This window comes from Salmo trutta, chromosome 34 (genome assembly GCF_901001165.1).
Source record: "Salmo trutta chromosome 34, fSalTru1.1, whole genome shotgun sequence".
Taxonomy (NCBI): Eukaryota; Metazoa; Chordata; class Actinopteri; order Salmoniformes; family Salmonidae; genus Salmo; species Salmo trutta.
The window spans coordinates 39,201,124-39,273,212 of record NC_042990.1 but is presented as its reverse complement, the minus strand read 5'-3'; the positions used below and the strand labels follow the sequence as shown (position 1 = coordinate 39,273,212).

The 72,089-nt window shown below is 43.9% G+C and overlaps 1 protein-coding gene across 2 annotated transcripts; it reads left to right on the top strand.

Annotated features, from left to right (window-relative positions):
- The first annotated feature begins 29,527 nt into the window (after positions 1-29,527).
- Positions 29,528-59,955, top strand: khdrbs1b (KH domain containing, RNA binding, signal transduction associated 1b). 2 transcript variants are annotated; one of them, XR_003871736.1, is made up of 11 exons: positions 29,528-29,868; positions 37,732-37,856; positions 38,959-39,075; positions 40,044-40,190; positions 51,495-51,646; positions 51,923-52,142; positions 52,931-52,998; positions 54,287-54,345; positions 54,810-55,031; positions 57,529-57,600; positions 59,270-59,955. XR_003871736.1 is itself a non-coding variant. In XM_029732832.1 (9 exons), exons 1-9 carry the CDS (start codon positions 29,772-29,774, stop codon positions 54,914-54,916), a joined length of 1,092 nt encoding a protein of 363 aa, XP_029588692.1. In that variant the 5' UTR covers positions 29,528-29,771; the 3' UTR covers positions 54,917-56,464. The 2 variants fall into 2 exon arrangements, 1 of the variants encoding a protein (XP_029588692.1); XM_029732832.1 differs by lacking the exons at positions 57,529-57,600; positions 59,270-59,955 and having other exon boundaries at positions 54,810-56,464.
- The last annotated feature ends 12,134 nt before the right edge of the window (positions 59,956-72,089 follow it).

Here is a 72,089-nt window from a genome sequence, read left to right as displayed (position 1 = left end):
CTTACTCGAATACCTGTATCCCATTATAACCACCCCCAACCTCTCACACAGACATTCCAACAGAGACATTCATGGAATTAACCTGGTGCACACAGAAAACACATGAATCACACTTTCTTTCATTACACAGAAAGGACACCCCAGTCTGACTCCCAGTTCAACCCGTACCAACCAGCTGTTAGTGGCCAGGGCTCCATGAAGAACCCTCCACTGGAGGTCCCCTGACCTCTTTGGTACTGGGGGTTTGTAGAGCCCCCTCCATCTAAAACCCACCATACTCTCCGCCCCACATACCCCCTGCCACTGATGTACCTTCACTCCTGTTAGGCTCCTAATGTTCCTAACCTTAATGCAGAGGTTGTAGAGGGCTTTACCTCCCACCCCCTCAAACTCCCCCAGGCTCGGAGTGTTGAAATCGAACAAGTCCTCCAGACCCCCTTGCCAGTCCCCAGTCTCTGCCTTCACCTGCAGTGGTGGAAACATTGTTGGCCCCTCCCCCTTAGGCCGCTCAAACACCCCCTTACCGGCTCAGACAGTGCCTCCTCGACCTCCTCCAGGAATCTCTCCAGCAGCCTAAGAGACGTTATTCCTGTTTATTGTGCCAAGACTTCCGGGGTTTTCCACCCCTCCTCTCCCAGCAGTCTCAAGTCACCCAGCCTTTGTAAACCCCCTGCCATCAGTTGCCTCTGCAGGGTGGCCGACTGAACTGATCTCAAAGGGATGGCTGGGTTGTGGAAGATAGGCTCCTCCCACACCCACAGGCCAGGCTCCACACCCCCTTCTCGTGTGGGCCTTAGCAGCTACCAGGCCCTCAGCATTGCAGAGTAAAAATCTGAGAGACCTGCTGTACTCAGCCTCTCCAGCTTCATGAGGAACAGCTGCCGGTCCAACCCTAATCCGCCAGCTCTCCTCAGCAGTGTGCATGCTGGTTCCCTCCAGCCAACATCAGTATGGTACAGCAGTCTCTGCACCGCCTTTAGCTGGAAGGCAGCCATCCTGCTCTCCAGTTCCACCAGGCCCTGTCCTCCTTCGTGGATGGTCATGTACAACACTGCCACCCTCAGCCAGTGATGGCCCAACCAGAAAAAGTCCACCAGCTTGCGTTGCAGGTCTGCGAGCAGACCGGCGGGGGGGGGCTGAGGACAGCCAGTTTATGCCACAGGGAAGATGCCACCAGGTTGTTAATTATCAACACCCTCCCTCTATATGACACTTGGGACAGGAGCCACCTCCACCAGGCCAGTCTTGACACCACTGCCTGTGACAGCCCCTCCCAGTTCTTCCTGACCCACCTCTCCGAGCCCATGTACACCCCCAACACTTTAAGCCCTTTACAACCCCACTGCAAACCCCCTGGAAGCAGAGGAGGAGCGTTATCCCCCCATGCCCGCATAACAGAGCTTTGTTCTTTCCCCAGTTTACCTTAGCTGACGAAGCTCCCTCATACACCTTCAGACTGGTCTCTAGTGCCTGCATATCCTGACCATCCCTAACCATCACAGAAACGTTATCTGAATATGCTGACACTGCTATGTCAATCACCACACCCATGCCTGTCCAGCACACTCCCTGCAGTCTCCTGCGTAGCAGTCCCAAAAAGGCTCAATGGCTAGTGTATATAACTGCCCAGATAGAGATCCTTGTCTAAAGCCCCGTCTCACCCAGACTGGCCTACTGAGCCCCCCTCCCACCTTAACCATACATGACGCCCCAGCATACAACAGCTTCACACAGGTCAAAAAACTCTTCCCAAACCCAAACCCAGACATCACATTAAACAGATACTCATGGTCCACTCTATCAAAAAGCCTTCTCTTGATCTAAAGAGACCAGTCCAAAGTTCACAATAGAACCTCTCGACAAGTCCAACATGTTCCTAATTAAGAACAAGTTGTCCATGATTGACCGTCCCGGTACACAATATGTTTGGTCCTTATGTACTATCGAGTCCAAATGGGACTTCAGTCTGTTAGAGAAGACCTTGGCAAATATATTGTAGTCTGCACAGAGCAATGCCACAGGCCTCCAGTTCTTAAGTTCACACAAGTCCCCATTTTTGGGCAGGAGATTCAGAGCTGAGTTCACAAACCTGTTCTACTAACACACTGAAGCCTCAGGACTAGAACATCCAATCAATCAGAATAAAACAAATTACAACACAGTCAAAACAAAACTACATTGCTTATTGGGAAACACAAGCACAAAGCAAAATGCAGTGCTATCTGGCCCTAAATCGACAGTACACCGTAGCTAACTATTTGACCATGGTTACTGATCAAAACCTTAGAAAAACCTTGACAAAGTACAGGCTCAGTGAGCACAGCATTGCCATTGAGAAGGGTAGACACAGGAAAACCTGGCTCCCTGTAGAGGAAAGGCTGTGCAACGACTGCACGACAGCAGAACCTGAGACAGAGCTGCATTTCCTGACAAAATGTAAAAAATATAAAACAATTAGTGTCATTTCCCAAAATTTGAAACCCTTATTCAAGGTTTCAAAAACCTATCTGATGAGAGTAGGCTACCCGTCCTGTTGGGGGAGGACGCAGAGAGCTGTGGGTTGGCAGTGCACTACATTGCTGCCTGCCATAAGTTGAGGGACAGTGTCTGACAGACCAATCAACCTGCACATGTCCTCTATGCTTATTGTTACTGTTCAATGTATGGTTGTTTTGACCCTTGGTCATTGTTGTTACTGTTGTCCTGTTGACAATTTTGATTCTTATTGTTTTAATATTGTAAATATCCAAAGTAAGCTTTGGCAATATGTACATTATTACGTCATGCCAATAAAGAGAATTGGAGAGAGAGAGAGAACGAGAACTGCTGATAACTCAGTGATGGTGAATATTGTTCTTGGGGAATGAACAGGAAAATTGCTTCAATGCCTAATTATACAATTCCATGAATAATTTCTCGTGATATTCAGAGTATGGCTGTGATAAATTACATTTTGGGGCATTAACCAGACTCTCCATTTTCTTTTCTCTCGTTCTTTGTCTCTCTCTCTCTCTCTCTTTCTCTATCTGTATCTCTCTCCTCTCTCTCTCCTCACTCTCTCTATCTTTCTCTCTCTCTCCTCACTCTCTCTCTTCATCTCTCTCTCTTTCTCTCTTTATCTCTCTCTATATATATATCCCTCTCTCTCTCTATCTAGCTATCTCTCTCTCTCTATCTCTCTCTCTTTATCTATCTACCCCTCTCTCTATCTACCCCCCTCTCTCTCTCTCTCTCTTTATCTATCTCTCTATCTACCTCTGTCTCTCTCTCTCTTTCTCTCTCTCTCTCTTCTCTCTTTTTACATTTTTTATGTCGGCGTGTCATTAACGATGAGGCACAGCATAGATCTTTATCACACACACACACACACACACACACACACACACACACACACACACAGACACCATGATCAAAGAGAAACCTGAAAATCAGCTCATCCAGAGGATATTCATTTTCCCTCTTCCTCTATGTTATAAAGGAAGCTACACTACTGGTCAAAGGTTTTAGAACACCTTCTCATTCAAGGGTTTTTCTTTATTTGTATTATTATGGAATCATGTAGTAACCAAAAAAGTGTTAAACAAATCAAAATTCATTTTAGATTTTAGATTCATTAAAGTAGCCACCCTTGACGACAGCATTGCACACTCTTGGCATTCTCTCAACCAGCTTCATGAGGAATGCTTTTCAAATAGCAACCCTTTGCCTCGATGACACTACTTTTGACCAGATCCCATTAAAATGGAAACATGGCTCTCTCAGGATATACTGTCCTTGTCCATACAGCCAGCTGGGTTCTCAGCACATCGCGCAGACAGGAATAAAGAACTCTCCGGGAAGAAGAAATGTGGAGGTGTTTCATGATTAACTACTCATGGTGTGATTGTGATAACATACAGGAACTCAAGTCCTTTTGTTCACCCAATCTAGAATACCTCACAATCAAATGTCGAGCATACAGTGTGGGAAAAAAGTATTTGATCCCCAGCTGATTTTGTACGTTTGCCCACTGACAAAGAAATGATCAGTCTATAATTTTAATGGTAGGTTTATTTGAACAGTGAGAGACAGAATAACAACAAAAAAATCCAGAAAAACGCATGTCAAAAACATTATAAATTGATTTGCATTTTAATGAAGGAAATAAGTATTTGACCCCCTCTCAATCAGAAAGATTTCTGGCTCCCAGGTGTCTTTTATACAGGTAACGAGCTGAGATTAGGAGCACACTCTTAAAGGGAGTGCTCCTACTCTCAGCTTGTTACCTGTATAAAAGACACCTGTCCACAGAAGCAATCAATCAGATTCCAAACTCTCCACCATGGCCAAGACCAAAGAGCTCTCAAAGGATGTCAGGGACAAGATTGTAGACCTACACAAGGCTGGAATGGGCTACAAGCCCATCGCCAAGCAGCTTGGTGAGAAGGTGACAACAGTTGAAGCGATTACTCGCAAATAGAAGAAACACAAAAGAACTGTCAATCTCCCTCGGCCTGGGGCTCCATGCAAGATCTCACCTTGTGGAGTTGCAATGATCATGAGAACCGTGAGGAATCAGCCCAGAACTACACGGGAGGATCTTGTCAATGATCTCAAGGCAGCTGGGAACATAGTCACCAAGAAAACAATTGGTAACACACTACGCCATGAAGGACTGAAATCCTGCAGCGCCCGCAAGGTCCCCATGCTCAAGAAAGCACATATACAGGCCCGTCTGAAGTTTGCCAATGAACATCTGAATGATTCAGAGGACAACTGGGTGAAAGTGTTGTGGTCCGATGAGACCAAAATGGAGCTCTTTGGCATCAATTCAACTCGCCGTGTTTGGAGGAGGAGGAGGAATGCTGCCTATGACCCCAAGAACACCTTCCCCACCATCAAACATGGAGGTGGAAACATTATGCTTTGGGGGTGTTCTTCTGCTAAAGGGACAGGACAACTTCACCGCATCAAAGGGATGATGGACGGGGCCATGTACCGTCAAATCTTGGGTGAGAACCTCCTTCCCTCAGCCAGGGCATTGAAAATGGGTCATGGATGGGTATTCCAGCATGACAATGACCCAAAACACACGGCCAAGGCAACAAAGGAGTGGCTCAAGAAGAAGCACATTAAGGTCCTGGAGTGGCCTAGCCAGTCTCCAGACCTTAACTTCTTTGGGATAGGGGGCAGTATTTTCACATCTGGATAAAAAACGTACCCGATTTAATCTCGTTACTACTCCTGCCCAGTAACTAGAATATGCATATAATTATTGGCTTTGGATAGAATACACCCTAAAGTGTCTAAAACTGTTTGAATGGTGTCTGTGAGTATAACAGAACTCCTATGGCAGGCAAAAACCTGAGAAGATTTCATGCAGGAAGTGGCCTGTCTGACAAGATGTTGTTGTTCTTGCTTCTGTTTATTGAAGAGTCAGGATCTTAGCTGTAACGTGACACTTCCTACGGCTCCAATAGGCTCTCAGAACCCGGGAAAAACCTGAACGATGTCGAGGCAGCCTCAGGCTGAAACACATTATCGCCTTTGCCAAGTGGCCGATCAGAGGACAATGGAATTAGGCGCGTGCCCGATTCGACCCCGTGCTGTATTTTCTTTCGGCTGTTTACCTAATTGCAGAATCCCGGTCGGAATATTATCGCTTTTTTACGAGAAAAATGGCATAAAAATTGATTTTAAACAGCGGTTGACATGCTTCGAAGTACGGTAATGAAATATTTAGAAATCTTTTGTCACGAAATGCGCCGTGCGCCTGACCGTTATTTGCCATTGGGATAGTGTCTAGAACGCACGAACAAAACGTCGCTGTTGGAACATAACTATGGATTATTTTGGACCAAACCTACATTTGTTATTGAAGTAGAAGTCCTGGGAGTGCATTCTGACGAAGAACAGGAAAAGTAATCAAACGTTTCTAATAGTAAATCTGATTTTGGTGAAGGCTAAACTTGGTGGGTGTCTAAATAGCTAGCCCTGTGATGCCGGGCTATCTACTTAGAATATTGCAAAATGTGCTTTCACCGAAAAGCTATTTTAAAATCGGACATATCGAGTGCATAGAGGAGTAATGTATCTATAACTCTTAAAAAAATTGTTATGCTTTTTGTGAACGTTTATCGTGAGTAATTTAGTAAATTGTTAGTAAATTCGGCGGAAGTTTGCGGGGGGTATGCTAGTTCTGAACGTCACATGCTAATGTAAAAATCTGGTTTTTGATATAAATATGAACTTGATTGAACAAAACATGCATGTATTGTATAACATAATGTCCTAGGTGTGTCATCTGATGAAGATCATCAAAGGTTAGTGCTGCATTTAGCTGTCTTCTGGGTTTTTGTGACATTATATGCTAGCTTGAAAAATGGGTGTCTGATTATTTCTGGCTGGGTACTCTGCTGACATAATCTAATGTTTTGCTTTCGTTGTAAAGCCTTTTTGAAATCGGACAGTGTGGTTAGATTAACGAGAGTCTTGTCTTTAAATAGCTGTAAAATAGTCATATGTTTGAGAAATTGAAGTAATAGCATTTCAAAGGTATTTGAAAATCGCGCCACAGGATTCAACTGGCTGTTATGTAGGTGGGACGAATTCGCCCCGCCGGTCCTAGAGAGGTTAATCCCATAGAAAATCTGTGGAGGGAGCTGAAGGTTTGAATTGCCAAACGTCAGCCTCCAAACCTTAATGACTTGGAGAAGATCTGTAAAGAGGAGTGGGACAAAATCCCATCTGAGATGTGTGCAAACCTGGTGGCCAACTACAAGAAATGTCTGACCTCTGTGATTACCAACAAGGGTTTTGCCACCAAGTACTAAGTCATGTTTTGCAGAGGGGTCAAATACTTATTTCCCTCATTAAAATGCAAATCATTTTATAACCGTGTGGCTCAGTTGGTAGAGCATGGTGTTTGCAATGCCAGGGTTGTGGGTTCGATTCCCGCGGGGGACCAGTACGGAGAAAGAAATGTATGCATTCACTACTATAAGTCGCTCTGGATAAGAGCGTCTGCTAAATGACTAAAATGTAAAATAACATTTTTGACATGCGTTTTTCTGGATTTTTTTGTTGTTATTCTGTCTCTCACTGTTCAAATAAACCTACCATTAAAATTATAGACTGATCATTTCTTTGTCAGTGGGCAAACGTACAAAATCAGCAGGGGATCAAATACTTTTTTCCCTCACTGTATTACCTCCCAAGATAATTACCTTCGGTTTCTGTCACAGCCGTGTATATTCCCCCTCGAGCCGATACCACCATGGCCCTCAAAGTACTACCCTGGACTTTATGCAAACTGGAAACCATTGTTGTGTCTTTGGGGTACCATTAAACTGAAGACATGTTTATCAATTAACTCCCTGTAATTATTGTCACGCGATTAAACTGATTAATCATTTAATTGTAATTAACTAGGAGATCGGGGCACCAAGGAAAATATTCAGATTACAAAGTTATAATTTTCCTAATATAACTTTCCTATATTATAATATTATAGTATAGGCCGATTATCTTCTGGTTTAAATTGTGTATTTTACCTCGCGTGTCAGTCTCGATAGTCTAAAAGTTAACCACGTGGTGTAGCTCACTTTCAGTAGAGGAATTGGATGGTAAAACCTATTGGCCAACTCACTAATGGAGTGGAGGCCTGGTCTGAAGAAAGTAAATCAGGGTATAGTTTTATAGTGAACATGTCACATGACGCCTGGTCCTGTCTGTGTTCCTGGGGGGCGTGCCGATGACTGAGTTAAGCTTGGTACAGAAATACAATTCTATCACATTAACCTGTTAGGGTATAGGGGGCAGTATTTTCACGGCTGGATAAAAAAATGTACCCGATTTAATCTGGTTACTAATCCTACCCAGTAACTACAATATGCATATACTTATTATATATGGATAGAAAACACCCTAAAGTTTCTAAAACTGTTTGAATGGTGTCTGTGAGTATAACAGAACTCATTTGGCAGGCAAAACCCTGAGACAGATTCTGACAGGAAGTGGATACCTGATGTGTTGAATTGACTTTAAGCCTATACCATTGAAAAACAAAGGGGCTGAGGAATGTTTTGGCACTTCCTATTGCTTCCACAAGATGTCCCCAGCCTTTACAAAAGTGTTTTGAGTCTTCTACAGTGAGATTTGACCGAAGAAGAGCCTTGGAACGGTGATGGCCCATTAGACACCTGGTGCGCGAGTTCATGTTGGGTACTCTCATTCCGAAACGTTTTAAAAGAGAACCCAATAGTCCGCCTTGAATTGTATTCATGTTCTGGTTAAAAAAGGCCCTAATGATTTATGCGATACAACGTTTGACATGTTTGAACGAACGTAAATATATTTTTTCCGTTCGTGAAGTGAAGTGAAGTCCGGCTGGCTTAGATCATGTGCTAACAACACGGAGCTTTTTGGACATAAATGATGAGCTTTTTTGAACAAAACTACATTCGTTATGGACCTGGGATTCTTTGGAAGTGACATCTGATGAAGAGAATCAAAGGTAATGGATTATTTACATAGTATTTTCGATTTTAGATCTCTCCAACATGGCGGTTAGTCTGTATCGCAATGCGTATTTTTCTGGGCGCAGTGCTCAGATTATTGCAAAGTGTGATTTCCCAGTAAGGTTAATTTTAAATCTGGCAAGTCGATTGCATTCAAGAGATGTAAATCTATAATTCTTTGAATAACAATATAATATTTTACCAATGTTTTCTAATATTAATTCATTATTTTGTTGTCATGACTTGACTGCCGGTATTGGAGGGAAACGATTTCCTGAACATCAACGCCATAGTAAAACGCTGTTTTTAGATATAAATATGAACTTGATAGAACTAAAAATGCATGCATTGTCTAACATAATGTCCTAGGAGTGTCATCTGATGGAGATTGTAAAAGGTTAGTGCATAATTTTAGCTGATTTTATGGTTTTGGTGACGCCTGTCTTTGAATCGACAGTACATTACACACAGCTATTGTCAATGTACTCTCCTAACATAACCTAACTTTATGCTTTCCCCGTAAAACCTTTTTGAAATCGGACAACGTGGTTAGATTAAGGAGATGTTTATCTTTCAAAGGGTGTAAGTTAGTTGTATGTTTGAGAAATTTGAATTTTGACATTTATTTGGTTTCAAATTTGCCGCTCTTGAAATGCACCTGCTGTTGATAGGGTGCGCCACGGGTGGCACGCTAACGTCCCACATAGCCCCAAGAAGTTAACATCAGTACATAGCATCTCAATGTATTACAAATAGCTTTATCCTTATTAATACATTTTATACAACCATGTGGATGCAAGTCTCATCGCTGAGGCTATTATATAAACAGTTTTATGGTAATATGGCTATATTGTCTCTTCTGAGTATCACAAAATTGTACCAAGCGGACCAGTTCGTAGCTGGATTCTTCACCAGTCTTCCATACCTACTCCAGAACACAAATGTCGCTCGGTTCTCCAATTCTATGAGTTGGAAGAATTTCCTTTGTCTCTCTATGAAACATGTGGTAGGAGATTCTCCTCTTAGAGTTTTTACAACCCTTTCACACAGGGCTTGGGTGGGGGTGCAAGGGGGAGGGGGTCAACTGTCCTCCCTGTACTCAAAGAGGCCAACGTCATGACACCATATATCCTGAGGCCACATTTACTGTAACTGGGGATTTTAAACAAAGCAAATTTGAGGAAAACGCTACTGAAGTTCTACCAACACATTGACTGTAGTACTCGCTCTGGAAAAACACTATCAGATCACGACTCCATTTTGCTCCTCCCTTCCTATAGGCAGATACTCAAACAAGAAGTACCCGTACTAAGGACTATTCAATGCTGGTCTGACCAATCGGAATCCATGTTTCAAAATTATTTTGATCACGTGGACTGGGATATGTTTCGGGTAGCCTGAGAATAATATCAACAAATACACGGATACGGTGACTGAGTTCATCTGGAAGTGTATAGGAGATGGTTTACCCACTGTGACTATTAAAACCTACTCTAACCAGAAACCATCGATAGATGGCAGCATTTGTGCAAAACTGAAAGCGCGAACCACCGCATTTAACCATGGCAAGGTGACTGGGAATATGTTTGAAAACAAACAGTGTAGTTACTCCCAATCAAACCGGCAAAACGTCAGTACAGACAAAGAGTCGCAATTCGACGGCACAGACACGAGACGTATGTGACAGGGCCTACAGATTATAAAAGGAAAACCAACCACGTCGCGGACACAGACGTCTTGCTTCCGGACAAGCTAAACACCTTCTTTGCCCACTTTGAGGATAACACCGTGCCACCGACGCGGCTACTAAGGAATGTGGGCTCTCCTTCTCCGTGGCAAACGTGAATAAGACATTTAAACGTGTTAACCTTAGCAGGGCTGCCGGCCCAGATGGCATCCCTAGCCACGTCCTTAGAGCATGCGCAGACCAGCTGGCTGGTGTGTTTACGGACATATTCAATCTCTCCCTATCCCAGTCTGCTGTCCCCACATGCTACAAGATGGCCACCATTGTTCCTGTACCCAAGAATGCAAAGGTAACTGAACTAAATTACTATCGCCCCGTAGCACTCACTTCTGTCATCACGAGGTGGTTCGAGAGGCTAGTTATGGATCATATCACCACTACCTTACCTGACACCCTAGAACCACTTCAATTTTCTTACCGCCCCAATAGACTCACAGGCGTTGCAATCGCCATCGCATTTCACACTGCCCTATCCCATCTGGACAAGAGGAATGCCTATGTAAGAATGTTGTTCATTGACTAGCTCAGCATTCAACACCATAGTACCCTCCAAGTTCATCATTAAGTTTGGGGCCCTGGGTCTGAACCCCGCCGTGTGCAACTGGGTCCTGGACTTCCTGATGGTCCATTCCCAGGTGGTGAAGGGAGGAAACAACACCTCCACTTCGCTGATCCGCAACACAATGGCCCCACCAGGGTGCGTGCTCAGCCCCCTCCAGTACTCTCTGTTCACCCATGACTGCGTGGCCATGCACACCTCCAACTCAATCATCAAGTTAGCAGACGACACAACAGGAATAAGCCTGGTTACCAACAATGATGAGACAGCCTACAGGGAACAGGTGAGGGGCCTGGGAGAGTGGTTACAGGAAAATAACCTCTCACTCAACGTCAACAAAACAAAGGAGCTGATCGAGGACTTCAGGAAACAGCAGAGGGAGCACAACCCTATACATATTGAAGGGACAACAGTGGAGAAGGTGGAAAGCTTCAAGTTCCTCACTGTACACATCACTGACTATCTGAAATGGTCCACCCACACAGACAGTGTGGGGAAGAAGGTGCAACAGTGCCTTTTCAACCTCAGGAGGCAGAAGAAATTTGGCTTGGCCCCTAAGACCCTCACAAACCTTTACAGATGCACAACTGAGAGCATCCTGTCAGGCTGTATCACCGCCTGGTACGGCAACTGCACCACCCACAACCGCAGGGCTTTCCAGAGGGTGGTGCGGTCTGCCCAACCGGGGACAAACTACCTGCCCTCCAGAACACTTAAAGAACCCGATGTCACAGGAAGGTCAAAAAGATCATCAAGGATATCAACCACCCGAGCCACAACCTGTTCACCCCGCTATCATCCAGAAGGCGAGGTCAGTACAGGTGCATCAAAGCTGGGACATCAGACTGTTAAGTAGCCAACACGTCCACCTGGTTACTCAACCCTGCACCTTAGAGGTTGCTGCCCTATATACATAAACTTGGAATCACTGGCCACTTCAACAATAGATCACTAGTCACTTTAATAATGTTTATATACTGCTTTACCTCAATATAGCTCAATCTAATATTTATATATTTCTTAATTCCATTCTTTTACTTTTAGGTTTGTGTGTATTTGTTACGTGTACGCTGGGAGTTGGGAAGGGAGTGAATAATGGAACAAAGCAAGAAACACGAAAAGCGTACAGACATGAAACAAGAATAGATTCAATAACTCCTAGGGAAACAATCAAAGGGAGTGACATATATAGGGAAGGTAATCAGGCAGGTGATTGAGTCCAGGTGAGACTGATGAGGTGCTGATGCACGTAACGATGGTGACAGGTGTGTAATATTGAGCAGCCTGGCGACCTCGAGCACCGGAGAGGGAGTATATGTGACAGTATCCCCTTCCTGACACGTGACTCCAGCCGCAGGACACTGACCATAGGGACGATCCCGGGGACCAGGAGCAGGCCGATCGCTTCTGCTGAGGCGCGGGATCCTGATGAACCAGCCGAGCCGCGGGAGCCTGTCGAGCTGGCCGAGGCGTGGGAGCCTAATGAGCTGGCCCGGGGGTGCGGGAGCCTGACGAGCCGGCCGAGGCCTGGGAGCCTGCCTAGTCAACCGAGCCTTGTGAATCTGATGATCCAGCTGAGGCATGAGAGCCTGACGAGCTAGCTTAAGCATCCTCGATAGACTCCGCAACGGACGCTTGATGGGGTAACCAGGTCTTGTAAACCTGACGAGTCAGCTGAGGCATCTATGGTTGCTCCGGTAGCGGTACCCAGACCCGACGTCACCTACACTCACACATTTTGTTTTTTACTCCCTGATGCTCCCCTTTGGTGAGGCGTTATTCTGTAACGTGTACGCTGGGAGTCGGGAAGCTAGTACAGGGAGTGAATCATTTAATAAATAAATGAACACGGAACAAAAACACGAAAGCGTACAGACATGAAACACAAACAGATTCAATAACTCCTGAGGAAAGAACCAAAGGGAGCGACATATATGGGGAAGGTAATCATGCAGGTGTTTGAGTCCAGGTGAGTCTGATGAGACGCTGATGCACGTAACGATGTTGACAGATGTGAGTAATAATGAGCAGCCTGACGACCTCAAGCGCCGGAGAGGGAGTATACATGACAGTATTGTTGTGAATTGTTAGTTACTACTGCACTGTTGGAGCTAGGAACACATGTCACGGTTGTCGTAGGGTAAAGTGGACCAAGACGCAGCGGGGAAATGTGTACTCATCTTCTTTTTATTTAATGGACAAGAGGGTGAACCAAAACAACACATACACAAAAAAAACACAACGACTAATAACAGGCCGGTAAGGCACAGAGCTATACACAGCAACAATCTCCCACAAAATACCAACACAAACACATACCTATTTATAGGACCCTCAATCAGAGGCAACAAGAAAACACCTGCCTCCAATTGAGAGTCCAACCCCCAATTACCTAAACATAGAAATACAAATGACTAGACTAAACATAGAAATACATAAACATAGAACATTGCCCAAAACCCGGAATAATAAATCGAACACCCCACTAAACACACAACCACCCCGAACCACATAAAACAAACACCCCCTGCCACGTCCTGACCAAACTACAATAACAAATAACCCCTATACTGGTCAGGACGTGACAACACAAGCATTTTGCTACACCCGCTCCTGACCAATTCTGCTACTTTGCTATTTCTTTGAGCTGATCTTTACTTTTTTGAACATAATTTTTCCCACATTGTTTCCTATGACCGAAAAAAGCTTCTGGACATCAGAACAGCTATCACTAACCTCAATTTGGATGAGTACTTCTATTTCAATAAGTCAGAGGCAAAGGACATATTGATTATCCCGGACCAGGCTCAAATCCCTGACAATCAGAGAAAGAGGATGCGGCGCTATAGAGGCTGGCGAGTGGGATACCTTACCAGACTACGTCGGTTAGTGGATAAAGCGCCTGTCACGACTTCCGCCGAAATCGGCTCCTCTCCTTGTTCAGGTGGCGTTCGGTGGTCGACGTCACTGCCTTTCTAGCCATCGCCGCTCCATTTATAATGTATCCATTTGTTTTGTCTTGTTCCCTGCACATCTGGTTTTCATTCCCCAATCAAACTACATGTATTTATTCCTCTGTTCCCCATCATGTCTTTGTGAAAGATTGTTTGTGTAACGTGTTATTTGTTGACGCGCCAGACTGGTTTGTTTTTTATTGTTAAACATAATGCTTGGGACTGTTTTGCGCGTTTTGCACTTTTGCCTCAATAAATTGTTCACAAATCTCTGCTCTCCTGCACCTGACTTCGCTACCAGTACGCACACACTTGACAGCGCCGTTACCCTCCATTCTATTGGCGAATGTGCAATCACTGGAGAATAAACTGGATGAGCTCCGTTCTAGACTATCCTATTCACGTTATCTGAAGAACCAATCTCTGATATTAAGGAAGTCTCAAGATACTGCTCGCCTGAGTTAGAATGCCTCATGATAAGCTATAGTCCATACTATTTACCAGGAGAGTTTTAATCTATACTTTTTGTAGCAGTCTATGTATCACCACAAACCAATGGTGGCACTAAGATTTCACTCAGCGAGCTGTATAGGGCCAAAAGCAAACAAGAAAATGCTCATCCAGAGGCGGGGCGCTGCTAGTGGCTGGTGATTTTAATGCAGAAAAAACTGAAATACATTTTACCTCATTTCTACCAGCATGTCACCTGTGCAGCTACAGGCAAAACTACTCTAGATCATCATTACTCCACACACAGAGACAGATACAAAGCTCCTTCACCCTCAATTTGGGCAAATCTGACCATAACTCTATCCTCCTGATTCCAGTGTACAAGCAAAAACTCAAACAGAAAGTGATCTGATGAAGCGGATGCCAAGCTACAGGACTGTTAAGCTAGCACAGACTGAAATATGTTCCAGCATTCATCAGATGGCATTGAGGAATCAGTCACCGGCTTCATTAAGAAGTCCATTGAAGATGTCATCCCCACAGTGACCGTACGTACATATCCAAACCAGAAGCCATGGATTATAGGCAACATCCGCACTGTTCTAAAGGCTAAAGCTACAAGTAAGCAACACTGAACAACACATGAAAGCAAAAGCTGTTCCGGAGGACTGTGTGATCCCGCTCTCCGTAGCCAATGTTAGTAAGACCATTCAGTCACTGACGTGGTCTTCCTGTCTGGGTTGGCGCCCCCCCTTGGGTTGTGCCGTGGTGGAGATCTTTGTGGGCTATACTCGGCCTTGTCCCGGGATGGTATGTTGGTGGTTGGAGATATCCCTCCAGTGGTGTGGGGGCTGTGCTTTGGCAAAGTGGGTGGGGTTATATCCTACCTGTTTGGCCCTATCCGGGGGTTTCATCGGTTGGGGCCACAGTGTCTCCTGACCCCTCCTGTCTCAGCCTCCAGTATTTATGCTGCAGTAGTTTATGTGTCGGGGGGCTAGGGTCAGTCTGTCACATCTGGAGTATTTCTCCTGTCTTATCCGGTGTCCTGTGTGAATTTAAATATGCACTCTCTAATTCTCTCTTTCTCTCTTTCTTTCTTTCTCTCTCTCGGAGGACCTGAGCCCTAGGACCATGCCTCAGGACTACCTGGCTTGATGACTCCTTGCTGTCCCCAGTTCACCTGGCTGTGCTGACACTTACTCTTGTGTTACTGACTTGTTGCACCCTCGACAACTACTATGATTATTATTATTTGACCATGCTGGTCATTTATGAACATTTGAACATCTTGGCCATGTGCTGTTATAATCTCCACCCGGCACAGCCAGAAGAGGACTGGCCACCCTTCATAGCCTGGTTCCTCTCTAGGTTTCTTCCTAGGTTTTGGCCTTTCTTGGGAGTTTTTCCTAGCCACCGTGCTTCTACACCTGCATTGCTTGCTGTTTGGGGTTTTAGGCTGGGTTTCTGTACAGCACTTTGAGATATCAGCTGATGTAAGAAGGGCTATATAAATACATTTGATTTGATTTGATTAAACAGGTCAACATTCACAAGGCTTTAGGGACAGACGGATTACTAGGACGTGTACTCAGAGCATGCGCTGACCAGCTGGCAAGTGTCTTCACTGACATTTTCATCCTCTCCCTGACCCAGTCTGTAATACCTACATGTTTCAATCAGATCACCATATTCCCTGTGCTCAAGAACAGCAAAGTAACCTGTCTAAATGACTATCGAAGGTAATTAAATAACGTTATGAGAACATGATTCAATAAGACTTTTAATAACACTATTATCTTTTCTTGGGTTAACTGTTTTGAACTCCTAACACAGATAGGACACATGGAAATTAATTTGCTTAGGCACTAATCATGAAAACACTTTTTTTTTGTACACCGTAAGCTAAACTTTCCCTTCCGTTCACAGGACGTTTTAAAAAGCTTTCGATTTGGATGAGGACGTCAGGCTTGGTTCCCAGAATCAATGGGAAACCCCCCAAAAAACGTACATTCCCCTCATCTTACAAGGAACCAAATGTGCTAGCTGGGACACACATACACACGCCAATACACACATCCTAGATCTGGGTGAGCCCCGGTGAAAAGACGAGAGAGCATGCGATAAGCCCTCGGGGTGGCTGTCCTAGTTTCTCATACTGCAGCAGATTCATCATACACACACACACACACACACACTCAGACACACAGACACACAGACACACACACACACACACACACACACACACACACTCAGACACACACACACACACACACACACACACACACACACACACACACACACACACACACACACACACACACACACACACACACACACACACACACACACACACACACACACAGACATTCATCATACCAGAGAAGGAGGAATATGTTGATTCATGGAATGAAATGATCCTATCGCGTTGAAGATGACAGATCACGGATTATCGGCAGACGCTGAAGAACAACATGAATTTACTTGTGTCGCTGCCAACACTGGCTCCATATACCAGCTACAGTACGTGTGTTTCATTCAAAACTCGTGGCCTGGTGATTTCATATTCTACTTTCCTCACTTACTCACTTATTCCCTTATTCACTCTATCACTTATTCACTTATTCACCCTATCACTTATTCACTTATTCACTTATTCACTTATTCACCATATCACTTATTCACTTATTCACTTATTCACCCTATCACTTATTCACTTATTCACTTATTCACTCTATCACTTATTCACCCTATCACTTATTCACTTATTCACTTATTCACTTATTCACCCTATCACTTATTCACTTATTCACTTATTCACTCTATCACTTATTCACCCTATCACTTATTCACCCTATCACTTATTCACTTATTCACCCTATCACTTATTCACTTATTCACTCTATCACTTATTCACTTATTCACTTATTCACTACTTCACTTAAACACTCTATTTTTAACAAGTACTTAGTTTATATGGGGCGGTGCCAACTCATCTTAGATACAACAAGGCCCTGTTTGCATGTTCACAGTTGGGCGTGTCCTTAGGTAAAACTCCAGTCCCCAAGCAATGGAACATTAGGACCCCTGCGGGTTTTTCATACGTTAATTCATGATGAAAGACGAGTGATTCTTCTTTCTTCAAACGTATTTTGAAGAAATACTAACCAAACTTTGTGCTTGCATCAACATCGTTTTTTTACTCGAAAAAAAACCCCAACTCAAACAACCTTTATGTAAAACCAGGAAAATCTAAAATGATTCTCCCTCTGTGTTCAGTAGCAGCTGCCTCTGACTCCTCAACATCGTTACACAAACCAAAGAACACTCATATTCAGAGAGGGAGGGAGGGAGGGAGGGGGGGAGGGAGAGAGAGACGGAGAGGGAGGGAGGGAGGGGGAGACGGAGAGGGAGGGAGGGAGGGAGAGACGGAGAGGGAGGGAGGGAGGGAGGGAGGGAGAGAGAGGGAGGGAGAGAGAGAATACCTGACTACTGTGACTGACTGAAACTTAAGGAAAGCTTTGACTATGTACAGACTCAGTGAGCACAGCCTTGCTATTGAAGAAGGCCGCCGTAGGCAGACCTGGCTCTCAAGAGAAGACAAGCTATGTGCACACTGCCCACAAAATGAGGTGGAAACTGAGCTGCACTTCCTAATCTCCTGCCAAATGTATGACCATATTAGAGACACACATTTCCCTCAGATTACACAGATCCACAAAGAATTCCAAAACAAATCCAATTTTGATAAACTCCCATATCTACTGGGTGAAATACCACAGTATTCCATCACAGCAGCAAGATTTGTGACCTGTTGCCACAAGAAAAGGGCAACCAGTGAAGAACATACACCATTGTAAATACAACCTATATTTATGTAAACATATGTTTCCCATGCCAATAAAGCCCCTGAAATTGAAATTGAGAGAGAGAGAGATAGATGTGATAAACAAGAGAAAGGCAGAGAGAGAGAGGTGTGCAAAACAGGAGAGAGAGAGAGAGATGCAGAGAGAGATGGAGAGAGATGCAGAGAGACAGATGCAGAGAGAGAGAGAGAGATGGAGAGAGAGAAAAAACAGAGAGATAGAAGCTGGGGGGTAGTGTGTGTGTTAAAGAGCTAAACAGGTGTGACAGAACAGAAAGGTTCCTGTGTCCTCGTAGCGATGCTAAACTAAGCATGACCCCTCTCCTGACCCTGGCTAGTGCTCTCACTGCTATGCCTTTTTGTCCTTCAATGGGAGGTAAAGGGGAAGACTGTGCTTATTCTTTATTTTTCATACAAATTTCAAATTCAAGAACATTAACTTTTCCGTCTGCCTCCTAGCACCCTTGCTGACTTCTCTGTGAGGACCTAATTTACAGAGTGAATTGGAGTGAAAGAGGATCATTAAGGGCAGACTGAAGGCAAAGGAGAGATTTATCTGATTTTGGGACTGCACCCACCTGCCAAGAAAAACTAATTCCTCGTTTTATGAGCCAATTGAAATTCAGTTCCAGCCCAGGCCACCCGTGATACAAGGAAGACCGGACTAATAAATCATAACTCCCCCCCCCCCCTCATGGAACACCATAACAGTCTGTAAACAAATCTGTGCCCCAAAATGTATTTCGATGCATGGTAAATTTAGCAGTTGAATAAAAAGCCTCTTCATAATAAACCATAGTAACATGTGTAATGTGATTTCCACACATGAGCATTTTAAAGACATTAGCAGATTGTTTTTTTTTTACCATTCTGACAAACTGAGATCAATCTGGTCTTGAATTCAAACAAACAGTAGCCCAGGATAATAAAGCGGCGCACAGATTGTACAGTATCCAGAGGCAATATGCTGTGTATACAGTACCAGTCAAAAGTTTGGACACACCTACTCATTCAAGGGTTTTCCTTTATTTTGACTATTTTCTACATTGTAGAATAATAGTGAAGACATCAGAACTATGAAATAACACATATGGAATCATGCAGTAACCAAAAAAGTGTTAAACATAGCAAAATATATTTTATATTTGAGATTCTTCAAAGTAGCCACCCTTTTCCTTGATGACAGCTTTGCACACTCTTGGTATTCTCTCAACCAGCTTCATGAGGTAGTCACCTGGAATGCATTTCAATTAACAGGTGTGCCTTTTTAAAAGTTAATTTGTGAAATTTCTTTCCTTCTTAATGCTTTTGAGCCAATCAGTTGTGTTGTGACAAGGTAGGGGGTGGTATACAGGAGATAGCCCACATTTGGTAAAAGACCAAGGCCATATTTTAGGGCTCACGAGTGGCGCAGCAGTCTAGGGCACTTCATCTCAGTGCAAGAGATGTCCCCACAGTCCCTGGTTCGAATCCAGGCTGTGTAACATCTGGCCGTGATTGGGAGTCCCATAGGGCGGTGCACAATTGGCCCAGGGTTGTCTGGGTTTGGCCTGGTAGGCTGTCATTGTAAATAAGAATTTGTTCTTAACTGACTTGCCTAGTTAAATAAAAATGATGTCAAGAACAGCTCAAATAAGCAAAGAGAAATGACAGTCCATCATTACTTTAAGACATTAAGGTCAGTCAATCAGGAAAATTTTAAAAACCTCAGGTGCAGTCGCAAAAACTATCAAGCGCTATGATGAAACTGGCTCTCATGTGGACCGTCACAGGAAAGAAAGACCCAGAGTTACCTCTGCTGCAGAGGATAAATTCTTTAGAGTTACCAGCCTCAGAAATTGCAGCCCAAATAAATGCTTCACAGAGTTCAAGTAACAGACACATCTCAACATCAACTGTTCAGAGGAGACTACGGGAATCAGGCCTTCATTTAATTAGAATTCAATGCACACTTAACCAGCATGGCTACCACAGCATTCTGCAGCGATACGCCATCCCATCTGTTTCGCATTTTGTGGGACTATCATTTGTTTTTCAACAGGACAATGACCCAACACACCTCCAGGCTGTGTAAGGGCTATTTGACCAAGAAGGAGAGTGATGGAGTGCTGCATCAGATGACCAGTAGCCTACAGTAGGTCACAGTAGGTTACAGTAGGTTACAATAGGCTAAAGTAGATGACAGTAGGCTACAGTAGGCTACAGTAGGTTACAGTAGGCTACTGTAGGTTACAGTAGGTTACAGTAGGTTACAATAGGCTAAAGTAGATGACAGTAGGCTAAAGTAGGTTACAGTAGGTTACAGTAGGTTACAGTAGGCTAAAGTAGGTTACAGTAGGTTACAGTAGGCTACAGTAGGTTACAGTAGGCTAAAGTAGGTTACAGTAGGTTACATTAGGTTACAGTAGAGTAGTTGCATAGCAGATGGTCCAGGAGCACAAGGAAGACAGGACAATGCCAAAGGACCAGCCATCCCTTCCCCCTCCGGGGGGCTAAAATGTATCTCTCTGTTACAGTGTCCAGAGGACTGACTATTGAACGGGTGATAGAATAATACTGCAGTATCCATGTTTAGCATCTATCAATGTTTATCATCTATCCATGTTTAGCATCTATCCATGTTTAGCACCAATCCATGTTTAGCACCAATCCATGTTTAGCATCTATCCATGTTTAGCACCTATCCATGTTTAGCGTATCTCCATGTTTAGCATCTATCCATGTTTAGCATCTATCTGTATCCATGTTTAGCATCTATCTGTATCCATGTTTAGCATTTATCTGTATCCATGTTTAGCATCTATCTGTATCCATGTTTAGCATCTATCTGTATCCATGTTTAGCATCTATCTGTATCCATGTTTAGCATCTGTCTGCATTCTTGTTTAGCATTTATCTGTATCCATGTTTAGCATCTATCCATGTTTAGCATGTATCTCTATCCATGTTTAGCATCTATCTGTATCCATGTTTAGCATCTATCTGTATCCATGGTTAGCATCTATCTGTATCCATGTTTAGCATCTATCTGTTTCCATGTTTAGCATCTATCTGGATAACTCTGGTGCTATCTACGGTATATGGATTTATGATCTCTGTGGTTACTTGTATCTGTACAGAGTGAACTCTGAATTACTATATGCAAGATGTTTTATGGTCGTCTCAGGAATTCTGTCTTATTTACATTGGTCTCATCCCCTACACAATCCTTTAAATGCTGTGACGCTATAGGTTTTGGTTGTGTGTCAGCAACATTTTTGCTATTTTCAGCATCATAATTATCGGCATACTTGCTGGCATTGGTACGAAAAGGCTGGGTTTTGATGAATTAACAAGTTGTCTGTGTGTCAAGTATTGGCCTCTCACTGGCCAATCAGAATGTGCTCCACGGCGAAATATGTGGTTGCTTCAAGTGGGGTACTTACTGTCTTTTATGTAATACTTTGGAATCAACTCCCATTCCAATGTTATTCAGTTATAGTTTGTTAAATGGCTTACTGAAACAAAATAACAAAATGTAGACCTATCTTGGCTAAATACAATAACTTGAACCCATTTGCCGTCCACATTGTTCTTAGTTGTTAGAGATAGGCAACTTTGATGGAGGTTGGGGCCACAAAACAAAAAACAACGTTGCGAGCAAAACAGTTTAGCAGATCCCCTTGTGAGAACGAAGAGAACATTTTTGAGATTTAAAGTGGTTTAAAGTGGAGGCAAATATTTACAGTTTTAATATGATGACTGGTGATCAACAGGCCCAACCCTGGTCGGTAATTCGACCATGCTTACTACAAGTTTAGATAGCTGGCCGCTAGTCTAACTCACCAATCAAAATATATATCTCACTGGTCATCCCCAAAGCCAACACCTACTTTGGCCGCCTTTCCTTCCAGTTCTCTGCTGCCAGTGACTGGAACGAATTGCAAAAATCGCTGAAGCTGGAGACTTACATTTCCCTCACTAACTTTAAACATCAGCTATCTGAGCAGCTAACCAATCGCTGCAACTGTACATAGTCCATCTGTAAATAGCCCACCCAATCTACCTACCCCATCCCCATATTGTTTTTATTTACTTTGCTGCTCTTTTGCACACCAGTATCACTACTTACATCTATTGGTCTGGGGGTGTTTCCAAGGGTATGGAAGTCGGCCATAATAACGGCCATCTTTAAATCGGGCGACCCTGCTGACGTGAGTAACTACAGGCCCATTAGTATACTACCTGTGGTGTCGAAGGTTGTTGAAAAGTGTGTAGCAGAACAACTGATTTCCCACCTCAACAACAGCCCCTTCACATTACACTTCAGAGCGAAACACTCCACAGAAACGGCCAACTGCTTTCTTCTGGAAAATGTGAAGTCCAAGATGGACAAAGGGGGCGTTGTTGGGGCTGTGTTTCTGGACCTAAGGAAGGCTTTTGATACTGTTAACCATGAGATTCTCATCACAAAATTGTCCAAGTTCAACTTTTCCCCCGATGCCTTGAGATGGATGAAATCATACCTTGAAGGCAGAACTCAGTGTGTCAGAGTGAGCAATGAGCTGTCGCCCACTCTTAGCTATGATGTGGGCGTGCCCCAAGGGTCAATACTGGGGCCCCTCCTGTTCAGCCTGTACATTAATGATCTGCCCTCTGTCTGTCCTGGGTCTGAAGTTCAAATGTATGCAGATGATAGAGTGATATATGTGCATGCAAAGAGTAAACAACAAGCTGCACAAGAACACACTACTGTAATGGTCCAGGTTACAAAGTGGCTCAGTGACTCGTGTTTGCATCTCAATGTGAAAAAAACTGTTTGCATGGTCTTCACAAAGAGGGCAACAGATGCTACTGAGCCAGATGTCTATGTGTTTAGCATCTAGAAGCTCCAGGTGGTATCTGATTTGAAGTACCTTGGCATCATACTTGATTCCAACCTCTCTTTTAAAAAGCATGTGAAAAAGGTAATTCAAATAACCAAATTCAACCTAGTTAATTTCCGATTTACACGAAATTGTTTGACTACAGAGGTAGCAAAACTGTACTTCCAATCTACGATACTACCCCCAGTTAACATACTGCTTGACTAGTTAGGCCCAAGCTTGCTGTACAACATTAAAACCTATTCAGTCTGTCTGCAAACAGGCTCTCAAAGTGCTTGATAGGAAGCCCAATAGCCATCATCACTGTTACATCCTCAGAAAGCATGAGCTCCTGAGTTGGGAAAATCTTGTGCAATACACCGACGCATGTCTTGTATTCAAGATCCTAAATGGCCTAGCTCCCCCTCCACTCAGTACTTTTGTTAAACAGAAAATCCAAACATATGGCAGCAGATCCACAAGGTCTGCCATGAGAGGTGACTGTATAGTTCCCTTAAGGAAAAGCATCTTTAGTAAATCTGCTTTCTCTGTGAGAGCTTCCCATGTCTGGAATACACTGCCATCACACACATAACTGCACCACATATCACACTTTCACAAAATGCATGAAGACATGGCTAAAGGCCAATCAGATTTGTGAACATAATCCCTAGCTGTGTATTGCTGCTTTCCATGTTGTCTGTAGCTTGTGAGGTGTGGAAACACTTTGTTGCTTTTATGGGTTTTGTCTTGTTGCTTTTTGTGCTGTGTTGCTCTGTCTGCATGCTATGTCTTGCTTGTCCTATGTTGCTCTGTTTGTATGCTACATCTAGCTTGTTCTATGTTGCTCTGTCTGTATGCTATGTCTTGCTTGTCCTATGTTGCTCTGTCTATATACTACATCTAGCTTGTCCTATGTTGCTCTGTCTGTATGCTATGTCTTGCTTGTCCTATGTTGCTCTGCGTGCCCTCACTGCTCAATGATTGTCTGCATTTTAATTGTTTTTAATAACCTGCCCAGGGACTGCGGTTGAAAATTAGCCGGCTGGCTAAAACCGTCACTTTTACTGAAAAGTTGATTAATGTGCACTGTCCCTGTAAAAATAAAATAAACTCAAATAAACTCAAACTTACTCACCATCGTCTGCTCATCATCATCTGCTCATCTATCACTCCAGTGTTAATCTGCTGAATTGTAATTATTTCACTACTACGTCCTATTTATTGCTTTACCTCCTCACGCCATTTGAACACACTGTATATAGACTTTCTTTTTTCTTTTTTTCTATTGTGTTATTGACTGTACGCTTGTTTATTCCATGTGTAACTCTGTGTTGTTGTTTGTGTCGCACCGCTTTGCTTTATCTTGGCCAGGTCGCAGTTGTAAATGAGAACTTGTTCTCAGCTAGCTTACCTGGTTAAATAAAGGTGAAATCATTTTTTATTTTTTTTGTCATTGCCGACATGGGCTAATTGAGTGAGTGCTGATGTACAACCAAATGTCAAAATGGCGCCTTGTGTATTCTAGTATTCTACCTCTCAACAGGAAGTTGAGACCCCGGCTGAGTTCAAAAAACAAAAACAAAAATGCCTTGGCAGCAGCTAATGGGGATTCTTAATAAAATACAAAGTTGCCTATCCCTGTTCTAAGTAATTGCTTGGCTTCAATAGCATTCACAGTGATATAAGGGCTAGGCCTACTGTAAATTGCATTATGGCTGAGCATGGACATGTAAAAACATTGTCAATAAGCAAGATTAAATTCATTATTGATTAGTCCTAAAAAGTGGACGAATAATTCTAAACAAAACAAAACTACAACTTCCCCCTCGAGACTGAAAAGATTTGGCATGGGTCCTCAGATCCTCAAAAGGTTTTACAGCTGCACCATCGAGAGCATCCTGACGGGCTGCATCACTGGCAACTGCTGGGCCCTCTGACCACAAGCTGGACAAAGATCCAGTATAAAGAGAGAAAGGGAGAATGTCCCCGGTATTTATTATTTAACTAGGCAAGTCAGTTAATGACAAATTCTTATTTTCAATGACAGCCTAGGAACAGTGAGGTGTTCAGGGGCAGAACAACTATAACGGTCGTCGTATGTAATGGACCAAGGTGCAGCGTGTTGAGTGCTCATTTTAACTTCTATTTGAACACTGACAAAACAAGAAAACGACCGAACGAACAGTATTGCATGCTACACACACAGCGGTGCAAAAACAACTTCCGACAAAGGACATGTGAAAACAGGGCTACCTAAGTATGACTCCCAATCAGCAGCAACGATGTACAGCTGTTCCTGATTGAGAGCCATACCAGGCCAACACAAAGAAATACACAACATAGACAGAGCATAGAAATACAAAACATAGAACATAACCAAACACCCCGTAATACTCTAAACAAACACCCCTCTACATAAACGCATATCCCAACAAACCTCGAACCACATAAAACAAATACCCCCCTGCCACGTCCAGACCAAATTACAATAAGAAATAACCCCTTTACTGGTCAGGACGTGACAACAACAGATTTTTACCTTGTCAGCTCGGTGATTCAATCTAGCAACCTTTCAGTTACTGGACCAACACTCTAACCACTAGGCTACCTGCTGCCCCATTATACTGCTCCCCCATTATACTGCTCCCCAATAGGCCTGTGTTGTATAAACACAGGAGAGCGAGAGTGAGAGAGAGAGAGATCAGATAACATTCACACTTCTCCATACGTTGCATTGCGAGCGCTCCACGGACGTTGTCACCATAATACCAGGAAGGTGATTCATTTTAATTGCACTGGTGTTGGAATTCCCTCCAAGCAGACCTAAAACTACAGGACCTGGTGTCCCTGGACGAGTTCAAAGGACAAATACATGAACAGGTTGTTGAGACATGTAGCTGTTTCTAGTTGTCACTAGTTTGCGTTGCCTTATGTAAGGAAGCATGTTGTTTTACTTCTCTCTCTCTCTCTCACACACACACACACACACACACACACACACACACACACACACACACACACACACACACACACACACACACACACACACACACATCCACTGTTTGTTTCCTGTTGTATTTGTGCGGTTGTCCATTTGTCTTACGTTGTTTTTATTTTTTTATTTTATTTTAATCCCAGCCCCCGTCCCCACAGGAGACCTTTTGCCTCTTGCCAGGCCGTCATTGTAAATAAGAATTTGTTTTTAATTGACTAGCCTGGTTAAATAAAGATTACATTTAAATAAATGTAACTGAGGAGTAATGACTGTTTTGACCACACAGTGGCAGCATGCATTATAAAATGAATTTTGTTTGAGGCTTCCTGGTCAGGCCCCCAGTAAAACTGTAGCCTACCTTGACAACACGCTTATTATCTATTTCACTTGCTTTGACAATGTTAACATATTTTTCGCATGCTAATAAAGCCCATTGAATTGAATTGAGAGAGAGAGAGAGAGAGAGAGTGTGAGAGATTGAAAGAGAGAGATTGAAAGAGAGAGAGAGATTGAAAGAGAGAGAGAGAGATTGAAAGAGAGAGAGATTGAAAGAGAGAGAGATTGAAAGAGAGAGAGATTGAAAGAGAGAGAGATTGAAAGAGAGAGAGAGAGAGAGAAAGAGAGAGAGAGAGAGAGAGAGAGAGAGAGAGAGAGAGAGAGATTTAAAGAGAGAGAGATTGAAAGAGAGAGAGATTGAAAGAGAGAGAGAGAGAGAGAGAGAGAGAGAGAGAGAGAAAGAGAGAGAGAGAGATTGAAAGAGAGAGAGAATTGTTCTGAGAGAAGGAAATATTTGAAATGTTCTAAATGCTGCACATGCCTAAACACCCCCCAAGGCATTCAGAGCCCTATATATACAATCAATGTTTGACTTGAGCTGAACCAAGGTGCTAGGTCCATCCTGAGGAGCTGCTCTCTGAGTATTCCCTGGACCTAACTGTGACATTAGAGTTGACTTGTGGCTTGGAGGTAGAGTTAACCAGTGGCTTGGAGGTAGAGTTAACCAGTGGTTTGGAGGTAGAGTTAACCAGTGGCTTGGAGGTAGAGTTAACCAGTGGCTTGGAGGTAGAGTTAACCAGTGGCTTGGAGGTAGAGTTGACCAGTGGCTTGGAGGTAGAGTTAACCAGTGGTTTGGAGGTAGAGTTAACCAGTGGCTTGGAGGTAGAGTTAACCAGTGGTTTGGAGGTAGAGTTAACCAGTGGCTTGGAGGTAGAGTTAACGAGTGGTTTGGAGGTAGAGTTAACCAGTGGCTTGGAGGTAGAGTTAACCAGTGGTTTGGAGGTAGAGTTAACCAGTGGTTTGGAGGTAGAGTTAACCAGTGGCTTGGAGGTAGAGTTAACCAGTGGCTTGGAGGTAGAGTTAACCAGTGGCTTGGAGGTAGAGTTGACCAGTGGCTTGGAGGTAGAGTTAACCAGTGGTTTGGAGGTAGAGTTAACCAGTGGCTTGGAGGTAGAGTTAACCAGTGGTTTGGAGGTAGAGTTAACCAGTGGCTTGGAGGTAGAGTTAACCAGTGGTTTGGAGGTAGAGTTAACCAGTGGCTTGGAGGTAGAGTTAACCAGTGGTTTGGAGGTAGAGTTAACCAGTGGCTTGGAGGTAGAGTTAACCAGTGGTTTGGAGGTAGAGTTGACAAGTGGTTTGGAGGTAGAGTTGACAAGTGGCTTGGAGGTAGAGTTGACCAGTGGCTTGTATTCATGCTTCCCCCAAAAATAATTTCTGTGTTTTTATCATTTTCCTTTAATTCGCAACAGGCTCAATGTATCTCACCAAAGAACGCATCCGAGCGAGCGAAACAGCGCCCCTCTCTCTGTATGTGTAGGACATCTATCTGATGCTGTCTGATCAAAAAGAGTATGACACTGTTGCCGCCCGTAGTGTTGAATGTGAGGGAAGCAAACAAGCTTTTGGTTTCCCTTGATTAAAAAATAAATAATTTAATGATAGCCAATTAGCATTGAGCTAAACTGAATGAGGTCAAATGTGAATGGTCCTGGTGCACACAAAAAATAAGTGTAATGGGAAGCCAGTTTAAATTTGGCTTCACTCCTATCGCATCTAGAGAAATAGTCTGAAAATGTTAACTTGCTTGACCACGCTGTAGGTAATGTAACTGTTTGTTACATTCAATATGTTTTCTGGACTTCACGGACAGAGGTTGCTCTCCGGTTTGGTTGAATTTATTCTGAGACTTTGTCTTCATATTGTCTCATGGTGTGAGGACAGACGCTGGGAGACGAGAGGCAAGTACAGGGAGTGAACATTTAATGGATAATAGACAAGAAACCAACAAGGACAGCGTCTGGACAGGGTAAAACATAACGACATCAATGCTGACACAGGGATGAAACACAGGAACAGACAGATATATGGAAGGCAATGAAAACGTGAAGGAGTCCAGGTGAGTCCAATGAAGCGCTGATGCGCGTACCGAAAGTGACATGGGTGCGTAACGATGGGCAGCCTCATTCAAGTTAATTTATTTTTATTTATTTTTTACTATTTTCCCCATTGTAGAATAATATTGAAGACGAGGTAAAGGCTAGCTACTTTTAAAGAATCTCAAATATAAAATATATTTTGATTTGTTTGAGAGAGAGAGAGAGAGAGAGAGAGAGACTCTTCTTCTTCCCACCCACCTCCCTATAGGTAGACCATGAATTATATAGACTACGATTAGGCTACCTGACCATCTCCACTGGTCAGGTGTAGGTTGTACCAGACTCTAAAGCCATAAATAACCATTATCCTACAGCCTCTGAAGCCATAAATAACCATTATCCTACAGCCTCTGAAGCCATAAATAAACATTATCCCACAGCCTCTGAAGCCATAAATAACCATTATCCTACAGCCTCTGAAGCCATAAATAACCATTATCCTACAGCCTCTGAAGCCATAAATAACCATTATCCCACAGCCTCTGAAGCCATAAATAACCATTATCCTACAGCCTCTGAAGCCATAAATAACCATTATCCAACAGGCTCTGTGTAGACATTACCTTTAAAAATGGACATGTTTATTCTAATAGAGACTCCCGAGTGGCACAGCAGTCTAAGGCACTGCATCTCAGTGCTAGAGACGTCACTACAGACCCTGGTTCGATTCCAGGCTGTATCACAACCGGCCGTGATTGGGAGTCCCATAGGACGGCGCCCAATTGGCCCAGCGTCGTACGTGTTAGGGTTTGGCCGGGATATGCTGTCATTGTAAATAAGAATTTTTTCTTAATAACTGACTGTCCTAGTTAAATAAAGGTTAAATAAAAAATGTAAATAAACAGACACCTTATTGCATACTTTGAAATTATATTAGGCTATGTAAGCTAAATATACAAGTAAAAAATATATTAAACAAATATCCTAAAGTATAATCTTTTCGAAAGTACTAAAGTTACTGTTCCCACTACAACATAAACAATACTTAAATCCATGTAATGTTGTCCTTGAGACATTTAAATGAACCGCTGTAGAAGTCCATTCATTCCTATGGGACTGTGGGACTGTGTTTCTGAGGAGTGACAATATGACCGTCGACTGGGTTTAAAGCCTCTCATTGGCCAATACACGGAATCAGCGATCCATGGTTTATATACATCATTGGCTGCATCGCGCTGAGCTCACTTCCGTGTATTCTTTATTCCACGGACGCGTGCTTCCGTGTCCATTTTCACAAGTCAAGGCACCGCGACAGGAGCACTCGAGAGCTCACAGCGAGAGCTCTACATGCGAAGAAGTGGACATTTACACACTTTTGCGTAAACAACTGGACTATTTCTTCTTCTGTTTATTTGTATTTTTTCTATCCACTCTAAGCTTGATTTTTAATTGCACATTTTGTATTACGAACTGATTTAAACGCCAAAATGGAGAATCAAGAAAGCAAGTATCTCCCGGAGCTTCTCGCGGAGAAGGACAGTATGGACGTGTCGTTTACGCACGCTATGAAACTTTTATCAGCAGGTAAAAACACGTTTTATTGGCAAATGTCCTGCCTCGACCAAAATGATTGATATTTTAGCCATTGTGATAAGATATTATTTTTTAATCGTGTGTTTTGAAAACGACGCACATTGGCTAGACGGGACTGCTAACGTGGGTCTGCAAACAGACCCTTTTCATGGTCTGTGCTACGACCCGTCACCCCACTGCACCTACACGGTGACACGGTCTAGACACGGTTTAACAAACCCGTTGAATGAAACCGTGAAATACTAGCTCTCATTATCGAGTTTGTGGATTTCCATGCGCACATGGTAACCTATCTGAAATCTCTCCCTACCGTATGCTCCAAGCTGCCACCACTCTATTGTCATAGTGGTCTTTCTGTGTCCTCAAACCAGAGAGAGAGAAACCACAGAGAGAGAAACCAGAGAGAGAGAAACCAGAGAGAGAGAAACCAGAGAGAGAGAAACCAGAGAGAGAGAAACCAGAGAGAGAGAGAGAAACCAGAGAGAGAGAAAGACACAGAGAGAGAGAGAAAGACACAGAGAGAGAGAGAGAGACACAGATAGAGAGAGAGAGAGAGACAGAGAGAGAGAGAGACAGAGAGAGAGAGAGAGACAGAGAGAGAGAGAGAGACACAGAGAGAGAGAGACACAGAGAGAGAGAGAGAGACACAGAGAGAGAGAGACACAGAGAGAGAGAGAGAGAGACACAGAGAGAGAGAGAGACACAGAGAGAGAGAGACAGAGAGAGAGAGACACCAGAGAGAGAGAGAAACCAGAGAGAGAAACCAGAGAGAGACAGTGATAGGACGTTCTGGCGTCTTTGTGTGGCAGATAACACCCTTATTGTGTGGTCGTTGCCCCCCAGCAAACAAGCACAAAATACCATGTTTTCTGTCCCCTCGGCAGGCTGTCCAGAAACCCTTTGTATTTCCAATGTGGGTGACAGAGGGAGAAACTAATCCTCGTTGCATGTAGGTCGCTTTAAAACGGAATGTATGTGATTTATAAAAAAACAATTGTGATGGTTTATTTTGAGTAGCCTACTATGGAAGCAAAAGTTGTGGGTGTGGTGAGACAAGCACGTTTTGTTCTGACTAGCAAACAACCGCTCAAGGGAGGATTTATTCAAGTTTACACCGTAAGAGAAGAAAAAAAAAAGCATTTCAAATATATTTCTGCAATGTATTTTACATTTAAAAATGATTAAAAACATATGTTAATACTTGACGTACATCTGTAAATGTATTTGGAATACATGTGTTTGGTATGGAAATGTATAATTTGTTTTAAAACGGCAGGGTTCGAGGTCAGTTTAATACAGTGTAACTGTGTGACGATACCAGTAAGAATTAAGCAGTTTGTCTACCTGAACACGGTTGTTGTAGTTATTCGGTCAGTTTCGAGATGCTACCATTTCTGGGTTTATTTTTTAATTACTTTTGTTTTTTTTGGGGGGGGGGCTGGTTTCACGAACACATTTTAAGTCTAGTCCTGGACTAAATGGCATGCTCAGTGGGGATTCTCCAAGGAAATAACAGTTAATCTGTGTCCAGGAAACGGGCCCTTTTCAGTTCATTCAAATGTGTAAAATATTACAACTAAATTCTATTTTGAAAGGCAGAAATCCGGAGAAGCACAGCAATGAGTGGTTTAACATGTCTGAAATGTGTATAGTCTGGTGTTACAGCTGGATCTGATACACTTTTCCATGGGGAAATTTGTTTTTCCCTCGGTCCTTTCCACCAACGTGTTTTGCATTATAATACAGACCTCCTGGAATGGAAATCTAGTACAGTACCGTAACCTACCACTTGGTGGCGGTAGTTCATAGATATTGTTTAGCCATCTGACCTTATCAAGACCCTTTGGTGGCTGACAGTCAGTGCCTTTTGAGATCACAGATGAAGGAATTTTATTTGTATAAATTTTTTATTTCATCTTTTTATCCAGGTAGGCTAGTTGAACAATTTCTCATTTGCAACTGCGACCTGGCCAAGATAAAGCGTAGCAATTTGACACATACAACAGAGTTACACATGGAATAAACAAAACATGCAGTCAATAATACAGTAGAACAAAAAGTCCATATACAGTGAGTGCAAATGAGGTAAGTTAAGGCAATAAATAGGCCGTGGTGGTGAAGTAATTACAATATAGCAATTAAACACTGGAATGGTAGATGTGCAGAAGACAAATGTGCAAGTAGAGATACTGGGGTGCAAAGGAGCAAGCTAAATAAATAAATACAGTATGGGGATGAGGTAGGTATATAGATGGGCTATGTACAGGTGCAGTGATCTGTGAGCTGCTCTGACAGCTGGTGCTTAAAGCTAGTGAGGGAGATATGAGTCTCCACCTTAAGAGATTTTTGCAGTTCGTTCCAGTCATTGGCAGCAGAGAACTGGAAGGAAAGACGACCAAAGGAGGAATTGGCTTTGGGGAAGACCAGAGAGATATACCTGCTGGAGCGCGTGCTACGAGTGGGTGCTGCTATGGTGACCAGTGAGCTGAGATAAGGCAGGGCTTTACCTAGCAGAGGCTTGTAGATGACCTGTAGCCGGTGGGTTTGGCGACGAGTATGAAGCGAGGGCCAACCAACGAGAGCGTACAGGTCGCAATGATGGATGGCAAACTGCATCCAGTTTGTCCAGTAGAGTGTTGGAGGCTATTTTATAGATGACATCACTGAAGTCGAGGATCGGTAGGATGGTCAGTTTTATGAGGGTGTGTTTGGCAGCATGGGTGAAGGATGCTTTGTTGCGAAATAGGAAGCCGATTCTAGATTTAATTTTGCATTGGAGATGCTTAATATGAGTCTGGAAGGAGAGTTTACAGTCTAACCGGACACCCAGGTATTTGTAGTTGTCCACGTATTCTAAGTCAGAACCGTCCAGAGTAGTGATGCTGGACGGGCAAGCAGGTGCGGGCAGTGATCGATTGAATAGCATGCATTTAGTTTTACTTGCGTTTAAGAGCAGTTGGAGGCCACGGAAGGAGAGTTGTATGGCATTGAAGCTCGTCTGGAGATTAGTTAAGTGTCCAAAGAGGGGCCAGACGTATACAGAATGGTGTTGTCTACGTAGAGGTGGATCAGAGAATCACCAGCAGCAAGAGCAACATCATTGATTTATACAGAGAAGAGAGTCGGCCTGAGAATTGAACCCTGTGGCACTCCCATAGAGACTGCTAGAGGTCCGGACAACAGGCCCTCAGACTTCAGTGTGTCAAATCGATCTGAGAAGTAGTTGGTAAACCAGGTGATGCAATAATTTGAGAAACCAAGGCTGTCGAGTCTGCCAATTAGAATGTGGTGATTGACAGAGTCGAAAGCCTTGGCCAGGTCGATGAATACAGCTGCACAGTAATGTCTCTTATCGATGGCGGTTATGATATCGTTTAGGACCTTGAGCGTGGCTGAGGTGCACCCATGACCAGCTCTGAAACCAGATTGCATAGCGGAGAAGGTACGGAGTGTCACCCCTTTTGAAGAGGGGGATGACTGCGGCAGCTTTCCAATCTTTGGGAATCTCAGACGATACGAGAGGTTGTAATAGGGGTTGCAACAATTTCGGCAGATAATTTTAGAAAGAGAGGGTCCAGATTGTCTAGCCCGGCTGATTTGTATGGGTCCAGATTTTGCAGCTCTTTCAGAACATCAGCTATCTGGATTTGGGTGAAGGAGAAATTGTGGGGGCATTGGCGGGTTGCTGTGGAGGGTGCCGGGCTGTTGACCGGGGTAGGGGTAGCCAGATGGAAAGCATGGCCAGCCGTAGAGATGCTTATTGAAATTCTCAATTATAGTGGATTTATCGGTGGTTACAGTGTTTTCTAGCCTCAGAACAGTGGGCAGCTGGGATGCTCTTATTCTCCATCGACTTTAGTGTCCCAGAACTTTTTTGAGTTAGTACTACAGGATGCAAATTTCTGTTTGAAAAAGCTAGCCTTAGCTTTTCTAACTGCCTGTGTATATTTGTTCCTAACTTCCCTGAAAAGTTGCATATCACGGGGGCTATTCGATGCTAATGCGGAACGCCACAGGATGTTTTTGTGCTGGTCAAGGGCAGACAGGTCTGGAGTGAACCAGGACTATATCTATTCCTAGTTCCATTTTTTTTTGAGTGGTGCATGCTTATTTAAGATGGTGAGGAAGGCACTTTCAAAGAATAGCCAGGCATCTACTGATGGGATGAGGTCAATGTCATTCCAGGATACCCTGGCCAGGTCGATTAGAAAGGCCTACTCGCAGAAGTGTTTTAGGGAGTGTTTGACAGTGATGAGGGATGGTTGTTTGGTCAAATACCCATTACGGATGCAGGCAATGAGGCAGTGATCGCTGAGATCTTGGTTGAAAACAGCAGAGGTGTATTTGGAGGGTGAGTTAGTTAGGATGACATCTGAGGGTGCCCATGTTTACGGATTTGGGGTTGTACCTGGTAGGTTCAATGATAATTTGTGTGAGATTGAGGGCATCAAGCTTAGATTGTAGGATGGCCGGGGTGTTAAGCATGTCCCAGTTTAGGTCACCTAGTAGCACGAGCTCAGAAGATAGATGGGGGGCAATCAATTCACATATGGTATCGGGGACAGAGGGAGGTCTATAGCAAGTGGCAACAGTGAGAGATTTGTTTCTGGAAAGGTGCATTTTTAGAAGTAGAAGCTTGAATTGTTTGGGTACAGACTTGGATAGTAATACAGAACTCTGCAGGCTATCTTTGCAGTAGATTGCAACACCGCCCCCTTAGGCAGTTCTATCTTGGCGGAAAATGCTATAGTTAGCGATGGAGATTTCAGGGTTTTTGGTGGTTTTCCTAAGCCAGGATTCAGACCCAGCTAAGACACCCGGATTGGCAGAGTATGCTAAAGCAGTGAGTAAAACAAACTTAGGGAGTAGGCTTCTAATGTGAACATGCATGAAACCAAGGCTTTTACGGTTACAGAAGTCAACAAATGAGAGTACCTGTGGAGTGGGAGTGGAGCTAGGCATTGCAGGACCTGGATTAACCTCCACATCACCAGAGGAGAAGTAGGATAAGGGTACGGCTAAAGGCTATATGAACTGGACGTCTAGCACGTTCAGAACAGAGAGTAAAAGGAGCAGGTTTCTGGGCACGATAGCATAGATTCAAGGCATAGTGTACAGACAAAGGTAAGGTTGGATGTGAGTACATTGGAGGTAAACCTAATGATAAGAGAGATATAGTCTCTAGAGACGTTTAAACCAGGTGATGTCGTCGCATATGTAGGAGGTGGAACAACATGGTTGGTTAAGGCATATTGAGCAGGGCTAGAGGCTCTACAGTGAAATAAGACAGTAATCACTAACCAGGACAGTAATGGACGAGGCATATTTATATTAGAGAGAGGCATGCGTAGCCAAGTGAACATATGGGTCCAGTGAGTGGTTGGGCTGACTGGGGACACGGCGATTCAGACAGTTAGCAGGCCGATGCTAACAGTTAGCAGGCCGGGGCTAAACAAGCTAGCAGTTAGCAGACCGGGGCTGGCAAGCTAGCAGTTGGCAGACCGGGGCTGGCAAGCTAGCAGTTGGCAGACCGGGGCAGGCAAGCTAGCAGTTGGCAGACTGGGGCAGGCAAGCTAGCAGTTGGCAGACCGGGGCAGGCAAGCTAGCAGTTGGGGGACGTCGCGATGGGGGTAAGTCTGTTTTTGCCTCTTCGTGCAGTGACATCGATAGACCAGTCATGGAATTAGTAGGGTTCCAAGTAGCTCTAGGTAGCTAGTAGGCCACGGTTAGCAGAATGGGTCTTCAGCGGACGTCGCGCCTGAGGGGCCTGTTGGAATCCTCGTGCAGATTATTTCGGTATTCCAGTCGTAGAGGATCGGCGGGGTTCCGTGCCCCGTACCCGTAGTAGAAGGGGTCCGGATATTGTAGCCCATGAGTGGGCTTCGATGGTAGCACAGGATCCCTGGTCGGGCTAGCTTCAGGCTAATTGGTGCTTGCTCTGTGATCTAAACGCTAGCCAGGAGTAGTCACCCGGGATTGCGGTTAGCTAGTTGCGAAGATCCAGATGAATATGTTCAGAGTTTGCGGTAGGAATCCGGGGATATGGGGGAAAAAAATTAAAATTATAATAATAATAGGTCCGTTATGCTCTGGTTTGAGTCACGTTGTTCGAACTGGCGAGAGCTTTCCGAGCTAAAGGTTAGCTGATGACCGCTAGCAATGGTTTGCTGACTGATAGCTGGTAGGTAGTTAGCTGGCTAGCTTCAGTTGAGGGATTCCAGATCTGAAGTAAATAGAAATACTTTGGAGAAAAAAAACAGACCCATGCCACATTGGGTGAGGCGGGTTGCAGGAGAGTATTTAGAAGTTAAGTTTTAGGAAAATATTTTAAACAAATATGCGAAGAAAAAGATGTATACAAGGGACAGGACAAAGACAAAGATGTCTGACTGCTACGCCATCTTGGATCATCTTGGAATGATGGGTCATTGTTGCTAGAAAAGTGTCTTGGTTTATTGTCTCGTAAAATACTGTATACTCAAAACATACTGTATACTCAAAACGTTTCAGGTGGGTTGCCACTAGGTCTATCAGAAAGTCACAATACAAAAAAAAAGAAAAAGCTTCTGTATATCTCACCTTGCCTTTGTCCCTCATAGAGCTTTTGTCCAGTACTGCTTAATAATTACCATTGTAAAATGTCTTCTCTTGATATTGCTAGATATGGCTAGCCTGCTAGATATATGGCTAGCCTGCTAGATATATGGCTAGCCTGCTAGATATATGGCTAGCCTGCTAGATATATATATGGCTAGCCTGCTAGAGTGCCTTTAGGCTACTGTAGTGGGACAATGCAACGTGTCAGTGTGTCACTGGCTGGTCAAAGGAGAGTACAGAACAATACACATGCCTAGTGCCTTTGAGTGGTACAGTACCTGTGCGGCTGGTCAATAAAGTTTAGATTAGTACAGCAGACGCCGCTGCTAGCGAACCTCTGGCTCCCGGCTGCTAGCGAACCTCTGGCTCCCGGCTGCTAGCGAACCCTCTGGCTCCCGGCTGCTAGCGAACCCTCTGGCTCACGGCTGCTACTGAACCCTCTGGCTCCCGGCTGCTAGCGAACCTCTGGCTCCCGGCTGCTAGCGAACCCTCTGGCTCCCGGCTGCTAGCGAACCCTCTGGCTCCCGGCTGCTAGCGAACCCTCTGGCTCCCGGCTGCTAGCGAACCCTCTGGCTCCCAGCTGCTACTGAACCCTCTGGCTCCCGGCTGCTAGCGAACCTCTGGCTCCCGGCTGCCAGCAAACCCTCTGGCTCCCGGCTGCTACTGAACCTCTGGCTCCCGGCTGCAACTGAACCCTCTGGCTCCCGGCTGCTACTGAACCCTCTGGCTCCCGGCTGCTAGCGAACCCTCTGGCTCCCGGCTGCTAGCGAACCCTTTGGCTCCCGGCTGCTAGCGAACCCTTTGGCTCCCGGCTGCTAGCGAACCCTCTGGCTCCCGGCTGCTAGCGAACCCTCTGGCTCCCGGCTGCTAGCGAACCCTCTGGCTCCCGGCTGCTACTGAACCTCTGGCTCCCGGCTGCTACTGAACCCTCTGGCTCCCGGCTGCTAGCGTAGTTGACACGTTTGCACGTGGCATTCTGAGATGCTGTCATGACTTAAGGCTCTTTCACGTGTATGACTTCTAATGGTAACTACATTGTAGCTCAGTTGGTAGAGCATGGTGTTTGCAACGTGTTTGCAATGCCAGGGTTGTGGGTTCGATTCCCACGGGGGGCCAGCACAGGAAAAAAAATTTGTTGAAATGTATGCATTCACTACTGTAAGTCGCTCTGGATAAGAGCGTCTGCTAAATGACTAATATGTAAATGTATAACATGGTAAGATTTCGTGTTTGAATCAATTGAATTCTCCCTTGTAGAAATCGAGAGAATCCAGAAAGGTGAGCCCAAGAAGGAAGGAGGAGATGCGTACCTGGACCTTTTCACCGTCAAGAATATCAAACTGAAGGAACGCGTGCTCATACCTGTCAAACAGTATCCGAGGGTAAGTCTTTTTCCCCTTTTACTCCTGTCCTTCATTCAGCAGCAAGGCTTAAATTACATGGGTGTCTGGGAGTATGCAAGCTCTCAGCCATGCTTTAGGGGACTCCAAATCAAACTTTATTTGTCACATGCGCCGAGTACAAGTGTAGACCTTACCGGGAAATGCTTACTTACAAGCCCTTAACCAACAGCTCTGTTTTTAAGACGAGTTAAGAAATGACACTGTTGGTTAAGGGCTTGTAAGCATTTCAGGGAGGTAACACATGTCACAGTAAAATGTTTCTCCCCGAGGGACAATGATCAGCGTTTTAATAGATTTCCTCCACCCTCATTATTTAAAGTGGTACTAAAATCTCTGTATTTACATGGTGATTACACGGCTGGCAGAAACTTTAGTATGTCCACAACCCTTCTACCAGTCTGCCGCTTGCATAATTGTTTCCGTTATAGCTGCTTCATGTTTCAAGTACTTTGATTGCCTAGTTCCTTATACTAGTGAAGGTCTTCCACATTTTGTATTGGGAAAGGCGATGTGACCCACTCTGAAACACTGTGCTTTAAGCAACAGGTACAGAAACAGTACAGCATCTTTTCAATACTCTAGAAGCCTTATTCACAGTGACCCATCCGCTGGACCCCCCCCACACACAAAAAAAACGGTTGAATCAACATTGTTTCCATGTCATTTCAACAAAAACATTCAATGTGCTGACGTTGAATTAAATTGGAAATCTGATTTAGATTTGAAGAAATTCATCAAACTAAGGGAATTTAGTATTGTTTTCACCCAAGTTAACTATAAAATCCAATGATGTGAAATGTTTTGTTGATTTCACATTCAATTCACGTTAGTTGACAACCAAATGTGTAAAAAAAAAAAAAAAAAATGTTAAAATGACGTCTGTGCCCAGTGGGATGTAGAAATCACATTGTTAGGCTATGATTCGTTTAATGTTTAATGTTTAAACGGGTTTCATTTGTTGGCTGACCTGGTCTGTCCTGTCCCAAGTAACATACCAGCACCTCAGACTTTTGAAGCCGTATGCTGTTACACAAGGAACCATGTTCTGTAGTATAAAGCTGTCTTGTTTTCCTGTTTCCAGTTCAACTTTGTGGGAAAGATACTTGGCCCTCAGGGCAACACAATCAAACGCCTTCAGGAAGAGACTGGGGCCAAGATCTCTGTACTTGGCAAAGGCTCCATGAGGGACAAAGCCAAGGTGAGAGAGCTGACATATATATATACTTCACACATCTGCTATCCACCTGTTACGCGTACACATTATCCACCTGTTACGCACACACACATTATCCACCTGTTACACACACACACATTATCCACCTGTTACGCACACACATTATCCACCTGTTACGCACACACACATTATCCACCTGTTACGCACACACATTATCCACCTGTTACACACACACACATTATCCACCTGTTACACACACACACATTATCCACCTGTTACACACACACACATGATCCACCTGTTACACACACACACATGATCCACCTGTTACACACACACACATTATCCACCTGTTACACACACACACATGATCCACCTGTTACACACACACACATTATCCACCTGTTACGCACACACACATTATCCACCTGTTACGCACACACACATTATCCACCTGTTACGCACACACACACATTATCCACCTGTTACACACACACACATTATCCACCTGTTACACACACACACACATTATCCACCTGTTACGCACACACGCACGTTATCCACCTGTTACGCACACACATTATCCACCTGTTACGCACACACACACGTTATCCACCTGTTACGCGCACATCTGAGGGAGGGAGTCTAGCCACAGCTGTCCTACAGCGGAGGGAGGGAGGGAGTCTGGCCACAGCTGTCCTAAAGCGGAGGGAGGGAGGGAGTCTAGCCACAGCTGTCCTACAGCGGAGGGAGAGAGGGAGGGAGTCTGGCCACAGCTGTCCTACAGCTGTATGAAGGGATGGTTAGGTGCACCTGACTCGCCCTGAAAGTGAGGGTAGATTTATCTCACCTGGTTGACACCTCTTTTAGATTTAACTGTCCGTGGTCACCTGATAAAGGCCATGTTGTCTAAAAGACTGTCATAGGTTACATAGACCGAGGTAGCTTGTCTTCCTCAATAAGCTCTCTAACTGTCCTGTGTTGTGTTTCAGGAGGAGGGTCTGAGGAAAGGTGGTGAGGCCAAGTACGCACACCTGTCCATGGAGCTGCATGTCTTCATCGAGGTGTTTGCCCCCGTGCCCGAGGCTTACCTACGCATGGCACACGCCATGGAGGAAGTCAAGAAGTTCCTGTTTCCTGTGAGTGGATTACACTCTTAAGTGTGGTGGTTCTGTAAGATGCTGTGTTGTATCGCCTTTCGTGTCCTTGTCCGACCCTGCAGTACACTCTCTTAAAAATAAAGGTACAAGTTGAAACCAAATAGGGTGCTGAGAGCGATGCCCTAGGGGACAATTTTTAGGCTCTCCGAAGAACCATAAATGGGATGGTTCTTTTGAAGAACCATAAAAATAAACGTTTCTGCCCTCCGGAATTGAATAGCCCTGCTGTAGGGTTTTTAGTCTTATTTGCATATTTCCCAGCGTGCCTTTGGAGTGAACTTTAGAGGTACCAGTCTTGACTGTGTTGGTAGCATTCATTCATTTTCAGTCCTGTTGCTTCACCAAGTGAGATCCTAAGTGAATATGTTATCATTAAACTGACATTCTTTAAGATGATACAGTACATCTCATAAGGCCTTCTTTTGAGGGTGTAGTTTTACCCTAATACCGTGGCATAAAACTGATTAGTTTATAGGCCACATCAAACTACAAGTCCCATTATGCTTGCTTACAGTGCTCTGTGATTCCTGTTGGAATCCGGCCAGACTGGGGATATTAAACATTTAGACTTTTCATTCACCTGCATCCTCCATTCAGAATGACTGCCAGGATTAGGAAGACTAATGTATGAAACAACCTAAACCATATCATCTGAAACAAATATTTCAGAATGATTTAGATAAATGTGTATTATTTATACACTGCTCAAAAAAATAAAGGGAACACTTAAACAATACATCCTAGATCTGAATGAAAGAAATAATCTTATTAAATACTTTTTTCTTTACATAGTTGAATGTGCTGACAACAAAATCACACAAAAATAATCAATGGAAATCCAATTTATCAACCCATGGAGGTCTGGATTTGGAGTCACACTCAAAATTAAAGTGGAAAACCACACTACAGGCTGATCCAACTTTGATGTAATGTCCTTAAAACAAGTCAAAATGAGGCTCAGTAGTGTGTGTGGCCTCCACGTGCCTGTATGACCTCCCTACAACGCCTGGGCATGCTCCTGATGAGGTGGTGGATGGTCTCCTGAGGGATCTCCTCCCAGACCTGGACTAAAGCATCCGCCAACTCCTGGACAGTCTGTGGTGCAACGTGGCGTTGGTGGATGGAGCGAGACATGATGTCCCAGATGTGCTCAATTGGATTCAGTTCTGGGGAACGGGCGGGCCAGTCCATAGCATCAATGCCTTCCTCTTGCAGGAACTGCTGACACACTCCAGCCACATGAGGTCTAGCATTGTCTTGCATTAGGAGGAACCCAGGGCCAACCGCACCAGCATATGGTCTCACAAGGGGTCTGAGGATCTCATCTCGGTACCTAATGGCAATCAGGCTACCTCTTGCGAGCACATGGAGGGCTGTGCGGCCCCCCCAAAGAAATGCCACCCCACACCATGACTGACCCACCGCCAAACCGGTCATGCTGGAGGATGTTGCAGGCAGCAGAACGTTCTCCACGGCGTCTCCAGACTCTGTCACGTCTGTCACATGTGCTCAGTGTGAACCTGCTTTCATCTGTGAAGAGCACAGGGCGCCAGTGGGGAATTTGCCAATCTTGGTGTTCTCTGGCAAATGCCAAACGTCCTGCACGGTGTTGGGCTGTAAGCACAACCCCCACCTGTGGATGTCAGGCCCTCATACCACCCTCATGGAGTCTGTTTCTGACCGTTTGAGCAGACACATGCAAATTTGTGGCCTGCTGGAGGTCATTTTGCAGCGCTCTAGCAGTGCTCCTCCTGCTCCTCCTTGCACAAAGGCGGAGGTAGCGGTCCTGCTGCTGGGTTGTTGCCCTTCTACGGCCTCCTCCACGTCTCCTGATGTACTGGCCTGTCTCCTGGTAGTGCCTCCATGCTCTTGACACTACGCTGACAGACACAGCAAACCTTCTTGCCACAACTCGCATTGATGTGCCATCCTGGATGAGCTGCACTACCTGAGCCACTTGTGTGGGTTGTAGACTCCGTCTCATGCTACCACTAGAGTGAAAGCACTGCCAGCATTCAAAAGTGACCAAAACATCAGCCAGGAAGCATAGGAACTGAGAAGTGGTCTGTGGTCACCACCTGCAGAACCACTACTTTAATGGGGGTGTCTTGCTAATTGCCTATAATTTCCACCTGTTTTCTATTCCATTTGCACAACAGCATGTGAAATTTATTGTCAATCAGTGTTGCTTCCTAAGTGGACAGTTTGATTTCACAGAAGTGTGATTGACATGGAGTTACATTGTGTTGTTTAAGTGTTCCCTTTATTTTTTTGAGCAGTATATAATACTGATGGGTGTTGGTTTTGTTTGACCACTGGTTATTAACATCAACACCGGGGCTATTTTACACCACTGAGTGTTAATGTGACTAAATCCACACTAGAAAAATGACACAGAAAAATCAACAATATTTTACACTGACCAATATGCTGTGTGCTATGAAAGAAACACATCTGCATACTTCTGAAGAACTGTAGATTCCAAGTCAAGAACCTCACACTTAACTAAAAAAAGGTTCTTTATCGGGCAAGAATTTTCGAAGGAACCTTAAGAGCTGAAGAACCCTTTAAGAACCTTTTTTTTTTTTTTTTTCAGTGTACCTTGTCAAGGTTGTGATCAGTTGAGGAAACTAGCTTGTATTTTGTATTAGGAAAATGCAGGTTATTTTTCAGGACACAAATATTTTTTTTTTTTGTCATGGTATTGATTGGTCTGTTTGAACAATACACCAAGCAAGCACCAAGTCAGTAGATGGACTGGCCGACGGTGCCTGTTTACCTGGAATAAACAGTTTGGATAGGGCAGCGAGCCTAATAAGTAATCAGCTTAAGAATAATTGGTGACTTTCCCAGTGTCAGCAGGGTGGCACCCATATGGCTCTAAATGTCCGTTAGCCTCCTGCGTTAAACGAGGACGAAGAGACGTGAGGTGCTGCCCCCAGACACTCATCTAACTGCTGTGGTACACTGTGGCATCGGTAAAACAGTAGGTGAATTGCTTCAATGGACTCGTTACTACGCCAGCATGAGCTGAATTCTTGAAAATAGAATGGAGTGTAATTTTCCACTGAGCAGTGTGAAACTGCTCTGCCTACGTCCACTTTTCTACCCTGGGACAGGGGACCTATAGAGTGTGTAGGTTTTTGTTCCAGCTCAGCATGAACACAAGTCAGGTCTGCAGATGGCGGTAGTGTTGGGACCTAGAGAATGTGCAGGCTTTTGTTCCGGCCCAGCACTTAATTTTGTCGTGCACCAATAGAAAATGGTATTGGTGCATGTCCTAAGTTTAATAAAAAAAAAAAAATTATTTAGCAAAGGTTTTTCATATAGAGGTTGCTACAGATCTGTACCTGAGGGAAACCTCGAGCTACAGCATTCTAGGGTCCCCAGCTCAACTCTGGTGGCCCTTTCCTGGAGCATTGGGGACTGCCATGTGGCCTCTAATGCATTGGAGGGATACAAAGTTTGGTAAATTAATAAAACTGAGTCTGATTTTACTGAATTCTGTTACCAAACTTTGCATCTGTGCAGTTTTTCCAGTAAATGTTTTTATTTTATTTATGTAAATTGTTCAATGTAGTCATTGTGCATAGAGTTGTGATTCCTTAAATGTTTTTTGTTTGACTTACATTCTAAAGTGAAATATTTGAGAACTCGTAATTCTGTGACTGTGTAATTATTCTAATTGCTATACTAGCCACTCCCTCAGATGTCTGGTTGGTAACGGCAACAATGGCTGACCGTAAAATACTATGACGTTGTGCACTGCAACATGCCATGCCATACCGCAGCATGCCATACCATACCGCAACATGCCATACCATACCGCAGCATGCCATACCATACCGCAACATGCCATACCATACCGCAACATCCCATACCATACCGCAACATGCCATACCATACCGCAACATCCCATACCATACCGCAACATGCCATACCATACCGCAGCATCCCATACCATACCGCAGCATCCCATACCATACCGCAGCATGCCATACTATACCGCAGCATCCCATACCATACCGCAACATGCCATACCGCAACATGCCATACCATACCGCAACATGCCATACCATACCGCAACATGCCATACCACACCGCAACATGCCATACCATACCGCAACATGCCATATCATACCGCAACATCCCATACCATACCGCAACATGCCATACCATACCGCAACATGCCATACCATACCGCAACATGCCATACTATACCGCAACATGCCATACTATACCGCAGCATACCATACCATACCGCAACATGCCATACCATACCGCAGCATTCCATACCGCAGCATGCCATACCATACCGCAACATGCCATATCATACCGCAGCATGCCATACCATACCGCAGCATGCCATACCATACCGCAGCATGCCATACCATACCGCAACATCCCATACCATACCGCAACATCCCATACCATACCGCAACATCCCATGCCGCAGCATGCCATACCATACCGCAACATGCCATACCATACCGCAGCATCCCATACCGCAGCATGCCATACCATACCGCAACATGCCATATCATACCGCAACATGCCATACCACACCGCAACATGCCATACCATACCGCAACATGCCATATCATACCGCAACATCCCATACCATACCGCAGCATCCCATACCATACCGCAGCATGCCATACCATACCGCAACATGCCATACCATACCGCAACATCCCATACCATACCGCAACATGCCATACCATACCGCAACATGCCATACCATACCGCAACATGCCATACCGCAACATGCCATACCATACCGCAATATGCCATACCATACCGCAGCATCCCACTAGCTGTGCTGCCGTACTTCCATTTATTATGGATCCCCATTAGTTCCTGCCAAGGCATCATCTGCTCTTCCTGGGGTTTATTATGGATCCCCATTAGTTCCTGCCAAGGCAGCAGCTACTGTTCCTGGGGTCCGATAATATTAAGGCAATTAATTAATTTTTTTTTAAATGTAATGTTACATTCATAACAGATTTCACAACACTAAGTATGACGTATCTTTTTAAATGAGGACCCACTGTATGCAGTATTTCCATAAACTGTTGTGGTGGGTTACCTACAGTACTATATAATCGGCAGGACTTCTTTGGTTATTGCTTGTCTAGCTACGAAGTAATTGCAGCACTTAATTTCCCTGGAAAGACTATGCATGAATCATGGAGGTGAGACTGGTTTGTTTGGTTCGTATGGGTCAATGTAAATCAGTGATTTTGTTTGTGATTTTTCACCAGACAAACCTGTTTAGAAGTTATTGTAGTGCTCTGTATTACAACCATTTTCCCCCAAAAAATTATTCTAGGTTAGCGAGCTTCATTTGTCTGGGTTGATTTTCCTAAGCTGGGGAATGTGTTTTGATATGGCTGTTGCTCTGCAAGGCAGTCTGTTCTTCTCCTTGGCCCCAAAAAATCTTTCCATGTTAGTTGGCTTAGGTAGGAATGGTTTAATGTTTAGCAGCATATTAACGGGCTATCTTGTTAAACGAAGGCGACGCCGTGTTGCTCTTGCTGATTGCATTAATTACAGAATCAGACTAAAGGTTGTTATCTGCGCGTTGTCACTCTAGAGATGAATGGACACCAGCCAACCTGCCTGCGCTGCATATTATAGTATCACATTTGTGTCCCAAATGGCTCCCTATGTAGTGCTCTACTTTTTACCCGAGCTCTATGGGGAACAGGGTGCCATTTGGGACAGAACACTGAATATTTCCTTTTGGCTGTCGGGATCACTAGAGGAGAGTCAGGCTCTCAAATAGCACCCTATTCCCTATTAAATAGTGCACGACTTTAACCCAGGGGCCCCTGCATGGGAACAGATTTCTGAAAAGCATTGATCGGGGTCACGGTTTAACATCCAGGCTGTATCACATCCGGCTGTGATTGAGAGTCCCATAGGGTGGCATACAATTGGCCCAGTGTTGTCTGGGTTTGGCCGTGGTAGGCCGTCAATAAGAATTTGTTCTTAACCTTTCTAGCGCAGGCATTCCGCTAGCGACCTACCTCGACAACATCCGGTGAAATTGCAGAGCTCGAAATTCAAAGTACAGAAATATAAATATTTAACCTCTATGGGCTAGGTGGGACGTTAGCGTCCCACTCTATTCAACAGCCAGTGGAATCGCGTGGCGCAAAATACAAATACCTCAAATGCTATAACTTCAATTTCGCAAACATATGACTATTTTACACCATTTGAAAGATAAGACTCTCGTTAATCCAACCACATTGTCCGATTTCAAAAAGGCTTTACAGCGAAAGCAAAACATTAGATTATGTCAGGAGAGTACCCAGCCAAAAATAATCACACAGCCATTTTCAAAGCAAGCATATATTTCACAAAAAACCAAACCACAGCTAAATGCAGCACTAACCTTTGATCTTCATCAGATGACACTCCTAGGACATTATGTTATACAATACATGCATGTTTTGTTCAATCAAGTTCATATTTATATCAAGCATACCCACCGAAAACTTCTGGTGAATTTACTAAATTACTCATCATAAACGTTGACAAAATACATAACAATTATTTTAAGAATTATAGATACAGAACTCCTTTATGCAATCGCTATGTCAGATTTTAAAATAGATTTTCGGCGAAAGCACATTTTGCAATATTCTGAGTACATAGCTCGGCCATCACAGGCTAGCTATTCAGACACCCGCCAACTTCGGGGCTCACTAAACTCAGAATTACTATTAGAAAAATTGGATTACCTTTGCTGTTCTTCGTCAGAATGCACTCCCAGGACTTCTACTTCAACAAATGTTGTTTTGGTTCCAAATAATCCATAGTTATATCTAAATACCTCCGTTTTGTTCGTGTGTTCAGGTCAATATCCAACGGGTAACGCTCGTGACAAAAAATTTCAAAATGTTCCTTTACCGTACTTAGAAGCATGTCAAACGCTGTTTAAAATCAATTTTTATGCTATTTTTCTCATAAAATAGCGATAATATTCCAACCGGACAACGTATTCATTCGGAGGGAAAGAAAAAAATGGCGAGGTCTCGTAAATGCGCATCTCCAGTTTCTCTGTCACCAGGCAGGCCACTGACAAACTGCTGCTGTTATCTGCCCAGAGACAGGAGACGCGTCAATCCGGTTTCTGAAGGCTTTAGAGAGCCAATGGAAGCCTTAGAAAGTGTCACGTAACAGCACAGATACTGTAATTTCGATAGAGATGCAACAGAAGGACTACAAATTGTCAGACAGGCCACTACCTGCTTGGAATCTTCTCAGGTTTTTGCATGCCATATGAGTTCTGTTATACTCAAACACCATTCAAACAGTTTTAGAAACTTTAGAGTGTTTTCTATCCAAATCTACTAATAATATGCATATTCTCGTTTCTGGGCAAGAGCAGTAACCAGTTTAAATCGGGTACGTTTTTTATCCGGATGTGAAAATACTGCCCCCTAGCCCAGACAGGTTAACATTCATGTGTAATACATCAAAATAAAGCTTAACTTCTTGTTAATCCAGCCGCTGTGTCAGATTTCAAAAAGGCTTTACGGCGAAAGCACACCATGCAATTATCTGAGGACAGCCCCCCACATACAAAACCATGAAAAACATTTTTCAACCAGGCAGGTGCGACACAAAAGTCAGAAATAGCGATATAATAAATGCCTTACCTTTGAAGATCTTCTGTTGGCACTCAAAGGTCCCAGGAACATCACAAATGGTCCTTTTGTTCGATAAAGTCCTTCTTTATATCCATAAAAACTCAGTTTAGCTGGTGCGCTTCAGTCAATAATCCACTGGTTTCCCTCCTTCAAAATGAATCACAAATGCTACCAATAAACTTATCCAAACAAGTCAAACAATGTTTATAATCAAACCTTAGGTACCCTAGTACGTAAATAAATGATAAAATTTAAGACGGAGAATAGTATGTTCATTACTGGAGATAAATAACAAAGAACGCGCTTTCCTCCACGCGCATGGAAACACTACAGCCAAAATGGGAGCCGCTTAGAAAAACTACAACTCTGGCTCATTTTTCCAAAAACCAGCCTGAAATTCTTTCTAAAGACTGACATCTAGTGGATGCCCTGGGAACTGCAATCTGGGAGGTTTTCGCCTTATAATAAAAGTGACAGCCATTGAAAACAGTGGTAGGCAGAATAATTTTTTTTTGGGGGGGGGTGTTTTCGCCTGCCATATCAGTTCTGTTATACTCAGACATTACTTTAACAGTTTTAGTAACTTTAGAGTTTTCTATCCAAATCGACCAATTATATGCATATCCTAGCTTCTGGGCCTGAGAAACAGGCAGTTTACTTTGGGCACGCTTTTCATCCGGACGTCAAAATACTGCCCCCTAGCCCAAAGAGGTTAACTGACTTGCCTTTAAAGAAAACATTTTTACCCCCAAAAAGAGAGAGACTGTTTGATGCTGGGTGTTGCTGGTTGTCCACTGCAGGAGTCTGTCATTATGTATCTGTCGTGGTCCCGTGTGGCTCAGTTGGTAGAGCATGGTGTTTGCAGTGCCGAGGTTGTGGGTTCGATTCCTACAGGGGACCAGTATGGGGAAAAAAAGAAAAAGAAAGAAATGTATGCATTCACTACTGTAAGTTGCTCTGGATGAGAGCGTCTGCTAAATGACTAAAATGTAAATGTAAAATGTCCAACCTCTCCACTAAACTGAGGAAGATTTACCATTAGGGTACATGCACTAGGTATTTTACCTGCTTGCATACGTAAAGACTAGGGAGACACACACACGCGCACACACTAAGGGCTTTTTGAGACCGTCTCTCATTGCCTTGCTCTTATAGTCATTAGTGAAATGCTTTGTGGCTCAGTATACTGAACACAGGGCTGTGGGGTGAAACAGGGATGCAGCTTGAGCCCCACCCTCTTCAAAATAAATATATTATTATAGAACCAAAATATAAACGCAACAGGTAAAGTGTTGGTTTCATGAGCTGAAATAAAAGAACAGAAATGTTCCGTACCCACACAAGGCGTATTTCGCTCATATTCTGCACGCAATTGTTTACATCCCTGTTAGTGAGCATTTTATCCTTTGTCAAGATATTCCGTCCACCTGACAGGTGTATCTAGAAACTGGTTTTAACATGATCATTACATAGGTGCACCTTGTCATGCAACACAATGTCACAGATGTTTTGAGGGAGTTGGCATGGTGACTGTTGCCAGCTCTGGTCACTGATGTACAGTTGAAGTCAGAAGTTTACATACACTTAGGTTGGAGTCATTTAACTTGTTTTTCAACCACTCCACAAATTTCTTGTTAACAAACTATAGTTTTGGCAAGGCGGTTAGGATATCTACTTTGTGCATAACACAAGTCATTTTTCCAACAATTGTTTACAGACAGATTATTTCACTTATAATTCAATGTATCACAATTCCAGTGGGTCAGAAGTTCTGACCTACACTAAGTTGACTGTGCCTTTTAAACAGCATGGAAAATTCCAGATAATGTCAGCTTTAGAAGCTTCTGATAGGCTAATTGAGTCAATTGGAGGTGTACCTGTGGATGTATTTCAAGGCCTACCTTCAAATTCAGTGCCTTTTTGCTTGACATCATGGGAAAATCAAAATAAATCAGCCAAGACTTCAGAAAAAAAATTGTAGACCTCCACAAGTCTGGTTCATCCTTGGGAGCAATTTCCAAACGCCTGAAGATACCACGTTCATCTGTACAAACAATAGTATGCAAGTATAAACACCATGGGACCACGCAGTCGTTATACTGTTCAGGAAGGAGACGCATTCTGTCTCCTAGAGATGAACGTACTTTGGTGCGAAAAGTGCAAATCAATCCCAGAACAACAGCAAAGGACCTTGTGAAGATGCTGGAGGAAACAGGTACAAAAGTATCTATAGCCACAGTAAAATGAGTCCTAAATCGACATAACTTGAAAGGCCGCTCAGCAAGGAAGAAGCCACTGCTCCAAAACCGCCATAAAAAAGCTAGACTACGGTTTGCAACAGCACATGGGGACAAAGATTGTACTTTTTGGAGAAATGTCCTCTTGTCTGATCAAACAAAATTAGAACTGTTTGGCCATAATGACCATTTTTATGTTTGGAGGAAAAAGGGGGAGGCTTGCAAGCCGAAGAACACCATCCCAACCGTGAAGCACGGGGGTGGCAGCATCATGTTGTGGGGGTGCTTTGCTGCAGGAGGGACTGGTGCACTTCACAAAATAGATGGCATCATGAGGTAGGAAAACTGTGGATATATTGAAGCAACATCTCAAGACATCAGTCAGGAAGTTAAAGCTTGGTCGCAAATGGGTCTTCCAAATGGACAATGACCCCAAGCATACTTCCAAAGTTGTGGCCAAATGGCTTAAGGACAACAAAGTCAAGGTATTGGAGTTGCCATCACAAAGCCCTGACCTCAATCCTATAGAAAATTTGTGGGCAGAACTGAAAAAAGCATGTGCGAACCAGGAGGCCTACAAACCTGACTCAGTTACACCAGCTCTGTCAGGAGGAACGGGCCAAAATTCACCCAAGTTTTTGTGGGAAGCTTGTGGAAGGCTACCTGAAACGTTTGACACAATATAAAGGCAATGCTACCAAATACTAATTGAGTGTATGTAAACTTCTGACCCACTGGGAATGTGATGAAAGAAATAAAAGCTGAAATAAATAATTATCTCTACTATTATTCTGACTTTTCACATTCTTAAAATAAAGTGGTCATCCTAACTGACCAAAGACGGCGACATTTTTCCTTGGATTAATTGTCAGGAATTGTGAAACTGAGTTTAAATGTATTTGGCTAAGGTGTATGTAAACTTCCGTCTTCAACTGTATGTTAATTTCTGTACTATAAGCCGAACACCGTTTTAGAGAAGTTGGCGGTACATCCAACCGGCCTCGCAACCGCAGACCACATGTAACCACGCCAGCCCAGGACCTCCACATCCTGCTTCTTCACCTGTGCGATCGTCTGGGTCCTGCATCCAAGACGACTGATGAAACTGATGCATATTTCTGTCTGTAATAAAGCCCTTTTGTGGGGAAGCACTCATTGTGATTGGCTGATTGGCTGTGCTTTGCTCCCCAGTGGGTGGGCCTATGTGAAATCTATAGATTAGGGACTAATGAATTTATTTCCTTATGAACTAACTATGTAAAATTTTACCACATTGTGTTTTATATTTGTTCAGTATAATTACCTTTTCCCTCCTTCCCTATCCTCCCATATTTACTACCAACCCTCATCCTTTTTGTCTGTCCTCTCTCTCTCTCTCTCAGGACATGATGGATGACATATGTCAGGAGCAGTTCATGGAGATGGGTTATTTGAACGGGGGCCAGGAGCACGGGCCAGGGGCCCCACGAGGCAGAGGAGGACCACCGGGCCCTAGGGGCCGAGGAGGGCCTCCGGGACAACCAGGGGCACCCAGGTAAACAGACTGAGGATGAAATTAATCAAGGTGGCTGAGTTATTGTCTGGTCTATCTACAGTATGTCTGTTCAAATAACACTTCACCCTCTGTCTCCTCTGTTTCTCTGTATGCATTGTTGTCTTCACCCTTTGTCTCCTTCCTCTTTTCTGTCTGCATTATCTTCACCCTCTGTTTCTCTGTCTGCATTATCTTCACCCTCTGTCTCCTCTGTTTCTGTCTGCATTCTCTTTCTCTACTCTCTCTTGCTCTGTCTCTCTTCCTCCATCTTTCCAGGGCTAGGGGTATGCCCCAACGTGGAGGTACCACCAGGGGAGGTCCAGCCAGAGGCGGGGTAGCGAGGGGAGCACCAGCAGGAAGAGGAGGACCTCCAGCAACCCCTGCCAGAGGGGCAACAGCGCCCCGAGCCAGACTCACTGCCCCTGGTGGGCCTCCGAGAATGCCCCTTCCACCCCCCCACCAACACGCCCAAGCACCGGAACAATATGAGGAATATGTAAGTTAAAATAACTTTATTATTCCGTGACGTTTTAACCTTTTTTTTAATTGTTTTTTTTAGAATCTTAAACATCTCTTATATGTTTAATATTATCCAGCTAATTTGAGTTTTTATGTTATAATGATCAAGTTACATTGTAACAATGCCCATGCTGGAATTCAGAGAACACGTAGGGTCAAACCGTCATCGTGTAAAGCTTTGAAGCCTGTAATTAACAATTTAATAGTCCAGTCTGGTTATTTATTTAACCATTAATTTATCCCGGTTAGTTCTCTATTTCACCAGGGAGGTCAGATCTAGGTCAAGACAGCAGTAGTAGCTGGAGCCGACTAGTAATGTGTTATTGTAGAGAGCAACAGCGTTGCTAGGTCTACCTTTTCATAAGACATTTATATAAAGGCAATTTTAATGACATTTTTAAGGGTTAAGGGTTGGTAACGGGGGCTCGTGGTACCTCCTGGGTTAAGGGTTGGTAACGGCGGCTCGTGGTACCTCCTGGGTTAAGGGTTGGTAACGGCGGCTCGTGGTACCTCCTGGGTTAAGGGTTGGTAACGGCGGCTCGTGGTACACAGCATTGCAGCTCTCCAGTTAATGAAAGTTCTTCCTTTTGTTGCCAACTTATTTGCAGTCTAGATCTCACACATCAACTGGTGAATGAAATTCACTTCACAGGCCGAGGATGACCTCTCACATTTATTTTGTTCTCTCTCTCTCTGCTCCTCCTTCTGACCCCCAACCTATTCTCCCTCTCTCTTCTCTCTCGCTCTCTCTCCCCCTCTCACTAGGCCTATGATGAGAGCTACACTGAGCCAGCGTACGAGTCATACGACAGTTACTACAGTCAGCCACAGGCGTGAGTCACCCGTCTCTCCATCTATTGGCAACAAACCACACACACACCACGCATTGGCTGTCACATCCTTGCTCTTCACGGTTACACATACCCTACTTATTAACTGGAGTATCGAGTTATGGAGAATGTTGGGACTGAAATAGTTCTGAATTCATAAGGATAAACTTTCCCTGTGGTAGGATTGTTTTAAGTCTGTTTTTTAAGTTGGTTAGTTCAGCTAACCTTCGCTATGTTTGAAATCGGATCAGTTATTAAAGATATTATTTTATATTTTTGTATTAATTTGTTTGTCTATCTTATGTATTAAGTGAGAGCATATTTTATTAATGGAATGTATATTGAACATGACTACTGGTAGGCTTGGTTTGCTGGCTGGGTAGGTTTTTCTGCTTAGCTTGGTTTGCTGGCATGCAGCAATTTCAACAATTTTACAGAGTTACAGTTCATATAAGGAAATCAGTCAACTTACATGCATTCATTAGGCCCTAATCTATGGAGGGGTTGGCCTGGGAGGGCATAGGCCCACCCACTTGGGAGCCAGGCACACCCACGTTTTTCCCCACAAAAGGGGCTTTATTATAGACAGAAATACTCCTCAGTTTCATCAGCTGTCCGGGTGGCTGGTCTCAGACGATCCCGTAGTTGAAGAAGCCGGATGTGGAGGTCCTGGCCTGGCGTGGTTACACTTGTTCTGCAGTTGTAAGGCCAGTTGGACGTACTGCCAAATTCTCTAAAACGATGTTGGAGGCGGCTTATGGTAGAGAAATGAACATTAAATTATATGGCGACAGCTCTGCTGGACATTACTACAGTCAGCATGCCAATTGAACGCTCCCTCAAAACTTGAACGATCTGTGGCATTGTGGTGTGTGACAAGTGCACATTTTAGTGGCCTTTTATTGTCCCCAGGACAAGGTTCACCTGTGTAATGATCATGCTGTTTATTCAGCTTCTTGATATGCCACACCTGTCAGGTGGATGGATTATCTTGGCGAAGGAGAAATGCTCTCTAAAATGGATATGAACAAATTGGTGCACAACATTTGAGAGAAATAAGCTTTTTGTGCGTATGGAAGATTTCTGGGATATTTTGTTTCAGCTCATGAAATATAGGACCAACACTACTAAGTTACGTTCATATTTTTGCTCAGTATATATTTGTCATTTATCAGACGCTCTTATCCAGAGCGACTTACAGTAGTGCGTGCATACGTTTTTCATACTTATTTTCGTACTTTGTTAGCTTGTTCTAATTTGAAATGTTCTTTCTCCTCTGTTCTGCTCTTAGAGAGCCAGAGTACTACGACTACGGACATGGAGAAACACAGGAAGCATATGAACCCTATGGTAAGACGTCAACACTCCACTCTCAAGCCAAACCTCTTGTCCTAGCGCTCACCCTTTATGGAGTGGGATATCCTTTTTCTGGCTTGATTATTGGTTCTGTAACTGGTAAATTACATGACTAATGCTGATAGCAACATGTCTTCAATACATCCTTGTTGAAATGCTTGGGAAACAGAATTCTGAGTTTCAAACGGAAATTGTGTTGGTTGGAGATTTCTACTTGTCATCCAAGCACATGAAGTATGTGAGGACAGTCCATCTCAACAGGGGATATCAGGGCTAATTTGATTTAGTATTCCCATTTGTTTTAAATAGTCTTTAATTAAAAGTTGTCAATGTAGACTTAGGCAGCAGCGATTATTATTATTATTATTTTTTTATTTACATTTTTTTTTAATATAATGACATTTTATGTTTGTCTGATCTCTTCTGTCCGTCTCTGTCGTGTGTGTTCACCCCTCTAGCCCAGGACGACTGGAACGGGACCCAGAGAGCGGCACCGGGGGGAAAGGCCCCCCCTGCCAGAGCGGCTAAGGGCCCTTACCGAGAACACCCCTATAGACAATACTGAACTCACCATGCCAACGCCTAGCGACCAACGCTACCACTGTTAACGCGTTTCCCCGACAACCAACCACCAACCTGTCTACCACGGCAGCTCTTGCTCTAAGCAACCCTCGACAAAAGTAATTGTCCGTTATGGTTTGGAATTTTTTACTACACTGGACTTTTACGAGCCGAAAATCATGATCATAACTGATCGAAGCTGATTTGATATATAATTCAGACCTTAAAGCGTTTTTTGGGGGGGGGGGGATTTGAAGTTTTAGTTGATTTCTGTTTTTTTCTCTCTGACCCTGTCTCCCTCTTGGCTTTTTTTTGCACTGTTGATCGCAAAAGTTTTCTTATTTTTAATGTTTGGATTTAAACTCACATTTACATTTAAGTCATTTAGCAGACGCTCTTATCCAGAGCGACTTACAAATCTAGCGGAGTTAGACTACTTATCCACTTGTTATCGTCTTTAAAGGGAAATTTCAAAAAAAAATTCTACTTCATATTCATTATCTCCAGTACAACATCAACATATGTGAACACGGTGCGTTTCTACAAAAAGTTCAATTTTTTATTTTTTTAAATGTTTCCTACGACGACATCGGTGTGCAACTAATTGACTACTAATTGGTTGATGTCATTGGAAACACTTATCTTCATCTGTTTTACTACAAAACATATAAACGCACCATTTTCACAAGTATTGATGTTGGTTCTGGAGATGATGAATATGAAGGAGAACCGTTCATTATTTTGTTTAAAACTATACTTTGAGGGACAGTTGCAGATTCCCATTTAGGCTACATTTCAAAATTCTTTTTTTATTTTTTATATAGCAAAGTAAAAGAAACTTAAACACTGTTTCAATTATGTAATATAGACCAAACAAAAACGCCAAGTCAAAGGAAACAGTAAAAACAAACAAATGTTAATGGAATTTGATTTAGTATTCCCATTTGTTTTAAATAGTCTTTAATTAAAAGTTGTCAATGTAGACTTAGGCAGCAGCGATTTCTTTTTTCATTTTATTTTAACATTTTTTAATATAATGACATTTTCTCATTGTACATTTCGAGTTTTGAAATATAGCCCTGATATCCCTTGTTGAGATGGACTGTCCTCACATACTTCATTGGTTTTTATTAAAGTTGGTTCAACAGTAAGTTCATTTTATTATGTCTCTACAGTCGATGTCTTTTTATAAGTAGAATATGGTCTTAGATTGGGCCTCATGTCATGATAAATAATATCACCTGTCAGTACATGATCTTATTGGTTGAATCTGATTCTATAAACTGCATGTAAAAAAAACCGATGCAATGAAGGATTGGGACAAAAATCTCCACATGAAGGGATCCTGCAGCTTTTCAATCTGATCTCTTGTACATACTTTTAAATCGTCCAAATTGCACATCTACTATTCTGCCACTGGTATATGTACCCTCCACATTAAAATGCATTATGCTCCATGTGTAAGGCTTGCATAAATAGGTAACTACTAAATCTGTCCAAAAGATGTTTTGCAGCAATTTGTCAATAAAGACTAGTTTGTTTTTCTATGAAACTTCCGTAACTTGGTTTATTTCTTTTCCTGTCCTAGTTAAATTTGAAATGTCATTTTTAAATAGCATTTAACAGCCTGCTAGCTAGAGGTGTTTTTCTTGTTATTTCTCTTCAAAAACACATTTTTTAACAATTTAAATGTATTGTAATCTGAAGACCTTAACGTATACTAAATGATGTCTTGACTGATTATTTAAAAAAAAAAAACAGCACGACTTATTCTTTCTCTCTCTTTCTATACTTTTAAAAAGGAACCAGAGGTTAAACCTGTAAAATAACCTGGATAGCTTCCTAATGTGTTTAAAGCTCTAAAGCATTGAGTGCCTGGGTATGTATAAAGACTTTTTCAATCCATCTTACCTGTGGTCGTAGAACAACTTTAATGAGAAATGCATTGCTAGACTCTTGTTAGTAAATTTAACTCCAACCATTTTAGGTTTCAGGGTTTGACCTCGATGTTCGTGTCATGTGTCGTGGCCGACGCGGTGGCTAGTTTAGTAAAGAGAGTAATGGCAGTGCAATGGAGAGGATGGTTTTAACCGTAATCGCTCCACTATAAAGGTAACCCTAAATGAGTCATTTGATTGTGTGTTTACACAGTGAATTAAACTGCTGGTAAATGCGTGCAATTTAGTAAAAGAAGAATTCTAGTCATGCAAAATAAAAAAAGACCAAAAGTACAAACAAAAAAATGTAACTTCAAATATTATTGCACTTGTAAGATTTTTAATTTACAAAAATAACTTTGCTGTGTACTTTACAAAATATCCTATAATAGTTTTATTAATGCAACTCTTGCTAAAATGAAAATCTGCAAAGCCGAATCTCTAATATCTTCTGAACCAGTTTGAGGTGCTGCTACTTTTTCTTTGGAAATATGTTTTGTAAACGTTGCATATTACTGTAATGGTGAACATCTCTGACATCTTGTAGAAAGTAATGGACAAAAAGCTTGAGTTGCATGACTGCTACTACTTTAGACTTTGCATGATTTTAATTTTTTTTTAACTGAACTATCCACTAGTGTTTTTTCATTGGTTATTGATTTAATATCTCTTCCATCAGGTCCAGCTATTAGTCAGTGAAGAACCAATCAGAGGTCGGCTTACTGAAGAGATGAAACCATGCGTACCTCAGGTAGGAATTTGTATTTTTTGCTTAAGGGGGTTTTGCAACAATATTTGCCAAGGCCGATATTCATAAACCATCTCAGAGTATCATTGCTGATCTGAGGTCAGTTGTACCTTTTAAAAAAAATTATAAATGTGATTTTATATGGACAGGGAGGACCTGATCCTAGATCAACAATCCTACTCTTAGACTCTTTATGAATACAGGCACAGATTTATAGCCATACTGGAAATTCACATTCCAGGAGTGTGCGGCTGATAAACCAATAATCAAGTTACTACTTATGTAGAACCATACACACTGGCCAGAGCCATATAGACTGGCTGGCAGTCTTTATTTTATAAGGCTCTTGTGGGGGTTAGGTTCTAAGCTGTCACAGCCAGGTTAGCATGTTACAATTATACTATTGGTACAATTTGTAACAAGCCACCCTTTAGAGCCAAGGATCACGCTTCAATCTGTCAAAGCAGAGGCCCCGGAGAGTTGTGACAGGACGGTAACCGTGGAGCCCCGGAGGGTTGTGACAGGACGGTAACCGTGGAGCCCCGGAGGGTTGCGACAGGACGGTAACCGTGGAGCCCCGGAGGGTTGTGACAGGACGGTAACCGTGGAGCCACGGAGGGTTGCGACAGGACGGTAACCGTGGAGCCCCGGAGGGTTGTGACAGGACGGTAACCGTGGAGACCCAGAGGGTTGCGACAGGACGGTAACCGTGGAGCCCCGGAGGGTTGTGACAGGACGGTAACCGTGGAGCCCCGGAGGGTTGCGACAGGACGGTAACCGTGGAGCCCCGGAGGGTTGCGACAGGACGGGAACCGTGGAGCCCCGGAGGGTTGTGACAGGACGGGAACCATGGAGCCCCGGAGGGTTGTGACAGGACGGTAACCGTGGAGCCCCGGAGGGTTGCGACAGGACGGTAACCGTGGAGCCCCGGAGGGTTGCGACAGGACGGGAACCATGGAGCCCCGGAGGGTTGTGACAGGACGGTAACCGTGGAGACCCAGAGGGTTGCGACAGGACGGTATCCGTGGAGCCACGGAGGGTTGCGACAGGACGGGAACCATGGAGCCCCGGAGGGTTGTGACAGGACGGTAGCCGTGGAGCCCCGGAGGGTTGTGACAGGACGGGAACCATGGAGCCCTGGAGGGTTGTGAAATAGAACCTGCAGGAAGTGAAGGGTTACTAGGTGATGATAACATCAGAGCTATGTTGAGAAGCTAGTTCGTCTTAACTGGGTTTGGTGATTTTTAAATGAGCTCTACTTCAGTCCTTCCTAGTATAGCCAGATAGATGGCTGTTAGTGGAGGAGTGACCAACCATCCTCCTGGTGACATCAAGGCTTTCCTTCCAGCCTTGATCCAAAGCTCGTTTATACTGCCAATAATGATCCTGGTCAGCTAGTAGTCTAAGACTTGAGTGTAGGGGAATGTTGAATATATCAAATTGAAATTATAAAGGAATGTTCAGGACAGCAGCTTAATTCCCTTTAGTTATATATATTACTGATGTATTTTGGAGCTAACTCCTTCTTCAAGGCATGTTAAATATATCAATGCAGATTGGTTTTGGTTCTCCTTCCTCAAAGTGTGTTGAATTTACCAATGTAGATTGGTTCTTGTAGAAATGAATGCTGACATGATTGATTGGTTATGTTTTCTGTGTTCCTCCTCTGCAGTGAGGTGGTGCAGCAAGCTCCTACATGACCGAGCCCCATTAGGCTCCACAGTGAAGGACCGACCCAGTGGAGAGCACCAATCCTGGGGGGAGGGCAGGCTGCCAAGAGGACCAGAGAGCAGAAGGAGCCTACTAGGGAGCGAGAAAGGGTGCCTTGACCCCGCTAGAAGAAAAGGGGTGGATTCTAGCTACAGGCTCTGTATGAAGGGGAGAATAGTCTGGCTCAAATGACTGCAATGTGGACTATGACACGAGCTGCTGCGACTCTATGACACGAGCTGCGACACTATGACACGAGCTGCTGCGACACTATGACACGAGCTGCTGCGACACTATGACACGAGCTGCGACTCTATGCAAGAAGGCTTTCTATTTTTGGTCTGTCTACGTGTTTGACTGTGGTGTTTTTTGATATTGCACTGCTTATGTATTGTATAGAACTTTTGTATTGGTTTCTAATGTGAACCAACAAACGTTAGTTTCTAGTAAGTGAATCTTTATTGTTATGAAAATGCCCACCCAGGCTTTAAGGAGCTGTGAAATTTGATGTCTTATCTTTTTTTTTTTTTGAGGGGTTGAGGACATTTTTACTTTCTGCAAGGCAAGCTGTATTGTTTTTGTTCACCCTCATAGACATACATTGGTTAATGCAGTCTACAGAATGTTCATTGTACTCTCTAACAGATACAGCATGTGTCCATGTTTGTTCCTTTTTCTTCATGGTGAATTATACTCTCTGTATCTGTTTTGCTAGAGTCCTCTGCTGCTAGCCACATCGTTCATACACTGAATATCACACACACACACCCTGGCATAACCCAGTCTATTTTGCTCTGAGGAGATGAAATGCTAATGTGAAATGCATTTGCATGTACTTTTCCCCCCTAAATGTGCAAAGCTTTCGCAACAAATGTTGGCTTGCTCACCTCAGTTTAACGTCCAAGTATGATAATGCTGTGAGGGAAGTGTGTCTGAGAGCGAGAGAGTGCCAGCATCTGCTGACTCCCCCGACTCCCCCGTCTCTCCTCCCCCCCGTCTCTCCTCCTCCCTGTCTCTCCTCCCCCGTCTCTCCTCCTCCCCCGTCTCTCCTCCTCCCCGTCTCTCCTCCCCCGTCTCTCCTCCCCCGTCTCTCCTCCTCCCCCGTCTCTCCTCCTCCCCGTCTCTCCTCCCCCGTCTCTCCTCCCCCCGTCTCTCCTCCCCCCCGTCTCTCCTCCTCCCCCGTCTCTCCTCCTCCCCCGTCTCTCCTCCTCCCCCGTCCCCCCGTCTCTCCTCCCCCCGTCTCTCCTCCCCCCGTCTCTCCTCCCCCCCGTCTCTCCTCCTCCCCCGTCTCTCCTCCTCCCCCGTCTCTCCTCCTCCCCCGTCCCCCCGTCTCTCCTCCCCCCCCGTCTCTCCTCCTCCCCCGTCTCTCCTCCCCCGTCTCTCCTCCCCCCGTCTCTCCTCCTCCCGCCGTCTCTCCTCCTCCCCCGTCTCTCCTCCTCCCCCGTCTCTCCTCACCCCCCCGTCTCTCCTCCCCCGTCTCTCCTCACCCCCCCGTCTCTCCTCCTCCCCCGTCTCTCCTCACCCCCCATCTCTCCTCACCCCCCCGTCTCTCCTCCTCCCCCGTCTCTCCTCACCCCCGTCTCTCCTCCCCCGTATCTCCTCCTCCCCCGTCTCTCCTCCTCCCCCGTCTCTCCTCACCCCCCCGTCTCTCCTCACCCCCGTCTCTCCTCCCCCGTCTCTCCTCCTCCCCCGTCTCTCCTCCTCCCCCGTCTCTCCTCCTCCCCCGTCTCTCCTCACCCCCCCGTCTCCCCCCCCCCCGACTCCCCCCCCCATCTCGATTCCCCCCCCCCAACTCATTGCTGTGGATTGGAGCATTGTCCGTCATCTCACCCCCTGGCTGTTAGCTAGTAGTGGCACGGCCCCCATGTTTTCACCCTCGGACTGGTGATGATGATTGTGTGGGGGGGGGGGGGGGGGGGGGGGGGGGGCTGGGAACTAGAGGTGTCTGTGTGGGAAGAGATGGAGAGTGGGTGGAAGACATTAACTTCAGACGGTATCTTAAAGGGAGTGGATATGTTTAGTGTGGGGCCAGGTCAACAAGCTCTCACAATCTCATTGCAGAATTAGACATTTATCCAAATGTCAAATTTCGAAGTTGCTCCAAATGTCAAATTTTGAAGTTGCTCCAAATGTCAAATTTCCAAGGGTAAAATAATAAAAAAATGAGTTTTCACCACAGGGATAGAACACACAACCTTCTGATCCAGTGTCAAGGAATTACACCCATCTGCCACCGTGTGTAAAACGCCCTAGCAAAACCCAAGTCTACTTGATTGTAGTAGTGCTCCCTGTTGCCCCTAGTGACCGGTTTTGAATGCATTTCCTGACGTCCTCCAGACATGGATAGACATCCAATTTCAAAGTCACTCTTGAGCGATCTGTCTGAGCTCTGTCTGGGTGGAGTAGTCCAGCTCTGTCTGGGTGGAGTAGCCCAGCTCTGTCTGGGTGGAGTAGCCCAGCTCTGTCTGGGTGGAGTAGTCCAGCTCTGTCTGGGTGGAATAGTCCAGCTCTGTCTGTCTGGGTGGAGTAGCCCAGCTCTGTCTGTCTGGGTGGAGTAGCCCAGCTCTGTCTGGGTGGAGTAGCCCAGCTCTGTCTGGGTGGAATAGTCCAGCTCTGTCTGTCTGGGTGGAGTAGTCCAGCTCTGTCTGTCTGGGTGGAATAGTCCAACTCTGTCTGGGTGGAGTAGTCCAGCTCTGTCTGGGTGGAATAGTCCAGCTCTGTCTGGGTGGAATAGTCCAGCTCTGTCTGGGTGGAGTAGCCCAGCTCTGTCTGTCTGGGTGGAGTAGCCCAGCTCTGTCTGTCTGGGTGGAGTAGCCCAGCTCTGTCTGTCTGGGTGGAGTAGCCCAGCTCTGTCTGTCTGGGTGGAGTAGCCCAGCTCTGTCTGGGTGGAATAGTCCAGCCCTGTCTGGGTGGAGTAGCCCAGCTCTGTCTGGGTGGAATAGTCCAGCTCTGTCTGGGTGGAGTAGCCCAGCTCTGTCTGGGTGGAATAGTCCAGCTCTGTCTGGGTGGAGTAGCCCAGCTCTGTCTGGGTGGAGTAGCCCAGCTCTGTCTGGCTGGAGTAGCCCAGCTCTGTCTGTCTGGGTGGAGTAGCCCAGCTCTGTCTGGGTGGAGTAGCCCAGCTCTGTCTGGGTGGAGTAGCCCAGCTCTGTCTGGGTGGAGTAGTCCAGCTCTGTCTGGGTGGAATAGTCCAGCTCTGTCTGTCTGGGTGGAGTAGTCCAGCTCTGTCTGGGTGGAATAGTCCAGCTCTGTCTGTCTGGGTGGAGTAGCCCAGCTCTGTCTGTCTGGGTGGAGTAGCCCAGCTCTGTCTGGTTGGAGTAGCCCAGCTCTGTCTGGTTGGAGTAGTCCAGCTCTGTCTGGGTGGAGTAGCCCAGCTCTGTCTGGGTGGAGTAGCCCAGCTCTGTCTGGTTGGAGTAGTCCAGCTCTGTCTGGGTGGAGTAGTCCAGCTCTGTCTGGGTGGAGTAGTCCAGCTCTGTCTGGGCCGGGCATCTGGCCGTGTGCGTTGGTCAGGGGCAGAATTAGTGCTTTGGAGGCCCCGCTCTGAAAGCACTTCATTGCTGCAGCTTAATTTCAATGAAAGTCACGTTTGCGTAAAACAATGCATAAAACTCTGTCGGGGTGGAATAATCCAACTCTGTCAGGGTGGAATAGTCCATTATTATGAGCCAGTCTGGGGGTGATTAATGACACTTGTTTCGACTATTAGGAGAAACACTTGGATTATATTGATATGAAATATATGTATATAAATAATAAATATGAATTATAATTTGGTTGTATTAATTTACTTTTTTGGGGGGCCTTTTTTGTCAACAATGGTGGCCTCATTAACCTGGGCCAGTCCAAAAATAAACCTCCCTGCCTATGTCCTTTGCAACTTTGAGACTTCCCTCAGATTTTGCTGCTGCTGAAGCAACCTGCTGAATGAGAGAGATGAGATGAGCAGCCCACAACAGCAGGTCGTTTGTCGGGGGGAGGGGGGGGGGGGGGGATTGGTGATAGGATGGTGCATTTTATTCCAAAACACATTCGCAGCTTGATATTGCACTGAGGAAGAGGACGATGAAGATGTTCAAAGTCACATCTGTTCAGCTCCTCTTCCTCGTGCCTTTTACTCTAGATAAAAACCTACCTTAATCTAGGATCAGCTAACCTATCCAAATCCTAACCTAATCCATGAGGAAGGAAATCACAAAACTGACCTCAGATCAGGGACTAGGACAAACTTTATTCTACTCTCCATTTTTTTTTTTATGTTAGCAATAACCTCACCGGTGACTTAACACAGCACAACTTCCACCTAAAGTTATACATAGAGCAGCGTTTAGATGGTTGTCTTATTGTATAGAACAGGAAAAAACAGCACCTTACCAAGCTACATCTATCAATTATAAACGCCATAGGTTACATTTCTATCACTCTCTGCTGTCTCAACGCGATGACAAAATGCCCTTAAGCTAATAGTCATTTTTTTAATTAGGTGAGGCAATGAAGACGCGGAGTCATCTCTCTCTACAGTATACACAGAAAGTGATCTCTCCACAGTATACACACAGTCGTCTCTCTACAGTATACACACATACAGTGCCTTGCAGAAGTATTCACCACCCCTTGGCATTTTTACTATTTTGTTGCATTACAAACTGTAATTTAAATAGATTTTTATTTGGATTCCATGTAATAGACTTAGTCCAAATTGGTGAAGTGAAATGAAAAAAGTAACTTGTTTAAAAAAATTTTTTTTTTAAATGGAAAAGTGGTGCATGCATATGTATTCACCTCCTTTGCTATGAAGCCCCTAAATAAGATCTGGTGCCAAGCTTATAGAGACATACCCCAAGAGACTTGCAGCTGTAATTGCTGCAAAAGGTGGCTCTACAAAGTATTGACTTTGGGGGGTTGAATAGTTATCCACACTCAAGTTTTCAGTTTGTTTGACTTATTTCTTGAATGTTTCACAATAAAAAAATATTTTTTTGGTAGGCATGGTAGGCATGGTAGGCATGGTAGGCATGGTAGGCATGTTGTGTAAATCAAATGATACACCCCCCCCCCCCCAAATAAATGTTAATTCCAGGTTGTAAGGCAATAAAATAGGAAAAATGCCTAGGGGGGGTGAATGCTTTCGCAAGCCAATGTAAAGTGCTCATAAGGATCAACATCGCTGTTGTTCGTACGGTTAGTGTTATTAACTGTAAAGGACGGTGCTTTCTGTAGGGCTACCTACTCATAACGTGTCTCATAGTAGGAAGGCTGATCTAGGATCATCTTTGCCTTTTAGATCACAACAAATAGGATTACATGATAGAGGGGCTCTGATCCTGTCTGCACTCATAATATTCAGAAATACTTTTTGTGAATATGGGTCCAGGCCTTATCAATGCCGATAGCCCAGTCTAGTAGTCCAGTAGTATCCTAGTAGCCCAGTAGTAGCCCAGTAGTAGCCCAGTAGTAGTCTAGTAGTAGTCTAGTAGTCTAGTAGTAGTCTAGTAGTATCCTAGTAGTAGTCTAGTAGTAGTCTAGTAGTAGTCTAGTAGTATCATAGTAGTAGTCTAGTAGTAGTCTAGTAGTATCATAGTAGTAGTCTAGTAGTAGTCTAGTAGTAGTCTAGTAGTAGTCTAGTAGTATCCTAGTAGTAGTCCAGTAGTAGTCTAGTAGTAGTCTAGTAGTAGTCTAGTAGTAGTCTAGTAGTATCCTAGTAGTAGTCTAGTAGTAGTCTAGTAGTAGTCTAGTAGTATCATAGTAGTAGTCTAGTAGTAGTCTAGTAGTAGTCTAGTAGTAGTCTAGTAGTAGTCTAGTAGTATCCTAGTAGTAGTCCAGTAGTAGTCTAGTAGTAGTCTAGTAGTATCCTAGTAGTAGTCCAGTAGTAGTCTAGTAGTAGTCTAGTAGTAGTCTAGTAGTAGTCTAGTAGTATCCTAGTAGTAGTCTAGTAGTAGTCTAGTAGTAGTCTAGTAGTATCATAGTAGTAGTCTAGTAGTATCATAGTAGTAGTCTAGTAGTATCCTAGTAGTAGTCTAGTAGTAGTCTAGTAGTAGTCTAGTAGTATCCTAGTAGTAGTCTAGTAGTATCCTAGTAGTAGTCTAGTAGTAGTCTAGTAGTATCATAGTAGTAGTCTAGTAGTAGTCTAGTAGTATCATAGTAGTAGTCTAGTAGTATCCTAGTAGTAGTCTAGTAGTATCCTAGTAGTAGTCTAGTAGTATCATAGTAGTAGTCTAGTAGTATCCTAGTAGTAGTCTAGTAGTAGTCTAGTAGTATCATAGTAGTAGTCTAGTAGTAGTCTAGTAGTATCCTAGTAGCCCAGTAGTAGTCTAGTAGTAGTCTAGTAGTAGTCTAGTAGTATCATAGTAGTAGTCTAGTAGTAGTCTAGTAGTATCCTAGTAGCCCAGTAGTAGTCTAGTAGTAGTCTAGTAGTAGTCTAGTAGTATCCTAGTAGCCCAGTAGTAGTCTAGTAGTAGTCTAGTAGTAGTCTAGTAGTAGTCTAGTAGTAGTCTAGTAGTATCATAGTAGTAGTCTAGTAGTATCATAGTAGTAGTCTAGTAGTATCCTAGTAGCCCAGTAGTAGTCTAGTAGTAGTGTAGTAGTAGTCTAGTAGTAGTCTAGTAGTAGTCTAGTAGTATCCTAGTAGTAGTCTAGTAGTAGTCTAGTAGTATCATAGTAGTAGTCTAGTAGTATCCTAGTAGTAGTCTAGTAGTAGTCTAGTAGTATCCTAGTAGTAGTCTAGTAGTATCCTAGTAGTAGTCTAGTAGTAGTCTAGTAGTATCATAGTAGTAGTCTAGTAGTAGTCTAGTAGTATCATAGTAGTAGTCTAGTAGTAGTCTAGTAGTATCATAGTAGTAGTCTAGTAGTAGTCTAGTAGTAGTCTAGCAGTAGTCTACCAGTAGTCTAGTAGTAGTCTAGTAGTATCATAGTAGTAGTCTAGTAGTATCCTAGTAGTAGTCTAGTAGTAGTCTAGTAGTATCCTAGTAGTAGCCAAGTAGTAACTAAGTAGTCTAGTAGTACAGTAGTAGTCTAGTAGTAGTCTACCAGTAGTCTGGTAGTAGCCTAGTAGTAACTAAGCAGTCTGGTAGTACAGTAGTAGCCTAGTAGTAGTCTACCAGTAGTCTAGTAATAGTCTGGTAGTAGTCTAGTAGTATCCTAGTAGTAGTCTAGTATTAGCCTGGTAGTAGCCTTTAAGTAGCCTACTAGTAGTGTAGGATAGTATTAGTCTTCTAGTAGTATCCTAGTAGTCTGGTAGTAGCCCAGTAGTAGCCTAGTAGTAGTCTTGTAGTATCCTAGTAGTAGTCTTGTAGTATCCTAGTAATAGTCTAGTATCCTAGAAGTAGCCTAGTAGTATCCTAGTAGTAGCCCAGTAGTATCCTAGTAGTAGTCTAGCAGTATCCTAGTAGTAGCCTAGTAGTATCCTAGTAGTAGTCTAGCAGTAGTCTACCAGTAGTCAAGTAATAGTCTGGTAGTAGCCTAGTAGTAACTAAGTAGTCTAATAGTATAGTAGTAGTCTACCAGTAGCCCAGTAGTAGTCTAGTAGTAGCCTAGTAGTAGTCTACCAGTAGTCTAGTAATAGTCTGGTAGTAGCCTAGTAGTAACTAAGTAGCCTAGTAGTACAGTAGTAGCCTAGTAGTAGTCTACCAGTAGTCTGGTAGTAGCCTAGTAGTAACTAAGTAGTCTGGTAGTACAGTAGTAGTCTAGTAGTAGCCCAGTAGTAGTCTAGTAGTAGCCTAGTAGTAGCCTAGTAGTAACTAAGTAGTCTAGTAGTACAGTAGTAGCCTAGTAGTAGTCTACCAGTAGTCTGGTAGTAGCCTAGTAGTAACTAAGCAGTCTGGTAGTACAGTAGTAGTCTAGTAGTAGTCTACCAGTAGTCTAGTAATAGTCTGGTAGTAGTCTAGTAGTATCCTAGTAGTAGTCTAGTATTAGTCTGGTAGTAGCCTTTAAGTAGCCTACTAGTAGTGTAGGATAGTATTAGTCTTCTAGTAGTATAGTAGTCTTCTAGTAGTATCCTAGTAGTCTAGTAGTAGTCTGGTAGTAGCCCATTAGTAGCCTAGTAGTAGCCTAGTAGTAGTTTTGTAGTATCCTAGTAGTAGTCTTGTAGTATCCTAGTAATAGTCTAGTATCCTAGAAGTAGCCTAGTAGTATCCTAGTAGTAGCCTAGTAGTAATCTTGTAGTATCCTAGTAGTAGTCTAGCAGTAGTCTAGTATCCTAGTAGTAGCCTAATAGTAGTCTAGTAGCAGTTTAGTAGTAGTCTAATAGTAGTCTAGTAGTAGCAGTGAAGTAGTAGCCTAGTGGTAGCTTAGTAGTAGTCTAGTAGTAGTCTAGTATCATAGTAGTAGTCTAGTAGTAGCATAGTAGTACCCTAGTAGTAGTCCAGTAGTATCCTAGTAGTAATCTAGTTGTAGTACGGTATTCTAGTAGTAATCTAGTTGTAGCATGGTATTCTAGTAGTAGCCTAGTAATCTAGTAGTAGTCTAGTAGTAGTCTAGTAGTAGTTGAGTAGTATTCTAGTAGTAATCTAGTTGTTGCATGGTATTCTAGTAGTAATCTAGTTGTAGTCCTGTAGTAGTCTAGTAGTAATCTAGTTGTAGCATGGCATTCTAGTAGTAGTCTAGTAGCAGTCTAGTAGTAGTCCAGTAGTATTCTAGGAGTAATCTAGTTGTAGCACGGTATTCTAGTAGTAGTCTAGTAGTAGTCCAGTAGTAGTCCAGTAGTAATCTAGTAGTAGCATGGTATTCTAGTAGTAGACTAGTAGTAGTCCAGTAGTATCCTAGTAGTAGTCTAGTTGTAGTACAGTATTCTAGTAGTAATCTAGTTGTAGCATGGTATCCTAGTAGTAGTTTAGTAGTAGTCCAGTAGTATTCCAGTAGTATTCTAGTAGTAGTCTAGTAGTAGTCTAGTAGTATTCTAGTAGTAGTCTAGTAGTAGTCCAGTAGTATTCTAGTAGTAGTCCAGTAGTATTCTAGTAGTAGTCTAGTTGTAGCATGGTATTCTAGTAGTAGTCCTGTAGTAGTCCTGTAGTAGTCTAGTAGTATCCTAGTAGTAGTCTAGTTGTAGTCTAGTAATAGTAGTCCAGTAGCCTTGTTGTTGTCTAGTTGAGAAATATGAAGACAGACACTCTTTTTCAGAACAAATAAAACAGGTAGCTAAATATAATAACAAGATGCAATCATTTGCTGTTAATGAGGAAAATAACATCTATTTATTTTATCTTTGCATTTTAATATACATATTGTATAATTAGAAATAGGCATTTTTTTTAATTATTTATTTAATTTCCATGATCATTGCAAAATAAATTCCTCCTTTTCTGTCCATGATGAGTTCATATTCCCCAAGTAGCCATACAACAAATTAGCATGCGCATCTCATTTAATTAGGCCTATTAGAGAGGCTATTAGCATAAACAATTTTGCTCTATGCATCCGACAGGCAGAATAGTTTAAAACATACTGTCACACCCTGACCTGAGAGAGCCGTTTTTCTCTGTTTGGTTAGGTCAGGGTGTGATGTGGGGTGGGCATTCTATGTCATATTTCTTTGTGTTTGGCCGAGTATGGTTCCTAATCAGAGGCAGCTGTCTATCGTTGTCTCTGATTGGGAATCATACTTAGGCAGCCTTTTTTCCCACCTTCAGTTGTGGGATCTGGTTTTTGTACAGCTCGGTGAAAGCCTGCAGAACATGACGTTCGTTTTCCTTTGTTTGTTGTTTTGTTTAGTGTTCTGAGTTATAATAAAATGTATCATGAGCACTTACCACGCTGCACCTTGGTCTTCTACTTACGACGAGAGTCACACATACAGTAGAATTGAACAGATGAACAGTTTCTATTGCAGTGAAGTGTGTAAGCTACTGTATCGCTGTAAGTACTGTAGTACAATGTTTAATAATTCGAGTGCAGTGCAGCATATTTAGTTTCGGTAAAAAGTTGGCCATTGCTATTTCCTTTAAGCTAGATACTGTCTTGACCTTATAAGGGAGTTATTGTCACAATAAAAAGTGAATAATCAGGGTTTTTCAGGCAGAGTTCTAATGCTTGTTCACGGGAGCACATTACCACCACAGGTCTGATTTAAAATGGAATACGTGGTATGTCTTTTCATAAATGGTGCATGAAGATATTCTGTTGTAAATGTATGCAATAAATGAGGTCCCTGCTGTTGATGGACCCAAGACTAGCCCAGAGCCATGTTAGAGACACTAGGATAGCCCAGAGCCATGTTAGACACTAGGATAGCCCTGAACCATGTTAGACACTAGGATAGCCCAGAGCCATGTTAGAGACACTAGGATAGCCATGTTAGACACTAGGATAGCCCAGAGCCATGTTAGACACTAGGATAGCCCTGAACCATGTTAGACACTAGGATAGCCCAGAGCCATGTTAGACACTAGGATAGCCCTGAACCATGTTAGACACTAGGATAGCACAGAGCCATGTTAGACACGAGGATAGCCCAGAGCCATGTTAGACACTAGGATAGCCCAGAGCCATGTTAGACACTAGGATAGCCCAGAGCCATGTTAGAGATACCAGGATAGCCCTGAACCATGTTAGACACTAGGATAGCCCAGAGCCATGTTAGAGACACCAGGATAGCCCAGAGCCATGTTAGACACTAGGATAGCCCTGAACCATGTTAGACACGAGGATAGCCCAGAGCCATGTTAGACACCAGGATAGCCCTGAACCATGTTAGAGACACCAGGATAGCCCAGCGACATGTTAGAGATACCAGGATAGCCCAGAGCCATGTTAGAGACACTAGGATAGCCCTGAACCATGTTAGACACTAGTATAGCCCTGAGCCATGTTAGTCACTAGGATAGCCCAGAACCATGTTAGACACTAGGATAGCCCTGAACCATGTTAGACACTAGGATAGCCCAGAGCCATGTTAGAGACACTAAGATAGCCCTGAACCATGTTAGAGACACTAGGATAGCCCAGAGCCATGTTAGACACTAGGATAGCCCTGAACCATGTTAGAGACACTAGAATAGCCCTGAACCATGTTAGATACACTAGGATAGCCCAGAGCCATGTTAGACACTAGGATAGCCCTGAACCATGTTAGACACTAGGATAGCCCTGAACCATGTTAGAGACACTAGGATAGCCCTGAGCCATGTTAGAGACACTAGGATAGCCCAGAGCCATGTTAGACACTAGGATAGCCCAGAGCCATGTTAAACACTAGGATAGCCCAGAGCCATGTTAGACACTAGGATATCCCAGAGCCATGTTAGACACTAGGATAGCCCAGAGCCATGCTAGAGACACTAGGATAGCCCTGAACCATGTTAGAGACACCAGGATAGCCCTGAACCATGTTAGACACTAGGATAGCCCTGAGCCATGTTAGAGACACTAGGATAGCCCAGAGCCATGTTAGACACTAGGATAGCCCAGAACCATGTTAGACACTAGGATAGCCCTGAACCATGTTAGAGACACTAGGATAGCCCTGAACCATGTTAGACACTAGGATAGCCCAGAGCCATGTTAGACACTAGGATAGCCCAGAGCCATGTTAGAGACACTAGGATAGCCCTGAACCATGTTAGACACTAGGATAGCCCTGAACCATGTTAGACACTAGGATAGCCCAGAGGCATGTTAGAGACACTAGGATAGCCCAGAGCCATGTTAGAGACTAGGATAGCCCAGAGCCATGTTAGAGACTAGGATAGCCCAGAGCCATGTTAGAGACACTAGGATAGCCCAGAGCAATGTTAGAGACACCAGGATAGCCCTGAACCATGTTAGAGACACCAGGATAGCCCAGCGACATGTTAGAGACACCAGGATAGCCCAGAGCCATGTTAGAGACACTAGGATAGCCCTGAACCATCTTTGACACTAGGATAGCCCTGAGCCATGTTAGACACTAGGATAGCCCTGAACCATGTTAGAGACACTAGGATAGCCCTGAGCCATGTTAGAGACACTAGGATAGCCCAGAGCCATGTTAGACACTAGGATAGCCCAGAGCCATGTTAGACACTAGGATAGCCAAGAGCCATGTTAGAGACACTAGGATAGCCCAGAGCCATGTTTGACACTAGGATAGCCCTGAACCATGTTAGAGACACTAGGATAGCCCAGAGCCATGTTAGACACTAGGATAGCCCAGAGCCATGTTAGAGACACTAGGATAGCCCTGAACCATGTTAGACACTAGGATAGCCCTGAACCATGTTAGAGACACTAGGTTAGCCCTGAACCATGTTATACACTAGGATAGCCCAGAGCCATGCTAGACACTAGGATAGCCCAGAGCCATGTTAGAGACACTAGGATAGCCCTGAACCATGTTAGACACTAGGATAGCCCAGAGCCATGTTAGAGACACCAGGATAGCCCAGAGCCATGTTAGACACTAGGATAGCCCAGAGCCGTGTTAGACACTAGGATAGCCCAGAGCCATGTTAGAGACACCAGGATAGCCCAGAGCCATGTTAGACACTAGGATAGCCCAGAGCCATGTTAGAGACACCAGGATAGCCCAGAGCCATGTTAGACACTAGGATAGCCCTGAACCATGTTAGACACTAGGATAGCCCTGAGCCATGTTAGAGACACCAGGATAGCCCTGAGCCATGTTAGAGACACTAGGATAGCCCTGAGCCATGTTAGACACTAGGATAGCCCAGAGCCATGTTAGACACTAGGATAGCCCTGAACCATGTTAGACACTAGGATAGCCCTGAACCATGTTAGACACTAGGATAGCCCTGAGCCATGTTAGAGACACTAGGATAGCCCAGAGCCATGTTAGACACTAGGATAGCCCAGAG

Excerpts from the sequence above, each read along its gene's own strand:
- khdrbs1b (XM_029732832.1), top strand. The coding sequence starts at position 29,772 with ATGGAGAATCAAGAAAGCAAGTATCTCCCGGAGCTTCTCGCGGAGAAG. Across the intron at positions 37,857-38,958 it reads CTGTCAAACAGTATCCGAGG|TTCAACTTTGTGGGAAAGAT; the intron begins GTAAGTCTTTTT and ends TCCTGTTTCCAG. Across the intron at positions 39,076-40,043 it reads CCATGAGGGACAAAGCCAAG|GAGGAGGGTCTGAGGAAAGG; the intron begins GTGAGAGAGCTG and ends GTTGTGTTTCAG.